Below are 72089 nucleotides of genomic sequence, written 5' to 3' on the forward strand. Positions count from 1 at the left end.
AATAACAATTGATAGTGAGAATTTCCAGGAAAAAAAAATAATGAAAACATGACATCAGGGTCTACAACATAATGTTAAATAGTATTCATAATAAAATTCATAGATTTAAATATTTGTATCAATAAAAATGAGCCAAATCAGTGAGTGAGATATCACATGCAAAAAGAAATATTTAAGTCTTGTTTTGTTTATCTTTTTTCCATTTTAGATTTAATTTTCTTTTTAATTAAACAACCTAGATTAGAAAACAACCTGAAAAAACTAAACCTAGCTGCATTAAACTGCATTTGGCAATTTTATAATTAGCTATAATATTGATACTGTTATTTTAAAACTATGTTATAAGAAAAAGTAAATAAGTAATTTTGTTAATATTAGTTACCATACATTTCAGTAGAAAAGTGATACAATATAAAATCAAATAAGTAAAAATATTCTATAATGTTTTATTAGAAATGGAATATCAGCACATATTTATGATTTATTTTTATCTTTCTTTGAAAAACTACATATTTCCTAGATCTTGCATGGTAAAGTCTGAAAAGTAATAACAAGCTGTTTAGCCATGAATATTTCTTAAGTGCATAGACTGTGGTCACCAAATATGATTTTCACTGAAAGTAATGAGGACTCCTTTGAGAAATGGCTGGTTTTGGTCTAAAGCAGTAAATGAGACTGTTCAAATATGAGACTGGGACTTTTACAGCGTCAGAAAGCAAGGAAGCTATCAAGACATTTGCGGTTGTCAAATGAAGACAGGAGCCAAAGATGGGCAATTTGAGCTTTAAAATGAATAATCACTGCAATTATATGAAAGTGAAAATAGAGTTTCCAATAGAATCAATGGAAAACTCCTAGAAGCAATAGGGAATTCAATATGGTAGCAAGATGTAAAATTACATATAAAAATCAATATCTTCATATATTTAAGCAATGAGCAGCTATAGTGAAAAATAGAAGAGCTGACCCCACATACATTAACAACAAAAAAGAAAAATACTGTAGGAATACAAGAAATGGGAAAAACCTCTGTGAGAAAAACTTCAAAACCTTCCTAAAAGACACAAAGCTGGGATGCAAATAAAAGAAAAAGTAAACCTCATTCTTCAATGGAATAATACAAAATCACAAACTGATAGCAATTTTTAAAAGTATTTTTATGGATCTACATTCAACAGTTCATATGGAAAAAATAAATATGTGACAACATTCAAAAAAAGAGGGGGAAAAAAACCAGTAATGAGACAGGCCTAGCCCTACCAGATACTGTTATATATTATACATTTCCTGTAACTAAAACGGTATATTAACACAAGTAGACAATTAGATAAATGGAAAAAAAAAACAGAAAATATAGACCCAAGTACAAAGTGGAAATTTATGTATGTGATAAAAGTGGGACCTCAAATCACTGGGAGAAAAGTATACTTTTTAAAATTGAATGTTGGGGCACCTGGTGGCTCAGTTAAGTAACTGACTTCAGCTCAGGTCATGGTCTCACATAGGTTCAAGCCCAACATCAGGCTCTCTGCTGTCAGCATGGAGCCTGCTTTGGATACTCTCTCTCTGTCCCCCTCTCTCTGCCCCTCCTCTGCTTGCTCTCTCTCAAAATAAAATAAAATAAAATAAAACAAAATAAAATGTTAAAAAAGCTAAATGGACCTTTGAAAACATAAAATTGGATATAATTGGATATAATATCACCTAGGTGGAATTGCAGAAAAAAAAGGTTTTTTTTAATTTTTTCAACGTGACTCTTACAATGAAGAGCCAATCTGAGTACCCAAATTGAAGGCTATTCTGGAAAACCACTGGCCTGAACTTTGCAAACATGTCAATGCCAAAAGAAATAAACAAAAAAGGCTGGGGAAGTGTTCTAAATTGAAGAGAACTGAAAAGACTTAATAACTAAATGTGATGTGTAATCCTTGTTAAATCCTGGATTTATATTTTACAAACACCAATAGAGTAAGCAAGGTTTGGGGGTTTGGGGACCATCGAGGAAATTCGAATCTGAAATATATATATATTCGATTATAATAATGTAACAACCTTTAGCGGATTCCGACTCTATGTCTTTAGAGCTCAAGATACGTTGTCTAAAGACATTGTATTGTAATCCTATGGGACAGTAGTCCTCAGTAGGGGTGATTTTGCCCGGCTCTCCCTACACACATTTGGCAGCATCTAGAAACGTTTTTAGTTGTCACAGCTGGGGGCAAGGGAGGGCTGCTATTGGCATCTATTGCATATTGGCCAAGGATGCTACTAAACACCCTACAATGAACAAGACAGCTCATCTCCCCACACCCCCAACAAAAAATCATCTTGCCTAAAATGTCAGTAGTGCCCTGGTTGAGAAACCTAGGTGCGAGAGAATCCCTTGGTCCTAGACGCTAGATAGATATTAGGCTGAAATAAATGAAACTGTCCTTTGAGCAGGTGAAACTACCGGTAACATTTAAGGGTGAAGCGTTATGATGTTCATAACTAATTCTCAAACTGTTGATTTGAAACCACGGTACGTGTCCTTCCGCCTCGGCTTCCCTCCTCCCTCCGGGACCGGGAAAGGACGCCCCCCCACACACACACTCCCCACCCCGACTGGCGGAGCCTGCGCGTTGAGAGGAGCCTGCCAGCGGCCACTGCGCAGGCGCTGGGCAGCTCGCCGGACTCCCGCAGCGCTTCTCCAAAAGTTCCAGTCCAGCGGGTGGACCACCGTGCAGCGCAGCTGCACACAACAGAGAAGGCAAAAGAAAACTCCCGGGGGGCTCCGTTGGCTTCTCTGGGAGTGACAAAGATGCTTTCCCTCTAGAAGCCCGGAAGCTTTCTCCTTTGCAATCCAATGAGGGTGAAGTGAACGCCGCTCTTCCTTGTGAAGCGCCCTGCCAGGAAGAGCCAGTTGTGTGTGGACCCGCTGTACCTGGCCGTCCTCTTCCAGGCTGGATTCCGCAGAGGTGAGTTTTTATACTCTCTTTAGCGCATTCCCCACTTCCTGTGTCTGACGAGCCTGGGCAGTACTACATCTCGTGATACCACTGACTGAAAGTGCCCCGGGCAGGCGCATTCCACACCCAGCTCCTCACCAGCAAGCGCTAATCTAGGTGACGTTTTAAATACCTTACAGTTCTTTAGCTTACAGTCCCTTAATCAAGGACTTGGCACACTTTTCTTGTAAACAGCCAGATAGCAAATATTTTAGGATTTGCAGGCCAGGAACGATCTCTCGCATATATGTCTCTGTTTCAACAACCTCTTAAAAATGTAAAAAAAAAAAAAAAAAAAAAAAAAATCTTAGCTGCCGGTCTTAAAAACATGCACATTATAATAATTAGATTGATCGTTCACTTTACCCAGCACGACGCTAGAGCTGCTTTCTGGCCTGCACCCTGTCCCAGGTCCTACCACAGTTGTGCAGTAAGGACTTGGGTTCCACGAGGGCTAGAACCCACCACGTTTACTGGACATCACCTATCCAGATTAGTTTTCAAAGTGTTGGGGTCCCTGCACTTGCAGCTCTGCTCCTTCTCCCTGCTAGATGGCCCCTGGTGAGTTCCTGGCAGTCGGCAAAGCCACCAAGAAACCCCCAGACCAACAGCCAAACCCTCCTTTATTCTAAAATGGCAATTGCTTCCTATCTGGAAGCAGAAGCCAAAGTTCCTACATTGTTAATAAATTAGAATAAAGGTAATACGGGAGTTTGTCAGGCAACTGTATTTTTATAGCATTTTTTCTAGTGATAAATGTAATATATGTTCACTATGATAATTGGGAAAATACTGAAAAATATATAGAAGAAAATAAAAATTCTCCATAACCCAATATACAAAAAAAAAGAGAGAGAGAAGAAGAAAAAGCCCTACTAAATATTTATGTATTCTTTTCGTCCTTTTTTTCAATATATACTAAAAGGACAACGTAATGAACAACTGGGATTTTGAAAATATTTCCTAAGAAACTTCTGTTAAAGTCCGAAATACAGAAAAGTGTACAAACTATAAATGTACAGTTCAGTAAATTTTCAAAGGCTAATGCAAATATACCCTTGCAACCACCATCCAAGTCAAGAAATAGACCATTCCTAGCACCTTCATCCCCCTGCCCAGTCAGGGGCAGCTTCTCCCCAGACAGAACTATTGCCTTATCCTCAAATACATAGATTAGTTTTGTCTGTTCCTGAATTTCAATGAAATGAATTAACCATTAAGTTTTCTATAATATTTGGTTCTTTCACTTTATATTATAATTAAGATTCCGCCATGTTGTTGTTGCTTGTAACAGATCTCTTTTTTATTATTTTATGCTGTTGGGAATTCCATTATACAAATACAACACATTTTATGCATTATACTATTATTTTTTAAGTGACAGATTTATTGAGATACAATTATTATATCACACGATTCATCCATTTAAAGTATACAGTAGGTTTTTTAGTACAGTCACAGATAGATACAATCATCATCACAATTTTGGAACATTTTGATCACCTCAAAACAACGCCATACTCTTTAGCTGTCACCCTTGTAACCATGTTCCTGTCCTCTCCAGCCCTACCTAACCACAACTCTACTTTATGTCTTTATAGGTTTGCCTTTTGTGGACATTTCCTAAAAATGGAATCATGTAACATGGAGCCTTTTGTGACTGGTCCCTTATACTGATACTGGATATTCATGTTACTTCCAGGTTTGGGGCTATTACAAATAATATTACTGGGAACATTATTATACGTATCTGTATGTTGTTTGTATCTATGGATAGATTTGTATCACATAGATACATATTTCTATGAGATATATACCAAAGAGTGGAATAGCCCAGAGATAGGTTATGCTTATGGTTAGTTACAGTTGATAGTACCAAACTGTTTTTTAAATTTATACCCCCACCAGCACTGTATAATGAGTTTTTATTGCTCCACACCCTCACCAACATTTGGTGGTTGTGTGATTTCAATTTATACTTCTCTGATGACTAATGAAAAAGAACATCTTTTCATGTGATTATTAGTCATTTGAATATCCTCTTTTAGTAAACCACCTATTGAGTCTTTTTTTCTGTTTTTTTTTTTTTTGTCTTTTTCTGCTTGACTTATTTATTCTAACGTGAGTCCATTTTCATTTATAAGCACTGCTAAAAAAAAAAAAAAAAAAAACACCTTTCCCTAGCCTGTGGCTTGCATTTTAATTATCTTACTGTTAAATTTTAATGAATGTAACTTTGTTATTTTTATTAAAGTCTGATTTGTCAAACTTCCTTTATGGTCCATGCCTTTGTTGTCCTGCTTAAGAAATCATTCCCTACAAGGACTTTTCCCTATGTTACATCCAAAAACTTACTGTTTTTCTTTGAACATACAGATCTAAACATGTAAAATGGATTTTGTAGCATGGTATGAAGTAAGGATTAATTTTATTTATTATTTTTTATATAGCTACCCTACTGACCACAGTCCGAAAAACCCTCCTTTTCCCACTTGCAGCACTGCCTTTGTCATAAATCAATAGAAAGACAAATCAACACAGATGTTGGAATTAGTATACAGGGACTTTAAAATCACCATGACAGATGTATCTAAGAATCTTATTAGAGAAGATAAAATAGATGAAGAGGTAGGAAATCTCAAGAGAGATACAGATAATAGTTTTAAAGTTTTTTTTAATGTTTATTTATTTTTGAGAGAGACAGAGTGCAAGCAAGGGAGGGGCAGAGACAGAGGGAGACACAGAATCTTAAGCAGGCTCCAGGCTCTAAGCTGTCAGCACAGAGGCCACCACAGGGCTGGAACCCACAAACCACAAGATCATGACCAAAGCTGAAGTCGGACACTTAACTGACTGAGCGACCCAGGCACCCTGAGATAATAGTTTTAAAAAATGGAAATTCTAGGATTGAAAAGTACAGTTATCTAAAATTATTTGATAGGTTTATCAGTGGGTTGGATACAACAATGAAAGGATCATTAAACTTCAAGACAGGTTACCAGAAATCATCCAAATTTAAGTAACCTGAGAAAAAAATGTTTTTAAATAAGCAAAGCATCAATGACTATGGAATAGTATCACGTGGTCTAACATACATGAAATTGAATTTCCAAAAAGCAAGGAAAGAGAGTATGGGGCAGAAAAATATTTGAAAAAATATTTCCAAATCTGTTCAAATATATTTTATCCACGATGTTTACTTGTTTTCAGTGGAGAGCTGATCACAATATCCTAGCTTGCTGAATGGAATTTAGAAGTTAACATAAATCTACATGAATGAGCCCCTGGCCTTTTGTTTTTCTTTTTGGGGGGCAGGGCAAGCACATGCACTAGCTGGGGAGGGGCAGAGGGAGAGAGAGAGAATCTTAAACAGGCTCCATGGTTAGTGAACCAGAAACCTTGGGGCCCCATGCGGGGCTTGATCCCACAACCATGAGATCGTGACCTGAGATGAAATAAGGAGCCAGCTGCTTAACCAACTGAGCCACCCAGGCGTCCCTAAGACATTTTAAAGTCACACAAAATGTGGAAAAATACTTTGTTGGTTGGAACCATCTTGAGGACTACTATACTTTTATAAATGTTCCTACTCACTAAAGGCCAGTAGCACCACCCCAATTATGGTAATATCAAAATGTGCTCAGTTTTTCAAAATATCCCTTTGTGCATCACATAGCCCTGCATACAATTGAGGATCCCTCTCTCAGGTGCCCTGCCACTGCCTCCTTTGTCCACACGCTTTTCAACCTTATCTTCTGATACTCACATCTGTCAAACCACACTGACCTCTTTCTATCTCTTGGCTTTTAGGATTATTTTTCCCTCTTCCCCAAATGCCCCTCCCTCAAGCAGTGATATGACTGATTCTTTTCTCCTCCTCAGGTCTTTATTCAAATATTATTTCCTCAGCACAACTTGTAGATCAAACAAGACAAAACAAAAACTGTTCACGTTCTCCCCCCCTCAACCCTAGTTTATTTTTATCTATAGCCTTTCTTTGCATTTTAATTACATAATTTCCTATTGTCTCACTTTCCCCACCACTAGAATATAACTTCTTGTGAGGAGGCAGAGAAATTTACCAATTTTGCTTCCTGCAGTGTCTTCAATATCAAAAATGAGTAAAACACTGTTAACATCTTTCTCAGGGCTGACATGTGGGCAAAGTTAATTTATTCCTAATAGCCCCCCCCCCCCCCCCCCAATATCTTTCAGGGTATTCCTTCAGTTTTCATGAGTAAGAAACCCTGACAGGGGCACATGGGTGGCTCAGTTGGTTAAGTGTCCAACTTCTGCTCAGGTCATGATCTCACAGTTCGTGGGTTTGAACCCCAGTGTCGGGCTCTGTGCTGACAGTTCAGAGAGCCTGGAGCCTGCTTCTGATTCTGTCTTCCTCGCTCTCTGCCCCTCCCCCACTCACACTCTGTCTCACCCTCTCAAAAATGAATAAACATTAAAAAAAAAAACTTAAAAAAAAACCCTGATAGTACTCCAGTAATTTACATTTTTAAGGTATGTTTGAGAGTCTTAGCAAAAAGAATTGTACCAGTCAAAGCTCCAGCTTTTTACCAAGTAGAGTAAGAAATAGACTTGACTGTTTCCAAAGCTACGAAAAGCTTTACCCAATTAAGTAGATTGAGGGTTCCTCCTTATAAGATTGAAGTATCCAGCCAAATTTCTAAGAGCCCCCTCACAAAGAAAAACTGCTTAGAGCTATCGTCACAAAAAAATTTGCCTATTCAATTATAAGCTAATTTGAATCAACTTTTCTTCTTTAGACATTCTGGCTTCAAGATGGATGATGAACTTTCAAAAAGGAAAGTGATGGAAAATCATCAAAATTACCATAAACTGTGCTGCCAACTAAATATATTTTCCTTTATAGCATGTGCAGAGTCCAGGAAAATTATATTCCTGCATTATATAATCCGCCAACAGCCTCTTTACCTACTGCCTTAATCCGGGTTATTCTTGAATGCAGAGCCTGAGACAAAGGTATACCCATTCTATTTGGGAATGTGATCCCAGGGAGCAAGAATAAAAGAGGAGTGAACAGGGGTAAAGAGGAAAGAAAATCCAAGCAAAACAGTAGGGTTATCCAGTAGTCCACCACTGTTAACGGGTACTTAGTGCATGCAGATCCTTCTCAGGATTCTTACCCAACCTTGTCTCAGAACCGTCCACCCAAAGGATGAAAGGGAGAAGCATTCATCTGTCAGCAGCCGCCTCCTCCTTGTTGAGAGCTGCTCCCATGGGGTGCTAACTTCTCCATCTCTATGGGTTGCGTGGATGGGAGAGCCTTACCAGCACCGGAATATCACACATTGCTGCATCAGAAAAGCCTTGGGACAGGAAGCTAGATTCTTGGTGCATACCTGAAGTGAGGCACTATCACCACAGAGCACCACTATCACCAGAGCGTGGCTGGAATCAGAGGTTAGAGAGATGTGGGACAGTGCACAAGAGCCATCTTCTAAGCCTACAGAAGGTGCTCTCAGCCTAGTCCAAATCTGTAGCCTCCTTTCTATCATCAAAATTTCAGAGTCCAGAACAAGGTTGTTCAAGGGGTGAAATTAGGAAGGTTAAATGTATTACAAGATATATGTTAATAATAGTTTTAACCTTGAGTGATGTTTAAGAAAAATTGAAATTGACATTAGAACTTGGAAGATTAGGGGCGCCTGGGTGGTTCAGTTGGTTGAGAGTCTGACTAGAATTTGGTTCAGGTCACGATCCCAGGGTTGTGGGATCGAGCACTTTGTTGGACTCTGCTCTGGGCATGGAGCCTGCTTATGATTTTCTCTCCCTCTCTCTCTCTCTCTCTCTGTCTCTGTCTCTCTCTCTCCCTCTCCCTCTTCCTTTCCCTCTCTCTTTCCCTCTCCCTCTTCTCTTCTCCCCCACTCACTCTCTCTTTCAAATAAAACAATTTTTCAAAAATGCTTTTTAAAAATGTTACTTATAACAATATAAAAAGAACTTTGGAGCACCTGGGTGGCTCAGTCTGTTAAGCATCTCACTTCACTCAGGTCAGGTCATGATCTCACAGTTTGTGAGTACAAGCACCATGTTGGGCTCTGTGCTAACAGCTCAGAACCTGGAGCCTGCTTTGGATTCTGTGTCTCCCTTTCCCTTTCTCTCTGCCCCTCCCCCACCCATGCTGTGTCTCTCAAAAATGAATAAACCTTTTCAAAAATTACTTAAAAAAAACTTGGAAGATTAAAAAATGATTATACTTGAAAAAAAAAAAACCATATTAGACATCTTCTAAACTTATGTAATCTCAAAGACAATCATGAATACTTTGGAGAAAATGGAGAAATAAAATTATTTCTTGTGTCTCTGAGCTTTGTAAGTTAACATCATTAACTTTTCCTAAAATATTGTTATCTACTGTCACATAGCATGAATAGTACAGAGCTTATAACCAATCAAGGGAAAATTGGTAGAAACACAGGAAGGAAAAATATTGGGATGATTACCAGCACATAAAAGGTTGGCATTAATATTGGTTGGAATGGGGGGGTGGGGGGGGGGGGGGAACTGCATGTTTTGACTTAGGGTTCCTCTATGAGGCTCCATCTTCCCAGAAATAGTTTTCTCTCTACCTATACCTTGTTGTGTTATCATCATCTTCTCTTATTTGGTCTGGAATTGCCACAAATAGAATAAAACTTTAGAGTTATTAAATATATGTGGAGTTCCTACTATTTCCTGTGTATTGGCACTGTATATATGAATAAGGCATAATAAAAAATATTGCATCCAAAAATTTCAGAATATAGATTCTTATAAGGTTAATCCAGAAAATTTACCAGAACTGACCATATGATTGATCACAAATCAAATCTCAACAGGTCTCTAAAGTTTGAAATCATATAGATATGAAACCAGAAATCAGTTATGTAAAAATAAAAATAAAAAATCCAAGTGCTTGTAATTCAAGGAACATACTCCTAAGGACCCACAAGTCAAACTATAAATCACAGTGGAATTTAGAAAAAAATTTTAAATGAATGCTGATGAAAATATATCAAAACTTGTAGGATGCTCTGAAAGCAAATGCTTATGGGAAATTTATAGCTCTGAATTCATATATTAGAAATTTTACAAAAAGATTGGCTGTCAGTGTTCCAAAAAGCTAGGGGAAAAAATGTGTGAAATAGCTTTTCAGACATTGGACAACTGGCAGTAAAGGACTGATCACTGTTGGGGAGAAGTAAGGTGACCCTACAATTGCCCTGCCTTTCTGAGTTTAAGCACTCTGGATCATGTTGCAGTCTTGCTGAGTCAAGGAGGCAAAGACTGGACTTGAGTGAAACTGAGATGGCTTGAATTTTCAGGGCAGAGTGTCAGCAAGGAGGAAGTTTTGCAAAGAAAGAAATTTCAGAAATATTCATACAGGTCTCTGTGTCTGTTGCTGAACACTAGGCTTAATAATTCCCACACCAGCACACGATTGGGAAACATTTAATTTCCATCCCGCCTAGTGGAGAGTCCTCAGTGAGAACTCCAGACATTCACTAGGATCCCAGGAAAGTTATACCTTATGTAAGTAGGGCTAAATTAACCTGATAGTAAAATCTATACCAGACTTCTCCCCTAAAATAGCTTAAAGCCAAGCCTTAGAATGGAGCTGATTCATAAATATTTACCTGCCAGAACAAAGTCCAAATGTATTAGTTCAGGTCCTCCAAGAAGCACATCCAAAGACAGGATTTGATTTACAAGTTACTTATTTGGGGAAATGGCTGTGACTATTAGACGAGAAAGGAAGCCAGAGGAGGCAGAGAGTCTTTCTAGCATGTCTGATCCCTTTCAAGGAAAGAAGGAAGGAAAGCAGGAAGAAAGGAAGGTTGAGTAGCAGGAGTCTCAGACTGCAACACAACTCCAAGAAAGTTGAAGGTCAAGATGATGAAGAACTGTCAAGTCAAAGATTATGTTATGTTATCATCATCTTCTCTTATCTGGTCTGAAATTGGAGGAGTCTGCTACCTCACAGGAATGGGCTTGCATTAGTATACCTGCTCTGCCCATTGTTTCAAAGGAAACAACCCATGGGAAATGTAATATTGGCATGAAAATATCAAGCTGCAGCTGGGGCTCTCAGTCAATTAATCTCCTCGAAGCAAGAGATCTGGGTGATGCACTTGCAGGACTGACTACTCTGGTCCATCCTTCATGCCGAGCTGCTCTCTTCAAGGAACGAGTCCTCCAAGACTTTTGTGGATGAGCCTATCTCTCTGAGGAGAAAATTTTGTTTTATTTATTTATTTATTTATTTATTTGGGAGAGAGCATGAGAGTGGAGGAGAGGGGCAGAGGCAGAGAAAGAAAATCTTAAGCAGTCTCCATGCTTAGCAGGAAGCCCGATGCAGGGCTCAATCCCCGAGGTCCTGGGGTCATGACCTGAGCCAAAATCAAGAGTTGGACGCTCAACTGACTGAGTCACCCAGGCACCACTCTGAGGAGAAACTTAGAAGAGGGAGGTTAGTAAGTTGATCTCAGGACTAAAAGTGGTTCCCATCCTTTCCTTCCTCTACTAGCCCATTTTGGATTCCCCTCACAATGATCAGTTGCTTTGATCAGCAGTTCTTGGTGGTTTACCTGATGATGTGATACCAACTTTTATTCCTTAGAAGCCTGAACTCTTGGTAATCATGCCCTTCTTAGGTTTGGCTCACAGCTACAGTAAGGCAAGGAAGCATCAGGGGGCACAAAGTGGATCACCTGGGATCCACACATATCCCTCAACGTCCCATTGTGTAGAAGCAGCCCGACCTGCTGCTCATTGTGCCCAATTACCCTGTGAATACAATGACTGCTTACCTGCACACCCTTGTGTATGACACAAAATTCCCTTAGTGGTAACCATTTCTTATAGCTCAGTGGGATCTGCACTGTAGCCCCTGTCAAGAGTATATTCCCTTTGGGAACCAGGAACCAAAGCTTATAGAGGACAGAGTTGCAGGGAAGGAAGCACAAATGCTCCTAATAATAAGTCATTGGGAGTGTTGTAAATAAGGCTACTTCTTTTGCCACCACATTTGACTCTCTTAATCTTCCCATTGGGGATATAGCACCATAAAGTTCTCCAGTTTAATGAATACACTGTATCCTGAAGAATAACAGCCCATCCTTTCAGAATGTTGTCTCAAAGTTCATAATTTAGCTGCTGTGTCATTTAAAAAAATTTTTTTTAAATGTTTACTTATTTTTGAGAGAGGTGGTGGGATGAGAAGCAGGTGGAGCAGGGAGGGGTAGAGAGAGAGGAGGACAGAGAATCCAAAGCAGACTCTGCACTGACAGCAAAGAGCCCAATGTGGGACTCAGACTCACTAACCATGAGATCATGACCTGAACTGAGGTCAGATGCTTAACTGACTGGGCCACGCAGGCACCCCTTACCTGTGTCTTTAGAAGACATCCCCATGGGGATGGCTGCATGGATGAAGATGCAGGGTAATGTAGTATGTTATAAAACCCAAGGTCCCAAGATCATGGGCCCATTCTTGCATCTTCATCACCATGAAGTGGTCAGATAGTGTGTAAGTCCTGTATAGTGGTGCAGCTGAGGCTCTGCAGGTAGGAAAGGCAAACCCATACCTGCACTAGGGTCTATCCCTGTGAGGACAAACTACTGGCCCTTCCAGGATAGAAGAGGCTCATTATAGACAATTTGCCACCAAGAGACCTTGAGGAATAGTGCCATATTGAGGGCTCAGTATTGGTCTCTGTAGCTGACAAGGTTAGACATTCAGAGGCTACAGTTCGTTAAGTGAAAGTTCATGTGTGGGGTCCACACATAACTTCCAGCTCTGTTACTATAGGTACTCCATTCATGTTCCCATTAGGTTAATTCAAGGTGTCTGATAACAAAGCGCGGCTAACCTCAACTGGCCAAGTCATTTTGTTTATTTGGTTGCTAGGTGCCCTTCCATGATGGATGCATTCTTGTGGGTATTAATGTATGAAACAAAAATCTTCACAGTCTGTGTCCACTCCCCTATGTCCGTCCTCATACCCCTGTATCACACTTCCTTGGCTCTAGTTTTTCAGTCCTTTTCCATCTAGGCCTCTAAATAGATTGACAAGCCATTTGCCACTGTCCAGGAAACAGTACATATTCTCATCCAGAACTAGCTTTCTACACAAAGTAGATGACTATGTATACCACTCATAACACTGCTTATTAGAATTATTTGCCCTGTCCACTGTCTTTCAAGGCGACTCTTGGATATAGTTACAATGTAGCCAACTATTTTTGATTTTCTTCCTTAATTGGGATTAAAAAGAATACATTCACCAGATCAAATAACCACATACTATGTATCTGAGCCCTTCTTAATCTCTAGTAAAGAATGATCCCACATCTGCACAGCAGCTGCAATCAGGGCTAATACTGAGTTACACCTGCAGTAGTCCATAGTCAATCTATCCAGCTTCTTCAAAACCTAGGCCAAGTAAATGGAGAAATCATGGGACCCACCAGTAAGCTCCACTCCCCCTAACTCCAGCCAAATGTCTTTGATTTCTTATCTTGGCTAGGATTAAGGAGGATTTTCAGAGGTTTTTATTTGGCTTTCCCTACTATGATAGTTCGTACCCTCCTAGCCAAAAAGTTTTATGTATATACTACAATTATTTCTAATTATACACTGAGGCACTATGAACATGACTATTTGTAGGTCCACAGACTCAATGTGTCCATTGTGAGCTATAGTTTAGCCAGTACCATAGGGCCTGGTCCCCATGAGCCCCCATTTTAATGGGGGGCCATGATACTGCTTTGGGTTTCCATGTGTCAATATCAAATCAGATCCTATGTCTAATAGTCTTTAAAATGTCTGAATATTCACCTTTCTCAATGTACAGTCATCCTTATAGTTTGCCATATGTCCATTTAGGGAAGATCTTGGTGATCTTCACAGTTATATGCATGTCACTGTATAGCAGGGTCTTTCCTCCAAGGGACTCAGCTATCTCTTCCATCTGTGGATTCCACATCTGAAAATTGTCTCAGGTCTGGGAACAAGCAAGGGATTATGACATTCCATGGGGGCCAATGCCTCAGCCTCTTTCTTTTTCATTTTTGCTTTTGTTTTTATGAATGTTAAGCAGCATTATTGTTACCTGCCCATCTATTTTGGCTGTAGGGGAGTTTTCTTCTATTAATCATTTCCAAAACACCCTAAGAGTCAAGCCCCCTCAATTGCCCCTCAAACCTTACCAGTTGTTACAGTAATTATGGTTTCTTGGCTTTTGGTAATGAAGCACCAGTCCTCTATTACTTTAGAGCCCCTCACCCCTGAGTGACATTAACAAGCCCAGCTCTGGGACCACCTCACCCAAAATCAGCACTGGTTTAAAGAACTGAACTCATGATGCTCATGCCCTCTCACAGGCACATTCTTGGTGGACTTGGTGAGTCATGTGTCTTCTGGGCCCTTCTTTGGAACAAAATCAGGTAGTGGGTTTTCTTTTATTATTTATTCATTTATTTATTTATTTATTTATTTATTTATTTATTTTTAAATGTTTATTTAACTTACATGACATGTAACTTACATGACATTTCCTGGGGGCCCATAAATTCATAGATTCTGGTTTTGTTTACATTAATCAATCCCAAATCAGGGGCATCCACCTCATAGATAAGGACCCACCTCCTAATAATGCTACTTTATTTATATAAGCTCTGGTATCAATATGTATACAAGGTTATTTGGGTTATCTTTCTTCTTTCTTTCAGGGAAATACCCTTCCCCCCAATGTTTCCGGGAGATAAATTAATTGGAGATTAGCTATTTAACTCTCTCCTACTCAGAAGCCAATAAATCTCACAAACATAGATGCTAAAATACTAAATAAAATATTGTCAAATAGAATCTGAAATATGTAAAGAGGCTAATACATCATGACATTGGTTTAGCATTTGAATATTAATTAATGTAATTCATCATGTAACAGAATAAATAAGAAAAACGACATGATAACTTCAATAGACGCAGAATAAGCAATTGAGAAATCAACACTCATTAGCACTATAAATTATCATCAAACTAGAAATAGAAGAGAAATTTTCCAACCTGATAAGGATATCTACTAAAAACTTACTGCTAACATAATAACTTAATGATAAAACATGAAGTCTTTCCCCTTAACACTGGAATTAAGGCCAGAGTGTTCACTTGCATCACCTCTGTTCAACATTGCACTCATGTCCTAGTCAAGACAGTGAAGAAGAAAGCAGAAGGGAAAGAACACAGGAATATATATTGAAAAATAAAATAAAATTGTTAACCATGTGACTGTCTAGGTAGAAATCTTAAATCATCTACGAATAAGCTATTAGAGTAACTATGTGAATTTAGCAAGGTCAGAATATCATATAATACTGGGTCACTATCAAAATCAATTGCATTCCACATCCAAGTGTGTAATTACACATCCAATTGGATCAATTGGAGAAATTAAAATATTTAAAATTTATACTAGCATCAAAACATCAAACATTACCTAGAAATAAACCAATTATAATATTAATAATTTTTCTACATGGAAAACTATAAAATAATGCTAAGAGAGGGGCACCCGGTTGGCTCAGTCAGTGAAGGATGTGACTCTTGATCTCAGGGTCACAAGTTCAGGCCCACACTAGGCATAGAGCTTACTTAAAAAAAAATACTGCTAAGAGGAGTACCTGGGTGGCTCAATAGGTTAAGTATTTGACTCTTGATTTCAGTTCAGGTCATGATCTCACCGTTAATGAGAAATTAAAGAAGATTTAAATAAATAATGTTAAAGGAAGAAAGACTCAATATTTTAAATATCAATATTTTTTATTTTCTCTAACTTTATCCATAAAGTAAATGTGATACCAACCAAAATCCTAGCAGGTTTTTTTTTTTTGAGGAAGTTAATGAACTGAATCTAAAATGTATATACAAATAGAAAGGACCAAGACACTACCAGATATCAATACCCATCATACAGCTATAGAAATTAAGACAGATAGTGTTTGCACAAAGATACACTAATAGACTAATGGAATAGTATAGAACATAAAACTATGGGTATTTTTCTCTAGACACAAATGCTCTGTTCCTACACCAGGTCCTTTACCCCCACCAGCTCCTTACACCAGTTCCTTACCCCCACTCAAGCTCATCCCCTCACTCAAACTAGAGAAGCTTACTAGAGAGTAAGCTTCATGCCTTGAAGAAGAGAGTCCATAGATAATTCATCAAAACAAACATGCAAAAGAAAGGTTAGTTACTGGCTTTTGAGTTTCCAAAAACCAAAATCATGTCACAAAATTTAGGGTTAGAGTGATGCTTGTCTAGCTAAACTCTTCCATGCCCTACCCTCTCCAAACTCACTCAAAGGAAGAAAAAAAATCTCCTCACTGAGTGAGAAGAAAATAAATCACAGTTGGAGAGAAAGCAAATAAGTTAATGGCTGGGGAAGGCTTCTAAAGAGAGCTTCAATATTGTAAATTAGAGCATAAAAGAACCACCAGAAAAAAATTTATGTGATCTAAGAATGGAGAGACCAGTGCTCTACCTCCTGTCTGGTTATCTTGAGAAAGTTCCATAGTGTTGTTTTGACACTGTGTTATTACAAATTGGAGTAGAAATATCTGCACTGAACAATTAGGCAGACAGATCCTAAACTACCTCACAGACATTATGGGGTCACAGGATGAAGCCAATGTTTTTCTTAATGTGATTGAAAACATGGGAGAAATGACAAGAGCTGACAGACCTGAGGGACCTTTTAGGTGAAGATGTAGTATGAACTCTTTGAAGAGGTTCTGGATGGAAATGCAGACATCTCAAAAGATGTCAGCATGGAGGGTGATATCAGTGAGGACCAGAAAAGATAGTGTTTATGTCACTTGATGCCATCTATGGACAGATGCCAATCCAAAATTGGATATGTCCCCCAAGGCATGACATAACCTAAGTCCTCTGGAGCTTAGCTGTAAGAGAAGACATTATAGTAAATTATTTTAAAATATAATGTCTACATAACTGGAAAATGACCAAAGTGAAGGATCTGGTATGTGTCTGTGTGTGTTTGCCATCAGGCAGAATGAGAGATTAAGACACAAATTAAGTTCAGGGGTGCCTGGGTGGCCCAGCTGATTAAGCCTCAGACTCTTCATTTCAGCTCAGGTCATGATCTCACAGTTCGTGGGTTCGATCCCTGCATCGGGCTCTGTGCTGACAGTGCAGTGCCTGCTTGGGATTCTCTCTCTCCCTCTCTCTATGCCCCTCCCCCCCGCCACTCTTGCTCTCTCTCTAAATTAAATAAATAAATTCTTAAAAAAAGAAAGAAAGAGATTAAGCTCAGAGTTCAGTTATGGAAAAATTAAGTCATTTTCCCACACACTGAGTATGTGACTTGCAAGGCCATAGCTAATATAACAACACCAAAGTTTTCAAGAAGGACTGCTGGGCAAGATTGCCTGGAGCAAACCATCTGTATTCAGTTCTTTGAATACAGCCTGCAAGGCACTGTAAGATCGGGGAGATATTTATCAAATTATGTTCTGTGAACACTAGCTCCATTAGATGTTAGCAGAGAAGCAAAGTTGGAAGGTTTCTTTGGAGCCAGATTCTCAAAGCCATTCATATGTGAATGTTTAGTACAACTCTCCAAAAGGCCTGATTTGACCTGGGCCATGTGGCAGCATTGTGATATATGGCCCAGATTCCCCTTCAAGGAAGGACTTGCTCCACACCTGCTGGGAGTACTGTCAACAGGCAGCCTACAGCTCACAGCCCTATTTGGGAATTGCCCCAGCTTCAGACAGCCAGTTCACCTGAAGTCCTTCCTCTTCATGGGGTTGCCCATATCCAATGACCTATCAGTGCAAGGGTACAAAGTTGCTCGCTTGCCCATCTCAGGACAACTCTGAAGATCTTTCCAACTCCAGAGCTCCCATGGTGGTGGCCAAGGCTGCTGTTGGATCTGTGTTAGGTTCAGCTTCTCCCTTTTGCCCTCTTTTCTACAATTGTTGGCCTGGCGGGCTCTTCTTAATAAACATCCTACAAATTAAACTACATCTCGGAGTCTGAATCCTGGAAAACCCAGTCTGAGATGCCCCACTTCCCAATTCTATTTGCCCACTGAAACCTTTCTTCTCCAAGTACCTAGTAAGCATAGGGTTGAAGAAGCACATTTTGGATGCAGGTAAGTACAGGCGTGAGATCTGGGTATTTGTGTGGAGGTTGGGGGAGGGGTGCCTGAGACTTGAACATCAGCCCATGATTTCCTTTGAAATTTGAAACCAGACAGAATTGAAATATAATTTTTAAAGTGCTACAGAATCCATTACCTAATGAGGTGGATGGAGAGGTCTAAATATTATATGACATATGCAAATAAATTTTCTTGTTTCTAATAAAAATGCTTAAATCTCTAAGGTGATCAGTGGTATTGAATAAAATGCATTCATTTCCATCTGACACATACAAATACTTTGCATTCACAGCTGTCTTCGGATATTTAGTGGGAGAAAAAACTGGAAAAGTACAATGAAAGCCTTTGAAAATCAGTTTCAAAAAATAAAAACTGGGCAGTAGGATTTCCACAAAACTGAAAAATCTTCAGAACTGGAAAATCTGTCCCCAAAAGTCCAGCGAATTATAATACACTTAACTTATTAAAATATTTGTGTTTGGCAAACCACTCCGTAATATCATTTCAAGATGTTAATTGTATTAGCAAAAAAAAAGGGGGGGGATGAATATGTCTTCTATAAATCTTTGAAATAATCACTTTTTAAAATTTTAACACTGCTTTGTAACAAGGAGCTGGCTTGAAAGACTAACGCCTAAATGATCAGAGACAGTGAACTATCAGACTGCATGATCAGCATAGAGCTATTCCCAAATAAGATGGAACGCATGTAGCCTCTACAAATGCGGCTTGGGAGGAGTTTGCTCCAGCTCACTTGAATAAGCTACTGTCTATGGCTCACAAGGGTCCCGTTCTTAATGAGGTGGTGCGTAGCAGCAGCACACTGTGAATCCAAATAGCAGATGGCAACACTGTTGGGTAGGCTGGCAGTCTGATGTCTAGCCACCAACTGGCAGCAATCATTATTAAACTGATTCATGTGCCCAGGGAAGATCTTCATAAGAGTCTTAGCAAATGTGAGCAGTGAGAAGCAAATGAGCTGCTATTCCTATCTTCTATGGATACTACCTATATATTTTTTTAAAAATATTGCCCCCTGAGGCAATCCACATGAAGAAATGGCATGTCCCAGTGTGACCTGCAGACCTTATTCATTTCTTATATATGCATGTACCTTTAAACATTATAGCTATGATTTCTCTATTGGGTAAATCGCTTTTACTTGAAGGAAAATAGCTTCATAGCATTTACCTTATGGACTTAAGGCAAATATTCAGTGATAGGCAAGCACTTACAGATTCTCTAAATAAAGCTTCTGTGAAAATGGTGCTATGAATTTAGTGATAACATTTTCTGTCTCACACAATGAAGCAATGGCCTAAATTGCTCATGGTCCATCTACTTAAAGCAGGTAACCCATCCCCGGGTGAAAAGATTGTTATTGTAATTCTTGGTTAGAAATGCAGAGTGAAAGAGGCACTAGATTTAGAAAACTGTTCTCATGTAAGGACCTTTCATAAGTAAACAATCTGGAAGTGATTCATTTTTAAAATTTCTTTCTTTACAAATCAAAATGCTAAGCAAATAGCATTTTTTTCTTTTCAAGTGTTGAAAGGATCTGTTGTTTGTCACCGATAAAGCCAATTTCAACATTGCTATATATTAATAAAGAAGACTTAAAAAAATAAGGCTTTTATTGAAAAACGAACCCCTGCTTCATTCACTTGTAATATGCTTGCACTTAAAACAAAACAAAACAAGCCTACCTGTTCTCTAAATCTTTATTACATTTGTGTTCTAAAATTAAGACACTAGGTGTCTCTTATGTCATGTGCTTATCATAACAAGGAGAGAATACTATAGTCAAATGTCAGGTATTTTACATGTCATAATTACAAATTTTATTGTATATTCTTTTTATGGTAATTTAATGGAAGCAAAACTTTAAACTTTTTAAAAAAGTGTTAAGATCTCTCTGAATGGATTCTCTTTGACTCTGTCAATCTGATAAACCAATTCAGGCTGAAATATCATTTATAACTTCTAGGGAGAGTTCCTATGTCCGGTATCCAACATGAGGGTGATTCTTTCCTAAGTTAGATACCAAAGCCCTGACAAGACAGCTCAAAAGTAAGCCCATATGCCAGCTCTCAGATATTACAACATGGAATAACAAACAAGAACAAGAAATCAAGAAGAAAAAGAAACAAGAAATCAAATACTAGAAGTCATCATATGCTTTAATATTTGAAGCTAAAAAATGCAAATCAATGAAAGGTTTACTTAAATTTGTCTCTTGTTACTTTATGAGAAATAATTTATATCAATGTTAGAAGATAAGATGTCCATATCTTGTCTGTGAAAATAAGTGCCATGAAAAAATATCACGTGTTTAAAAAAATGTCTAAAAATGGTGGCATAGGAGTTACTTAAAATGCCTAAATGTTCTTAAAACATTCAACAACTGATTAGACAACAAAAGTTATGTTTTTAATCAAACATTATAAAATGCTATATATTAGGAAAATAAGATAGGATGATGAATGCGTGTCCCTGGATATTAGACCCCACACAATGGTAAGTATAAAAGAAAGCCAGCAGTAAATAGGTTAGTTCAAAGGACATATGTCCAGGTATTCTGATACAATGATAGAAACTTGAAGGTGGACAGATGTATTAATAGCAATATTACATATCCTCAATCTGAGTAAATTTGCCACATTACCAAAAGATGAATATTCTCTTTTAGAAGAGAAGAATTCTAGCAGTCTTGAGCTAAGAATGCTAGAAATTCATTCCTGAGAATTTGTATGTACCAAGTGATTGTTTTTTTCTTCTTCCACCCTTTATTAAAATAACCTTTACCAAAGACAACTATGATATGCATGTTGCCAAAATCAAAGTTTCATTCTGTGGCTCTTGCTTACTTTGACTCTCAGGGGCATTTAATGCAACTGATCACTACCACCATCTTGAAACCCTTTCTTGGCTTGGTTTCTAGAAGAGCGGTACACTTGCCTGGCTTTCGTCCTCCCTTACTGCAATTAATTATCAGTTTCCTGTTTTGCTCCTCATCAAAATCCTGACCTTCGGACATCTGAATATTCTTAGATATTCTGCTGTGTACCTTCTCATATCTGAATGAACTTAGACTTGCTATGTACACTCGAATCAGGGCAAGGACTATGTATGTCTGGTTTACTGCACAATGTCCAGTAGATAGTGGATGCTCAAATATTATTGGAGGAATGAATGACTACTAGAACAACATACCTAGTTTTAATAGAAGAGTGTAATCATCATGATGATGCCCTGGAAATTAAATAGGTCCTAACATTATTTCATTGAGGTAGGTATAAAGATCATAATCCTTGTCTTTTTAGAACAGGAAATTGAAGTTTTGATAGGCCAAGTAATGCCCAATAACATGCAGTGTCTAAGTGTGGGAGCTAAGACTTGTACTCCTACTGTCCCAGTCCAAAGGCCATTGTCTTCATTCACTGTTGTACTTATTGACAAGTATAAGAGAAAATGAAGAATAGGAACCCTAGTTGAGCTTATGTATCTCCTGGTCCCTTGGTACAATGATATATAGTCTTGAAGTTGATGGCTCTGATGACGGAACTACAAATGCTATTTTTCTTACATTCAAAAGAAAAAGGACCCTATCTATAAAATGGAGATGAAAATCCTGTTAGTGTATCTTTCATAGAGTGTTATTTTTAGGCTAAAATAAGATAATAGGTATGCAAAATATAAATTGCTTTACAAAAAAACATGGATGATTTCCATTCATTAATTATTAATACTAAGAGGTATTAAAAGAAGAGCTGAAGTAGACAGGCAGAAAATCTCCCTACTGACAGGGACAGAGTGGAGGAGCAGGAAGAACACAGTCAAGAAAGAGCTAGAACATTGCTCACTTACCTAACCCTGTCAGTAAGGCAAATAGAAGAAAAGAGAACTAATGTTCTCTAGTTCCCATGTAAAAGATAATGAACACCTACTACACAATTATAGAATTAAAAGATCATTGAGTTAGCCATACTACATTCAAAGAAGAAGAAGAAGAAAGGAAGGAAAGAAGGAAGGAAGGAAGGAAGGAAGGGAGGAAGGAGGAAGAAAGGAAGGAGGAATGAAGAAAGAAAGAAAGAAAGAAAGAAAGAAAGAAAGAAAGAAAGAAAGAAAGAAAGAAGGAAAGAAAGAAAGAAAAGACAATCATAAGGACAAAAGTCTGCTGATGCTGTGAAAAAAAAACCTGGTAATTCTGCAGTTAATTTGTTTTGTACCAGTGTGATTTTACCTTCCATTGACTCCAGAGACATTACAATTAGCATATCCCAGGGATGACTGGAGATAGAGTAAGCAGGGGAAATTAGGTTAATGAGGCAGCATAGAGGAAGGCAATTCTGTGACCTCCTGGTCCTCAGAATATATAGCCCTTTAAACTGTAATCAGGTAACACAGTTACGAATACTCCCAAGATTTCCTTTCACCACTGGATTCCAGGTTGTAATATTCAATTATTATAGAAAATGGTGACCATGTTCAACTTAAATTCTGGGATTTCACTTAAAAGTTTACTACAGGTACTTTATTCCCTTCCTAGCAAAATAGTCATCACATCTCCATTAGGGAGACTAAGGCCTGTAACTATAGATACCTAGATTTCTTGGTCATGTTTGTGTTTCCACTGTGGACATCACACAAGACATTTCACTTAGTTAAGCAAAAGTATTTCTTAACCCAAAAAGTACAAAGGTATGGCCTAGTCGGCAGAGCTTTGGAGTCCGTTAGATCAATATCTGAATATCAGTTCATATACTTAGCAAATGTTAAGAGTCTACTTCAGCCTCACTATGCGCATTATTTAAATAGATACAGCCCTTCACAAGGGAGTTTTGAAGTATATGATAATATACTTAACGTTTATTTATTTTTGAGACAGAGAGAGACAGAGCATGAACGGGGGAGGGTCAGAGAGAGGGAGACACAGAATCTGAAACAAGCTCCAGGCTCTGAGCTGTCAGCACAGAGCCCGACGCGGGGCTCGAACTCACAGACCGCGAGATCATGACCTGAGCTGAAGTCGGCCGCCCAACCGACTGAGCCACCCAGGCGCCCCTATGATAATATACTTAAAGTGATCAGATATCCTGGCAGAGTCAGTTTTCAATAAAGCATGGCTGTGACTATTATCACTGATCATTGGAACAGTGATCCCAAAATTGGCTGTAACTTTCACTATGTTTGGGTTTTTTTTGTTGTTGTTTTTTGTTTGTATAAAAAGAGAAATCCTTAAGTATGTTTACATAGAAGCTATTCTAATGATCTGGGAATTTATGCAACAATCACCCCCTAGTTCTCTTGTAACTTATTTATTAACAGACACGTGGAACACTAAATGCCAACTACGTCTTAAGTACCATGAGTCTAGGGTCTAGAGAAGACACAAAAATGAATATAATATAGAATTCATTCTAGAAAATACGTAAAGAATAATTTCAAGAAGAAAATAAACATCACAAAAGAGGCATAAATAAAATACTGTGAGAATGCAGAGTACATGGTCCTTCTATGTGAGGGAAACTGGAAAAGAATCATGGGAGATGTGATATCTGATCAAAACCTTAAAGTAAGCACAGAATTTAGACACTCAGAGATTGAGGAGGAAGTAGACAAATGAATGGATGATTCATGAATGATTCATTCATTTCAAAGTCTTCCCATGGCTCTACTTTTCCTGGAAATCTGGTGATGACCAGCAAGGCCACAAGAAAGTGAAGTGACATAAGCAAGAAACATGGGAATGGTTTATTATCGCCAAAGGGAACACCGGCCGATAATAAATTTTCAAGCAGATCACGGAAGATATTAAATGCTGAGGTAAAATATTTGGACTGTATTCAAGCCTTTTGGAAAGAAATTTCAAAAACATCAACCTCATATTGAATTTAAAAAATAAAAGCTAGAGGTCTGGCTGAAAGGACAAACGGACTCAGAGAACATTGTTAAAAGATAAACTGAGGCATATTAAAAATTATAAGAGTTTATTTGATTCAAAAATCGATTTGAATCAGGCAGCCCCAAATCAGAAGTGGTCAGGAGCACTCTGCTAACAGGAGCCAGAGGAAAAACTTTACACAGAGAAAGTGCAGGAGCAAAGACAGGAAGTTACTGACTGGCTGAAGCTTGAAGCCTAGTTGATGCTGTGTGATTGGCTCCCCTTAGTGTTTTGGTTTTGTAACTTTGAAGCTTAGATTCTGGTTTGCTTACTAGGCCACCTCGGCATTAGAACTGCATCAGGCTACTTCCTTGTTTAATTAACTTAACAACACACATATTAAGATCGGGGGAATGGGAACAGTGTCTAAAGTTCTTTCTAAAAAAAAATAAAATAAAATAAAGTTCTTTCTAGCAGTGTTTGAAATGTATCAGAAGGAAGGAAGTCTGGAGATTGGAATACAATGGATTGGAGACTATTTCAGTAGGTCGTAAGTGAAGTCATGAGGACCTAAACTGAGGCAGAAAGAGGCAAATGAGACACCATGATGATGCTTCATGACTTCATCACTCTGTTCTCCCTCCTACCAACACAAGGAACTTGGTTAAACAAACAAACAAAAATCAAATCCATGTCGCTCTCAACATTTGTACTTACAGGGATGCAAACATTTCCATTTTAAAATTATACATGAAATAAATAGCAAGGTGATTGAAAACTCAGTTAGTCTGGCAGATCTCATGCAAGACAAAAATGTAGAAGACAATGGCTTCCCAAACCACCTGTTATTTTTCATTCTGACATTGTCCTGTCTGTCTGCCTTCTGTGTCTTCCTCAAAGATTTCCAGTTAACTCCTCCCTTCAAGTCTAAATCAGTTGACAAATACTGAACCCCTTTCGTGGCTGCGACCAGCAAGGCATATCCTGCTAACTTTCAATCTGGCCCATTTTTGTGTGATGACACTTTCTTGAAGCGACTAATATTATCTCTATGAGAAAAAGCCCTATGTGTGACTTTTCATTATAAAAATATCCACTGGGTACATAACATTATTCAAGAAAACATGAAAGCTTGCAGAACAAGTAAACAGCTGAAAAGAGCAGCAAGACAAGATACATGTTTCCTAATAAAAACATGGGAATACATTTTGTTATCTGAGAAAAGTAGAGAGATTATCCGAAGAGATATGTAAGGTTAAAAAATACCATGAAAAAATATGTTCACGCATAACTATAGATAAACATACTAATAGAGATATATAAAAATCAAGTCTGTCATATTCACATCCTCTTAGTGTCTACTTATTTTCACCTCACCCCACTCATTCCTCTCCACTCTATTATTCATCCAGCTATAAGATCAGAGACCTGGAAAGTTCACTTAACCTGTCCTTTTCCTAATCTCCCGTACTTAATTATTTTAAATGTTCAGGTCTAGGGAGGCCTGGGTGGCTCAGTTGGTTAAGCATCTGACTTTGACTCAGGTCATGATCTCAAGGTTCGTGAGTTCGAGCCCCACGTTGGACTCTGCACTGACCAGAGCCTGGAGCCTGCTTCAGATTCTGTGTCTCCCTTTCTCTCTGCCTTCCTTAGCTTGTGCTCTGATAATAAATAAACATTAAAAAAATTTTTTTAGTGTTCAGGCTCTAGTCTAATAACTAAATTCCTTGTACCCCTAACTAATTTCAACCAATGGGGGGTCCCCCGCAAATTCTGGTATAGGATAAAATTCAAACTCATTATAGCATAAAGAGCCATTAGGTTTAGCCACATTATAACCTTATCTCCTATTCTTCTTCCTTTGCACACTTGCACCTGCTGTTCTCCCTGTTTCCTTCCACTGTGGATGAACTCCAACCAGAAGGCTCAAAGATTACTTCCCTGGTGAAGCCGATGGTGCTCCCAACTGCCCAAGTGTGCTTTCTTAAAATACTTGTTACTTATACTCAACATTTTCTATAATTTACCTTTCTCTACCACTAGACTTAGTGAAATTCTTGAAATCACAGATGCTGTTTCACCAACCACAGTGAGAATCAAAACCATTTACCACTTGCACACACACACAAACACACACACACACACACACACACACACAGTTTATGGTCAACACTAAGAATTTTACTGCTCAACTCTGTTAGTTAGCATAACTTTATTATTCCAGGAGACTCTGCCCAGGAAGATAACATTGCAAATAATTATACTGTTCATCCCATGAATTTCTCTAAAATCCACCAAGTCAACAACATATGTCAAACAACATTCATATGTTAAGGTTCTTTAATAAATGTAGATGAAGTAAATATCTTTAAATATATTACTATTATGATAATAGCAACAGAAGAGTGAATGGAGCAGAATTATTACCAAATAAAATATACAAATTAATTACAGTCTATTCTATTAACTCTTTCTCTACAGTGTCTGGCAATTCCTCCCACTTTACTAGCATATTGAAAAGGAGAAAATATCCGTATTTTCTGAGAGTGGCACAAAAACTTTTCCAGATAAATCTTTGATCAGAACAAAGGCAGGGCCAACAAATATCCTCAACCAGTCAAGTCCTGCACTTGAGTCTATGCAACTATCAGTGACATGAGAATTGTGATGGGTTTTTCTAATATCTGAAAATTTTTAGGGCAAAAAATAAACATACTAAGTGCTTATTTGCATACTAAATATACTAAGTGGTTTAACATGCAATATATGTTCAATACATGCTAGTATTCACCAGGCTTTCATTCCCCACCTCCTTTTCTCCTTCCACTAATTAGTTCTGCCCACTGTCTCAATCTTTTTCTAACTCCAAGCATTGTTCTCTCTGCCCTCTAGATATCATGAGTTGTCATTGTTACTGAATGATCAATCACAGCTGCTACCTCAGGGCTGAGCCCTGGTGCTGCCACCAACTTCCTCCCAGGAAATCCAGAGGGGATTAGACAAATCAAGAGCATGCAGGTTGCCAACACTGTTGCCCAACAAACCCATTGCAAGAGAAGCCAATAATTCAAGGGATGAGGGTTTGGAAAAGAAAAGGGGAGAAATTTATTTTGCGTGCCAGCATCTGGAGCAAGTGGCAGTCTCAAACGTTAACAACTGACATCTCCCCCAGAAATATGGGCACTTAGAGTTTTACAGGAGAGTTTCATGGGGGTCTGGGCAAGAAAGAAGTTATCATAGGTGGCAGTCAGTATGTGTTCAGCCCCTGATCATGGGCAGGGAATGGGATGTGCAGGATGTAGTCTTCTAGGCATTCCATTGCTATCAGGGCTTTTCTGGTCTGGTGGTTGGAATGTTCCAGTCATTGCAAAACATTTTCATCAATGCCTCAAGAAAGTACGATAAGAAATAACTGTTGAGGTCTACAGTTGAGCAAGAGGGCTTGTTGACATCATCAGCTGAGTTACCTATATATTCAGCTTTCCCTCTGGTTAATTTCTTTACCTTCTTGCTTTAACTGAAAGTTGGCAGTGTGCTAGGAATACATCTCACCCTTGATCTTCCTCTCATACTCTATCTTGGGTTCTTTAGATAAATGGGTAATTCTAGGCCTAAGGGGAAAAATATACAAGATGATCCTGGCTTATCTTGACAAACTTATAGCAAGGAATGTATCAAAGACCACCAGGATCATGTCAAAAGGACACAGAGCTAACTTAAAGAGGCTTCCAATGATCAAAGAAGGGAAAATTTGGGCATCATTAAGAATAAAACCTATCACAGATTAAAGAATAATAAATATGTTTAAATACATGAGTTCATAATTATACTAAAAATAATAATATTGGTTAACACTAGAGGATACTAGACAATCATCTCATTATTTGAAAACAGATAAAGGAAAATGATCATGCATTTACATGAACTATAGCATTGATGTACCAAATGTTAGATGAGGAGAAATTTCTGTTCATAAAAATGTTCTAAGGGATTTCCAGGCTCAGCCATGCATGATAAAGTGGCTGGTATTAAACTAACTCTTCTGCCAAAAACAACTATAAAAGCTGGATGACATACATAAATCAACTGTTTGAAGGCTTTGGCAAGAAACCAGGACAGGGAGGACTCCCTCAGTCCCTGAGAAAAGGGAAGCACATATGGTGAGCTCTACATTCATGCTATGGCTTTTTTATGAGGACATTTTTCAAATTGTGATACAGGGAATATAGCTCAAACTGAAAGTGACAGTCTTATTGGACTGAGGGAGAAGAGGTCTAAATTCAGGACTGCCAACGTGGCTTGGAATTGAGCTTCAAAATCCCAGACAGGAAAGGAATTGAGAGAAGGACCCAAAAATCTGTATTCAAATTCCTCTCAACTCATATTGATGCCTCATGGCATTAACGTACATGGCACCACTCATACAAATGGTGGCTGGTGGGTAAATGACATTAAACTGTTGAAGAATTCTTACATTGGTCAGTAACTAGTAAAGCTCTTCATTTAAGTTAGACCACCATAAGATATGGATGTATATTGTAATTATGTGGAAAACACTAAAAGAATAATTTTTAAATGTATAAAAATCTTGGAGAGGGAAAATGGTATAATAAACACCACCTGATAAATGTAAAATAATTCAAGGAGGGAAAAATAAAAGATTAAAGGACATATATATAAAAGATATATAGATCAAAGGGATATATAGAAAACAAATAATATGTTGGTAGATGTAAACCCAATGGTTTTACTCAATTTTGGCTGCTATGTTTTGTTATAGCAAAGGACGGATGGTTTATAGACAACAGAAATTTACTTTTCACAGTTCTGGAAGCTGGAAATTCAAGATCAAGGTGCCAGCATGGTTAAGCTCTGCTGAGAGTCGACTTCCAGGATGCAGATTTCTGAGTGTGTCCTCATATGGCAGAGAGCAGAGGGGAAAGCAAGTTCCCCTTCCAAGACTACTAATCCCATTAAGGGATCCACCATTATGACCATCTATTCCTAATTATACATTCAATCCATTGCACCAACTATGTCAGTAGTTATATGGGATATAAATGGACCAAAAGACTTCAATTAAAAGACAAAAACTGACAGAGTAAGTAAAAAAAAGAAAGAAAGAAAAACAAGATCCAGCTAAACGCTGTTTACAAGACACATTAAATATAAGGCTCTGGAAAACTTAAAAAACAAAAAAGAATGGAAAATATATACCATGCAAAAATTAAGCAAAAGAAAGCTAGTATAGCTTTATTAATAAAAGTAAAGTGGATTTTAAGTATTACTGGAAATATAATTTATTTCTAAATTATAAAACAGTCCATTACATAGGTAGATAAAACATTCCTAAATTTGTATCATCTAATCTATAAAGGCAAAAAAAGATAAGTCCACAATCATTCTTGGAATTGTTACAATAATTGACAGAATAAACAGGGAAAAATCAGTAAGAATATAGAAGATTTGAACAACACAATAAACCACCTTAAATTAACTGACAGAGACAACACTACAGCCAATACCTGCAAAGTACATTTTTTTTTACAATACACTTAGACATTTGCCAAAATGGACCAAAGAGGAATTTGAATACAGATTTTTGGATTCTTCTCTCACAGCAATTGTTAACAAATGTCAAAGAACTGAAATAATAGAGTATGTTCTCTGACCAAAGTGGAATTAAACTAACAGTTACATAAAGGTAACTAGAAAAAAAATGTTTGGAAATTAAAAATACACTTCTAAATAACCTATGAGGAAGAGAAAAAATTGCAAGGGAAATAGAAATAATATAAGTTCTTACAAAGTCGCTTTTGTAAGTCGATTTGCTTTTGAATTATTCATTTCATAAACAGCTTTTGGACAACTTTAGAGGAAACTTATGGGCTTATTCTATTTCTCAATCTAAAATAAACTTTTTTCCAACTATAATTCTAGCAATTGCTGGACTTATATTTGTAAAGAGCTGTCAAGGGTCTGATATTTTTATTGCACTTGGTACCTAACAAGCTAAACTACCACAGGTTTTTTTTTAAGTTTACTTATTTATTTTGAGAGAGAAAGAGAGAGGGAGAGAAAGCATGTGCACACATGAGTGAGGGAGAAGCAGGGAGAGAAGGAGAGAGAGAGAATCCCAAGCAGGCTCTGCACTGTCAGTGCAAAACCTGACACGGGGCTCTAACTCACTACCATGAGATCATGACCTGAGCCCAAACCAAGAGTTGAACGGTTAACCAACTGAGCCACCTAGGTGCCCCCATAGCTCACCACAGATTTAAGGTTGCTAGCCTAAGACACAAGAGTCCTGGACCAGAGCCAAAGGACTTTATTACTCACAGCACAATAGCATCATGGTCTTCAAGCTTATAATGGTTCCCTGCTTCCCAAATCCCACGGGGGTGATATGGAGCATCTCAGGTGCACAGAACTCACAAGAGTGATCAACTCCCTGGTGTAACCAAAACTGAAGGGTTCCTGGTATAGGACTTTATGCAACAATCAGAAAAATCTAATGCAAACTAGGACAAGTTGGTCATCTGTGTTGCTCACACACAGGATTTTGTAGAACATTTGTGATACCTTGAGCTTAAGAAACACCAAACTTTAAAAGGCGATTGCTGACAAATTTGTCCAAACTTTGCTTTATTAAAGGCATTACCTTTATTATCCTAGACAGCAAACAAATCTGACTTTTGCCTCAGAGAGAGACACTATCTTTATCTTCCAAAGCTGTTTCCCATACAAACATACTTGAAAAGATATTCCAGAACCAGAATCTGTCAATGTATCTGCTCCAAAGATGTGCAGAAATGTAAGACATCTGTGGAAAATTGTCTCCCAATAAAATTCTTATAAAATTACACTACAATTATACTAGAATCATCTCTGTACTAATCTGTATCTTGGCTATGAAAATTAAAAGTCTCTCATACCGTAATCAAGTTTCCTTTGTTAAGAACCCAAAACAACCCACAACTATATGGTCAATTAATCTTCAACAAAGCAGGGAAGAATATCTAATGGGAGAAAGTCTCTCCAACAAATGGTGTAGAGAAAACTGGACAGCAACATGCAAAAGAATGAAACTGGACCATTTTCTCGCACAATACATAAAAATAAGTTCAAAGTGGATTAAAGACCTAAATGTGAGACAGGAAACCATTAAAATCTTAGAGGAGAACACAGGCAGTAACCTCTTTGACATCAGCCATAGCAACTTCTTTCTAGGTATATCATCTGAGGCAAAGGAGACAAAAGCAAAAACAAATTATTGGGACCTCATCAAAATAAAAAACTCCTACACAGAGAAGTACACAGTCAACAAAACCAAAAGGCAACATGCAGAATGGGAGAAGATATCTGCAAATGACATATCTGATAAAGGGTTAGTATCCAAAATCTATAAAGAACTTAGAAAACTCAATACCCCAAAAATGAATAATCCTATCAAAAATAGGCAGAAGACACGAATAGATATTTTTCCAAAGAAGACATACAGATAGCTAATAGATACATCAAAAGATGCTCACCATCACTCATCATCAAAGAAGTACAAATCAAAATCACAATGAGATATCTCACCTCACATATGTCAGAATGCTTAAAATAAGTAACACAGGAAACAACAGGTGTTGGCAAAGATGTGGAGAAAAGAGAACACTCTTGCATGGTTGGTGGGAATGCAAACTGGTGCAGCCACTGTGGAAAACAGTATGGAGATTCCTCAGCAAGTTAAAAATAGAACTACCCTACAATCCAGCAATTGCACTACTAGGTATTTACCCAAAGAATACAAAAATACTAATTCAAAGGGATACATGCACTCCTATGTTTATATGTTTATAGCAGCATTATTTATAATAGCCAAACTATGGAAACTGCCCAAGTGTCCATCAACTGATGAATGGATAAGGAAGATGTGATAGATAGACAGATAGGTAGGTAGATAAATAGATAGATAGATAGACAGATATTTAGAATGTTACTCAGCCACAACAAGAATGAAATTTTGCCATTTGCCACAATGTGGATGGCACTTATTATGCTAAGTGAAATAAGAGAGAGACAAATACTATATGATTTCACTTATATGTGGAATTTAATAAACAAAACAAACAAGCAAAGTGGATAAAAAAAAAAAAAGAGAGAGAGAGAAATAAGCCAGGAAGCAGATTCTTAGCCATAGACAACAAATAGATAGTTACCAGAGGGCAGCTGGGGGAAGTTTGGGGTTGTGGGGGAAGGGGTGTGAAAAAGGTAATGGGTATCAAGGAGTGTATTTTTGATGAGCACCAGGTGATGTATGGAATTGTTGAATCACTATACTGTACACCTGAAACTAATATTACACTGTATGTTAACTGAAATTAAAATTAAAAAATAAATAAAAAGGACCCAATACAAAATGCTTGCTCACTATTTTTTAATAGGAAGGTTGTAATAAAGGCATCTAAGCATCTTGAAAAAGATGACCTATCTCTCTATATTAAGTTGCTAGTTTATCTCAGTGGCAAAGAGTTAATAATAAAGAAAAATACATGTTTATTTCTACTGTTTTCATTATTCAAGAATATACTTACTAAACAGGTCTCTTGGCATCTACCAAAAGATATCAGAAGCCAGGAAAAAGCCAAAGGAATTTTAGGAAGGGGGAAATGTAAATCAGAAACAAAAAAATAAAAACAAAACAAAACAATAGCAAAAATGATGTCCCTTTTGTTGAATGAAGTATACACTAGCAGACTGAACTAACTTGGACTTTATGTAAAATGTGTGCAATCAATTTCCCAGACTTTATCAACCTGTAAGTTCTACTGGCTCACATTAATTATAACAATTAAAATTTCATTGGCTGTTTCTTCCACCCAGGAGAATTCCTGGGAGTCCCCAGGGGATGTGTTATAAGCCCTCACCAACTCTACTCTCACCATGCTTCACCATTCACCCACTGGCATCCACTGTCTACCACTGGCTGAGGCCTGGGTCCCACAAGATACCAAGTCTCATCATATTCTGTTAACGAATTAGTCTTCTGTTGCTAGTAATTTGATACCAAATTACTATAAACGTAGTGACTTAACACAAAGGAATTGTCTCACACTTCTCTAGGTCAGAAGTATCTAGAGATACTTCTGGGTACGGCTTAACTGGATTCTCTGCTTAGAATCTTACCAGCCTGAAATGAAGGTGTCTCTGGGATGGGTTTATAGCTAGAGGCTGTAGGAAAGAATCTGCTTCCAAACTCATTCAGGTTTTTGACCAAATATGGACTGAGGTCCATGTTTCTTTGCTAGCAGTCAAAAAGGGACCATTCTTAAACTCCTGAAGGCTCCCTGTATTTCTTGGCACAAGGCCCCCTTCATATTCAATCCAGGAACATGCATCAAATCCTTCCTTGGGCTTTGAATTTCTAACTTCCTTTTCTGCTCCTACCTACAGAAAATTCTCTGCTTCAAAAGGGCTCATCTGATAGGATCAGGCCCGCCTGGATAATCTCCATTCTTTAAGGTTAACTAACTTGGGACTTCAATCGGCAAAATCTCTGAAAGATGTACCTAGATTAGTGTCTGAATGAGTAACCATGGGATAAAAATCTCAGTGAGGGTGAAGGGAAAGCATCTTTAGAATTCAGTCTACCACAGTTAACCACGCGGGGAAGAGCTCTCACCTCTGCATCTGTTTTAGAGAGTGTCAAAAAAGCATTGTTTGTGCATCTACATGTGAAAGTTTTTAGAAAATCAGGTCTTTTAGGGTTTAAGTACAGACCTAATGCTCTCCACAAGACTTAAACCTGAATCCAGTATGGTCTTGGCTACAAGTCAAATGAAAGTGAGTATTTTGGTGCCGTATTCAAAACCACCCATCTTCCCAGACAACTAAGATTTTGTTACAGGGTCATACTCTCTTGAGACAAATACTCTCTCAGAAATCTTCTCAGTCCATCAGAAAAACAAATCTTTTGGAGAAATGGCCTTACTGTCTACCGGGCTTGCCCAGACATGTCTGAATTCTAGTTGAGGCTACAATCTGTTCTTCTGCTACATTTACATAATATTGATACCAGGTCTCTGGGCTTCCTGTCAGTCAGAACAGGTCAGAACACTGAGGGGCTGCTCTCTGTGGAACAGAGTGTATGTTTCTTGTTGAGTAGCTACATATATGATTTGCAGTTTGAGATAAACAGAGATTTATGCTTCCCTAGTTCATGTGCTTCCTCAAAGGACAAGCCTCAGGGTTTTTGTGCTTGGAAAGGGTTGGGGCAAAGTAACAATTAACCAAACATTTCTACAAAGGATAGGTAGAGAAACAATGTTGATTTTGCAAGAAGGTCTGCAGGCCCAGAAACAAGCAAATTAGGCTTTGTTTTCTGAGTATAGTCTAGAGAATAGCAAAATCAAAGCAAGATAAAGTTAATGTTATGAGAAGGAACGGTTGTGTCCTCTCTTTTCACGGTTTTCCATCCATTTTGCTCTAAACATACAGCCCAAATGTCGACTCTGAGGGAATTGTAAAAGAGGCAAACAGAAATGTAAAGGGGGGCATTAAAGGGCACCAAAAATCTTTATTTTTTTTTAATTTTTCTTGTTAACAGGCGTCAGGTATGAACATCCTTGGCAGAAACTAATTCTAAATGTGGAAAAGACTGCTACAACTCAAGCTATATGTGTCTTATCATATTTTTTTAAGTCTAAGATTCACATAATTACTTTTAGCATCTGTTTACAAAAAAAATGGTTATGTGTCTTGACTTCTGAAAATATGTGGAAAAATAGCAAAGTGGATTGTTCAACTTGTTATATGTTTAGGGAGTTGTTCTATTAAACCAACCAGTCAACAGGCAACTGATAAATGAACCAGCAAAAGCAATGGCAAAATTCATTGCAGCATTTTATTTTGCTTTTATGTGTGTCAAGATTATTTATGTAAGAAAGAATGATGTATATAAAGAAAGATACCTTCCAGATTTATATTATACTCACCCCCAAAACTAATGAAAGACTCCAAGCAAGAATTAGGTTTTGTGTTTATGCTCAATCCAGAAAAAATCATAAAATCTTCTATGAGATTTCGTTTCTAACTCCATAGTCTTAAGTCAGAAAAAAATAAAATTGATAAATAACATAGAGAAAAGGAAAGGCCACTTTCTGTCTGTGTAAATTAAGGAATTAAATGGACTTTCACAAGGAAGTTTAAGTCAAATCTAAATTATTGATAGACAAGTACATATAAATCATTTTGATATTTACATTTAGTCAAATATTTATAAATATTTATTTTTAGTTAAAAATGTAATCAAGTATTATAATTCAGATAAAATTAGAAACAATAATCTAAATCACTTAAATCTTAGCTCTCGTTAACTATAAAGATTCAAAAGGTGCTATAAAGTGTGATTTCTGGGAACAACAAAGAAAACTTTGGGATGTGATACTACATATTGAAACTCGAAGCGAGATAGACTCAAATTTGATGCCTAATTCTGCCCCTTTTTGACTGTGTGGCCATAAATAATTTTCTCAGTTCCTCTAAACCTCTGTTTCTTTATCTGTAAGGTGTAAATAACACCTTTCTTTTTTTTTTGTACTGCATATATCTTTCATGTCCTTCCTTCATTCATTTGTTCTAAGGTAGTGTGACAGATGTTTACGAGATGTTTCCCAAACCCATTTCTTGTTTCCGGGCCAACAGCGAAACTACATTTCCCAGAAGCCAGGCATCTTCATGGTTCACATGACCTGTCTCTTAAATGGAATACAAGTACAAGTGCTGTGTCTCATCCAGTCCAAGGCAGTTTCTTTTCCCCCACAATTCATGTGCTTTAATCAGTTTCTTTGCTTTCTAAGATCATATCACAGGTAGTTTTCTGAAGAATGAATTTTTTCAATGTAATTTTTTAAATTTAAAATTGCCTCTATTGTTCTTAAAGTTATATTTTATGACTAATAAAACCCAAATTGTTAAAATTTTCTTTGGAAAAAAAAATGAAAGAACAAATCCTAAGCCAAATGGGACACAGGGACAGCAGTATAAGCCAGGACTGTTCTGGGCAAACCAGAAAAATATGTACAACCTGACTAGAGAACCAGAGAGAGAAAGACATGGAGAGATAAATAGATATTTCCTACACACATGTCAACCCTCCTGAGAACTGAGAAATATCCTATTTCTGATGTTGAAACATTAGCAGCAAAAGGCAAGAGGCATCAATTATGAGAAAACAAATGATAATCTCACATCAAACCACTGTTGAGATTGGATCTATATTGTCTTCCAATCGCAGTGTTATCCCTATTTTACTTCTTACACAATGAGTAAATTTCCTATTTCCAGCACTTTTCAGCCAACTATCCCCTGAGAAAAGCAAAGCTGCTAAATAAGCTTCCAAATAGACAAGGGAAAAAACATATACCTGAAAAATACATTTACACCCACCCACAAAATAACAAGAGATGGGTTTCAGAGGAGATAGTGTCCTAACACCAAATTCACTCCTCTTAAATGGAAGCTTTCCCCAGAGCAATTAAAAGGCCACATTGGGGAACCATTGCAAGTTAAAGAAAGAAGAAATTTAATGACAATTACTGTTTTCCTACAGGGACAAAATTCCAAGTAGAAAGCAGATTTCTTTCAGTTTAGGTGGAGAGATTTCTTCCCTCAGTCACATCCTCATTTCCTCCCTAAGGTTAGTAATACAAAGTTCACAAACACTCTCAAGAAGATCCACACCAACACAGCCTAAATGGTTACTCAGCTTCATAGAACCAGCTCAGGGAGAAAAGAAGAAATTCTAACTATTCACTGAAGTTATCTCTGAAACCGGAATTTCTGTTTTCTCAATATGCTCTCATAGCAGGAATTATTTTTCTCAAGAACCACAAGAGGGAGTATTCTCACTTCTTTGTCACAGTCCATCTGACACCAAATAGATTTGTATTATTATCCTTCTGCTTGTCTAAAAATGATAAGACGTATTATTAAACACTAGGCAATCTTCCTTATTCATCTGAAATTCAAGTGATTATCTGCTTGTCTCTCATTGATTCATATTTATTATATCCAGGATATTTTCTTAGCCACTCATGATAAAAGAGAAAACAGACAGTATTTCATGCTGGTTCTTTCTTTCATGCTTATTATCTTGAAATTGTGAAGGAAGATTTCCTGCTCAAGTTGTGTTCAGCAAGTGCAAGACAGCAATGGCAATTCTCCCTAACCAGGAAGAAAGTTATCTAAAAATAATGATACCACTGTTTTGAGTTGATTTCTTGCCTGGTCCCTAAAAGGCTGAAAGCAAATCACAAACATGATTCTGTCAATTATCATCATACGCCTGCATATAAGATAAAGAGGTGGTAACTAATGCTTTCTGCAATAGCCAACAAGTAGTGAGAATCATAAAACTACTAAAAGTCCTTCTGCAAGACACTGCTTTATATTAGCCAGGGTAATTAACACCAACTGCTAAAATGAACAACCTATAATATCCCTGGATTCACACACACACACACACACACACACACACACACACACACACACAGTTTATCTCCCACTCAAGTCACTGTCTGATGGGAGTTGAGTGACTAGCCTGGGCTGTTGTCTTCCAAATGATGACTCAAGAATTTAGGTTCCTCCCATTGTGTGATTCCATCCCATTGTGTGATTCCATCATCTTCCCACTGAATTGTCTCCTGACTGACAAGCAAAGGGTGGAATAATTTTAGGGGAGAGAGCTGGAAGTGGTATAGTTCACTTGTGTCCCCTAGCCTTTCTCTAGAACTCAGAACCAACCTAATTGGACGAGAGGCTAGAGAGTAAGGCTTCCCATGAGCCTGGAAAGAGGATATATAATTACTGAGCTTCTAGATCAAACGTTTTTAACATGGGCTGTCAAAAGGTCTGTTGGCATCGATGCAAAATATATTTTGTCCTAACCTTTAGTTGAAATGTAGCATACCCTTCAATTATAAATGTAGGTGTAGTAGATGCTTGTGATATTCAAAGCCACATCCCAATTAGTCCATCTGATTTCAGTGTAGGTGACATAAACAATTCCATGCATATTGTCAGCATCTCTCCTCAAGTATGACATCTCTTTGTTTTTCTGCCTCAGGAATTTCTCTGAAGTCTTGGAAGGTCACTGAGTAGATGCAAGATGCTCAGTAGATACAAAATTGCAGAAATGTTTATAACCATGGGAACAACCCATGTAAACAGACTGGACTTCAGTTCTTTAGCAGGATAATTCTAACTCATATTCTATAAGGTTCCTCTTCAAAGTTCACAAGTGGGATTGAGTCCCAGCAATTCTCAGCAACAACTTGCTCAATAGTATCCCATTTGTTGGCTTTTCTCTCTCCTGTCTCATTCTCTCCCATCTCTCACTTCTGTTTCCTGGGATTATCTCCCAAATTGACTACCTGCACTGAGTCATTATCTCAAGCTCTGCATTCACGGGAACCCAATTTAAGAGTTGGAATGGAAAGTAGCTCCAGAAAACAGCCCCTCAGCATAGGATTTTGAAACTGAATTACCCAGTAGTCAGACAGCAACTATAGCAGGAGGCAAGTGTAAGAGGGAGGTTAACCCCTAATGTGCTGTGGCATTACAATGACCAAGGGTCTCATACATGGTATGTTGAAATGAGTTACAGTTAAAAGGTAAAACGTTAGCATATAAAGTATCACTAGTACTTGAATGGTGCAGGGGCCCAAGTAATTGAAAGAATGGAAAGCACTGGTGGATGGATTTTGTTAATTGCCTTACAGGCCTTGAAGAAAAGCTGTTTTCTGTTAGAAGTTTTTTCAAAGTATTCATCTTAACACCCTACTTGAGATTCCAAAGCAATTCCTACATGTTTTAGTTTTAGTTTAGTTTTGTTTTTGGTTTTTTTTTTTGTAATAGCAGCATCCCCAGCATCACTTCCAGGTACCAAATACTAAAATCTATTCCATTTAACTATTGCTAAATAACATACAACCCAAAATATACAGGCTAATAATAACAACATATATTTTGCTTAAATAGCAACAATTCAGGCAGCACTCAGGACAGTTTATCTATGCTCCACTCAGCTTTGGCTGGGATAGCTTGAAGGCTGGGAACTGGAATCATCTGAAGTCTTGCTCACTCAGATATCGGCTGGTTGATGCTGGAGATATCCTGGACGTTTGAATGTGGATGTCAGTTAAAACACCTACATATGCTCTCTACATGTGACCTCACAATATGGTGGCAGATTTCCAAAGGTGAGGGTTTTTTTTTTCATTTTTTTGTTAGTGTTTTCAAAAAAAGAGCCATGTGGAAGCTGTATTGCCTTTTCTACATGACCTTGGTAGTGATACATGATCATGTTTCATTCTGTTTGTTAGCTGCAAGTCACTAAAATAACACTGAACACTATTCACAGGGAAGGTAGTTAAAGCGAATCTGTTGATGGAAAGAGCGATAAAAAGTTTGTGGACATGTTTAAAAACCACAAATGCACACATACTTTACATGAAACTAATTTATAATGTATTGAGGAGGACACATTTTGGGATGAGCACTGGGTGTTGTATGGAAACCAATTTGACAATAAATTTCATATATTGAAAAAAAAGAAACTAATTTATAATGTCTCCTGTTTCTCACTGATTTAACTGGCTGGTAGCTTATATTAATACAACAATTAATAATAATACTTTCTTCAACACATAAAATATGAAGCAAATATAAGACTAGGAATTTTCAAAAAACCTTTTCAAACAGCATGATGTTTTTAGAACTTTACATGTCTAATTAAAAACTCCCTGGATAGGCTCAATAGCAGAATAGAGATGAAAGGAAAAAGGATGTGTGGGACAATGCCAAAAGGTCTAATATTTGTGTAATTGGAGTTCCAGAAGCAAAGAAAAATGGGTGATGCATAAAAAAATCTGAAGAATTCATAGCTGAAATGTCCTACTTTTGGTAAAAGCCAGAAATTTATAGATTTTAAAAGTTCAGGAAATCCCAAACAGGGAAGTTCATGCCAAGACATATTGTAATCAAACTTCTGAAAATTAAAGACAAATAAAAAATATTAAAAGTAGAAAGAAAGAACAATGCATTAACACTATGGAAACAATAATTCAAATGTTGATCCTTATCTGACATCATGGAGGCCAGAAGGAATTGGCTCAATATTTTCAAGTGCAAAACTTTCTTCAGGAATAAACATAAAATAAATGATTTCTCAAGTGAAGGAAATTTATTGCCAGATAACTTACTTTAAAACAATTGTTAAAGGAACTTTTTCAGATCAAAGGGAAATGATATCAAAATAAAACTGATAATATGAGGATGGAAGGAAAAGCTACAGAAATGGTAGAGACTTAGTTAAATACTACTTCTCTTTAGCTTTTTAAAATACATTGAATGATTAAAGCAAAAATTATTACATTGTTGGATCATTTTTCAGTGCACATTGATGTTACATGAGACAACTACAACATAAATGGGAGAGAATAAAATAAATTTTATTCTCACAAGCTTTCTACATTCTAACTGAAGAGGTAAAATATTGATTTTAAATAAACTGTGAAAAAGTTGAGTATGTGTAATATAACTCCTGAGCACCAATAAACTACAAAAAGAGAGAGAAAGAGAGAGAGAGAGAGAGTCAAATACAGTAGGTAAATGAAAATGAAATACTAAAAGAATTCATGCAATCCAAAGGAAGGCAATAAAGGGGAAACAGAAAAGCAAAAAACTGGAGAGGAAAAAACAGAAAATGAATATTAAAATGATAGACTTCAAACCAAATATAGTAATAATTACATTAAATATAAATAGTGTAGACACATATATTAAAAGACATTGATTATCAGAAAGCAATTAAAAAGAAAAGCTAAGTAAATTAAAGATAAAATGATGGGAAAAGATATATCAGGCTAACACTAATCAAAAGAAAACTAAAGTGATAAACAGGGATATTACATACTGGGATATTACATAAAAGAGTTAATCCACCAAGAAGACAAAACAATCTTAAATGAACAACAAAGCTTAAAATATAGAGAGCAAAATTGACAAAATTGAAAAGGAAATAGACCCATAATTATACTGGACAACCTCAAATTCTCTCAGTAGAATAGATAAATAAGCCAACCAAAATCAGAAAGGATATAGAAAAACTGAACAACACCAACAACTAAGTGTATTTAATTCACAATTATACAACACCCGATAATAGCAGAGGACTCATTCTTTTCAAGTGTACATAGAGTAATCACCAATACAGACTAGATTCTGGGTTACAAAACAAAAAACAATTTTTTAAAAATTTAATTCACACAAAATATGTTTTCCATAATACCACTGAACTAGAAATTGATAACAAATATAATAAAATTTCCAAACACGTGAAAATTAAATAATATACTAATAAATCATCCGCACATCAAAAAAAAAAAGGAAATCTCAAGGTGGTTAAAAAATATACTGTACTGAAAACAAAATTAAAACCCAAAATATTAAAATTGGGGGGATGCCTCTGAAGCCATCCATTGAAAGAAATTTGTAGCATTAAATACTTAGGTTAGAAAAAAGAAAGGTCTCACTAAACTTTTCCATTAAGAAACTAGAAAAAATAAAACCTAAATCCAAAAGCATAAGGAAATAAAATTGAGAGTAGAAATTGAAAAGAGGAAAACAATAGAGATGAATAAATTGGTTTTTATTAACCTTTATAAAGGTCAATAAAACTGATAAAGCTCTAGCAAAACTTGGGGTGCCTGGGTGGCTCAGGTGGTTGAGTGACCAACTTTGGCTTAGGTCATGATCTCATGGTTTGTGGGTTCGAGCCCCTCATCAGGCTCTGCTGACAGCTTGAAGCCTGAAGTCTGCTTCAGTTTTTGTGTCTGCCTCTCGCCTGCTCACACTCTGTCTCTGTCTCTGTCTCTGTCCGCCTCTCTAAAATAAATAAACATTTAAAAAAAGGTTTTTTTAGGGGCGCCTGGGTGGCTCAGTAGGTTAAGCGTCTGACTTCGGTCAGATCATGATCTCAAGGTTTGTGAGTTTGAGCCCTGCCTGGGGCTCTGTGCTGACAGCTCAGAGCCTGGAGCCCGCTGCAGATTCTGTGGCTCCTTCTCTCTCTGCTCTCCCCAACTTGTGCTCTGCCTCTCTCTGTCTCTCAAAAATAAATAAAATGTAAAACAATAAAAAGAGAAAACCAAAGTCCCAAATGGAGACATTTAAAATAAATAAATAAACAAATAAAATAAATTAAAAAAAATATTAAAGCTCTAGCAACACTTAAAAAGAACAAGAGAGAAAATACAAATTACTACAGAAGCAAAACAGTGGGTATCATTATAGACTCCACAGATATTAAAAGGAAAATAAGGGAATACTGTGAATAATTAATTGTATGTAAATCCAGTAACTTTTTTGAAATGGACCAATACCTCAAAAACCGTAAATTACCAATACTCACCCAAAATGAAATAGATATTCTGAGTAGTATTATAACTATTAAAGAAATTGAATTTTTTTAATTGAGAAAACTTTCCAAAAAAATCTGTTGAATCAGATGGTTTACTGGTATATTTAAAGAATAATATCAGTTCAAAAGTAAGAGAGCAGGGAAGACTTCGCAAATCTATTTGTGAAGCCAGCATGCCTGTGATATCAAAAACCAAACAAAAAGGACAAGAAAATAAAAGAAAATTTCAGACCAGTATCACTCTTGAACATTGACACAAAAATCCTCTAGAAAATATCAGCAAATAGTATGCACGAATACATATAAAGAATAATGACCACTGGACATTGTGACCAATCAATATATCTCAACCATCTAAAGAAGAGAAATTAATAGATAACCAAAAGATATTTTTTAAAAATTTAAAATTTCTTCATGATTTAAAAGGAAAAAAGTCAGCAAACTAGTAATATAAGGTAGCTCCCAGAACTTGTTAAGAAGGCCTCTACCAAAATAAATAAATATATAAAACCTCTCACTGAGATCATACTTGTTTATGAAAGGCTGAATGCTTCCCATCCTAAATGAGGAGTAAAACAAAAATATCCACTTTTACCACTCTTATTCAACATCGGAAATATTGGAAAAGAAAAAATAAAATTATCCCTATTTGCAAGAGACAAAATTGTCTATGTAGAAAATAAAAAGCATTCTACAACAACAGTAAAAACAAAACAAAAAAACTAATAAATGAGTTATGGAAGTTATCAGGATTTATAATCACAAAAATCTTATTTCTCTATGTTAACAATGAACTATTAAAAAACTAAAAATAATTTTAAAAAACATAATAGTTCTAAAATAATGAAATGCTTACACATAAATCACAGTATTTGCAAGACCTGTATGTTGAAAATCACACAGTACTGATGAAAGAAGTCAAAGCAGCCTGAAATAAACAGACAGACATATTGTGTTTAGGTGTTATAAATTTAACATAATAAAAGTGTTGATTCCCCCACTTAAAATTGACCTATAGATTTAATGTAATACCAATTAAAATCCAACAAAATTTTGTAAATATATACAATCTGATTCTAAAATTTATATGGAAAGGCAAAGGGCAACACTTTGAGACCATAGAATAAAATTGGAGGTAACTTAAGAATGACCATAAACTATAATAATCAAGGCAGTGTGTTATTGGTGAAAAGATATACAAAAATATCAGTGGAACAAAATAAGAATCCAGAGACAGACCAACACAAATATGGCCAATTAATTTTTTACCAAAAACAAACCCTCACATCTTATATAAAAATTAACTCAAAATGAATCCCAGATCTAAATGTAAAATATAAAGCTACAAAGTTTTCAAAGAAAACATAGGAGAAAATTTTCATGACATGAGGTTAGGAAGAGTTCTTAGACATGCTACCAAAGGTACATCTCATAAAATAAAAAAAGTTGATAAATGGACATATTTAAAACCTTTATTTTGTGAAATATTGTTAAGAGAATAAAAAGACCAGTCACAAACTAGGAGAAAATATTTATTCACAAGTCACATATCTAAAGAATAAACTGTATTCAAAACCGACAAAGAATATGGGGCACCTGGGTGTCTCAGTCGGTTAAGCCTAGACTCTTGATTTCGGCTCAGGTCATGATCTCACAGTTTCATGTGTTCTAGTGCTGTGTGGGCTTCTCTCTTGGGCTTCTCTCTCTCTCCCTCTCTCTCTGCCCCTCTTCCACTTACGCTGGCTCTCTCAAAATAAATAAGTAAACTTTAAATAAGAACTCTCAAAAAGTTCAAAGAACTTTCAAAGAACTCTCAAAAAGTTGCCAATAAGAAAGCAACACAATTTAAAAATGGACAAAATATATGTACAGACACTGCACCAAAGAAAAGACTTGGTTTTCAAATAAGTGTAAAAAATGTGCTCAGATTATTATTAAACTACAATGTGATACCACTTCATACCTATCAGAAAGGCTAATTAAAAAAATAATAATACTAAGTGTTGGTGAGGATGTTGGTGAGAGCAACTGAAACTCTCATCCATTCCTGGAAGGCAAAATGGTACAGCCACTCTGCGAAACACCCTGAGAGTATCTTACAAAGTTAAACCCATCTTTCCATATGACCTAAAAAACCACTCCCATTTACCATAGAGAAATGAAAGCATATATTCACATAACATATGTTTACACAGAAGCTCTATTCAAAATTGCCCCAAACTGGAACTCACCCAAATATCCTTTAATGAGTGAATGGAAAAACAAACTGTGACAGATCTGTACAGTGGAACACTATTCAGCAGTTAATAGCAACAAACTATTGCCACACACAAAAACCTGGATGAATCACAAGTGTATCGTGCTAGATGAAGGCCAGTCTTAAAAGGTTATGTTGTATGATTCCATTTATATGACTTTCTAGAAAAGGAATAGCTATAGCGATGGGAAATAGATCAGTGGCTTTTACAGGCTAGGGGATGGCAGAGAGCATGACTTCAAAGAAACAGCATGAGGGTGTTTTTTGGGGGGATGGAATTATTCTGCATCCCAACCCTGATGATGGTTATGAGAATGCATACATATGTTAATATTCATAGAACTACATGCCAAAACTAGATGCCAAATTTTATTGTATGTCAATTTTTAAAATTAAAAGTAATTTTTAAAAACTATTTTAATTATAATTTTAAATATTTAAAAAAAAATCTAAACTCTAGGTGGCTCAGTCGGTTAAGTGTCCAACTCTTGATTTTGGCTCAGGTCATGATCTCACAGGTTCATGGGTTCAGGCCCCCCTACCCTCATATCAGGGCAGAGCCTGCTTGGAATTCTCTCTCTCCCTCTCTCTCTCTCTCTCTGCCCCTCCCCTGCACGTGTGCACACATGCACTTGCTCTCCCTCTCTCTCTCTCTCTCTCAAAAATAAACACTTTTTTTTTTTTTTAGAATCTGAACTCTGAGGAGGAAAACAGTTACCATTTTCACCATTTTCAGCTCTCTATGTGCCAGAAACTTGCTAGCTAAAGGGTTTATATATACATTATATAATGTATTATATATACATTAACTTCTTAATCTTTACCATAACCCTGTTATTTAAGTATCCTTTTCTACCAATGAGGAAATTGAAACATAAAGAGATAACTTGCCCATCATCACACAAATAATAAGTGGCCAAGTCAGGATTTAAACTCATCTTTCTCCATCTAGGTCCATACACAATCATCACTTTGGACATTGAGACAGAAAACCAATTTTGGAAGAAGACTGATGGTGGGATATTTCTTTCCAATGGTTAAGATGGGTATAAACTAATATTTATTACTGGCATCAAAACTGAAAACTATTTTAGAAGCCTTCCAATTCTCAAGATACTCAAGAACTGTAAAACTAAAACCTTATCTACAATGCAAAAAGCTAAGAAACTCAAATAACTGAAGTTTTTATTTTTTTAACTGCAATTTACTTTTATGTGAAAAATATAAATGACAAGTAAACAAGCTGATATCAGGAATTTTGAAGCAATTTTCAAAATATAACACAGGGTCAGCATATTTTCAGCCCAATTTCTTAGACTGTCTTCTCTGAAGTGCAGAATGAAAATCAATAAGTATTTGACCACCAACTATTTATGTTCATTATGATAACTGTGTTACTTCAAGATCCTGAAGTGTCTTCTGAATCATTAAAGCAAGCTTAAAATTTGTCCAAATGGTTTTATGACTGTTCATTTAATCATTTCCCCACCCCAAAATTGAAAACCTATTGGTATATAGTAATTAACCAGATAATTAAATTAACTATAAAATCCCATTCCCTCAATCATTTCAACAACCGGGAGTTCACAGTGCTTATCTTAAAAGCAAAAGCCAAAAAAAAAAAAAATCTTCACCTTTGTTAAACATACTTCCTGGTTACTGATTTTGAGTTCCATGATCAAGGCACATCAGAAGCTTTAAATTCCTATTATTCCTTATAATCCTAGGGTTAGAGTTCATGTTAATTTTTTTTTAATAATTTAAACTGCTGTGAGGGAAAATGCATTCTCAGCTTCTTTTCTTTGCATCCATCATAAAATGTTTCTGCTTTGGGATGCTGGGAAATTCTGCCAATTTAATTTAATTCCTTAAAATTCTTAGTATTATGCCAACTATTGTATTAGATTTTGAGAATCAAAAAGTAAGTCAAGCAGGAGGCTTACTCTTGAGTTACTCAATATCAAATAGGAAAGACAAGCATTTAAACAAATGACAAAATTAGACTTATCTATAGAGTTTAGAGAGACACAAAGGAAGAAGCAGCTTTGGGTAAATGACTGAATGGATCTTAGCCCAGCTGTATCTACATTATTCTCTGCTCTTCCCCAGGATCTATTACACAAGCAACCATAAAGAAAACCCATGAGGTTTTTAAGAAAGTTTTAAGAAAGATATGTATTGATCTAGAGATCAGCAAACTTTTTTTTTTCCATGAAGGACCAAATAGCAATTATTTTATACTCTACACATGATCTCTGATTGAAAGCAGCTGTAGACAATATGTAAACAAATGAGCGTGGCTATGTTCCAACAAATATTTACAAAAATAGGTAAAGGCTATATTGGGTATGCAGGACATCATTTGCCAACTCCTGCATTAATCAAGTCAATACAACTTTATGTCTGAGCTTCAAATATAAATTCCTTGGTCCTTCATTGATGAAATGATGAAGGATTAATATCTATAAAAAATTTGACTTCTTACCAATAAAGTTGGTAAAGGCTCAAATTCTTCTGTTGGAGATACCTGAAATGCAAGACCCTTCTCCTTACAAATAAAACCTCCACTCTTAAGAACTTTCTTCCTGGCTTAACAAATTGTTCTTCGCTACTGAAACTTACGGCATATATTAGGAAGCACTGAAATTAAAGAGGAAGAGTTTCATTAATCATGTTCTTCCTCTTTCTCTCAGACTTCTGTTTTGAAGTATGTAAGGATTTAAACAGATGGAAATGTGTGTGACCTGTGTGTGGAAGTGCTTCTGTGTTCCATTGTGGCTCATCAGGTCTTTATTCCCTAGCAACTAACACTTTTATAGCATAGTCCTGCAGAGAGCTTTTCAGCAAGTTTTAATTGAGCCAAATCCAGTCCATGGGTAAATGCTTTGAGCTTGACCCTCGATTTGAGGGTGACAAGAGCTACCTGCTTACACATAATCCCATACTTCTTTCATCACAGTGTCTGAAGAACGGTAACAATCAGAACGGACACTGCCTAAATATGTGACATCACACAGGGAAATGTAAATGCCATGACCAGATTACCCTAATTTGTGGCTAACTCTGGGATGCTACTTTCAAAAAAACTCAATCTGGCATCATCTAGAGGCACTAAAATTCAGGTGAGTCAGCAGGTCAGTAATAAGTGGTACAGCTTTTTTTCAACTGCTGTTTTGTTTTTTTTTTAAACAGAGTAATTATCATTGAATACAAAATACATCCTGCTTTTAAAAAATATTCTGATGCTTAGCAGAGGTAATGCTTTTATTTTATTATAAGCTGCCCACATGCACTTCTTAGGCTGTGATTCATCTGAACAGTTTTTCATTTTAAAGAACATTTTATTCCAGAATGAAAAAAAAAATACTGAATGCCCCACACTGGTATGGGGTTAGCATAAACATGGGATGACAGGCAGTTAAATCTAAACCCAGAACAATAGTATAATCTTGCAGTATATTAAAGCTGCTGTATGATTTCTTATGTACAGTATTTTGGTTTTCACGACCATGATTTCAGGGGCCATATGATGAGTCATGGTCCTGTGTATGGCGCTCACATTTTGTTTTCCCTTGTAACTATGACGAGAGTCTGAAGAGATTTTCAGCTCATTCTAATTTTCCTCCCTGGAGCTGCTACTTACTGTCTGCGGCGGATGCTCTGTGCAGAAAGTATTGTGGATAGCTCTAGCTTTCAGAATCTGAAGGACATCTCCTAACCAGAGTGCAAGGACCTAAAAGCCCTTAATTAAGTTTCTAATCACAAGCAAGATGGTCTTGCATTAAGAGCCCTTTGAAAGTAGCAGCAACCATGTCATTGTGCCTTTGCCATCATATCCAACAGGATTGTTATTTTAGGACCAAAGGCAATTCTTTCCTCGTAAAAAATGAAGAGAAACTCTGAACCGTCAGTCTGAAGAACAGAACACAGTAGAACAAAACATATTTCCGTTTCTCTCCCACATGGCTCTGGAGCCCATTTTACCTAATTTAACAATTACATAGCAAATCCTATTTTACAAATGTTAGGTCATTTAAACCTCAGAGCCAACTTGTGACATAGTTACTATTGTTGTCTCCAATTTACAGAGGAGAAATGAAACACAGAGGGGAACACAGGGACCTGCTCAAAGCCAGCCGGAAGTGAAACCAGATTCAAATGCAGGTTACTCAGCCCCACTACTAATAGCAATGGGCTACTTACTCTTCCCTTCTTGGAAGAAGTCTCCAGCATCTCCAGCCTCCAACGGGGCTTGAGGGAAATGTCTGATGACTAATACACCAAGCAAACAGCATTCTAGAGTCACCACATTTTAGACATACTTAACACACCGCCATGAATTGTTATTTTGAATTCCTTTGGCCTGTGTAGAATTTATGCCTAAATAAAAGAGAAAGCAACTTCACATGTCTGAGATCATCATGGTTCGTTTGCCAAGGATGGTCTCCTCATACATCATGCTGTACTGCTGGCCTGTTCAGGTGTAGCATTTGCCCTAGGTGAACCTTGTCTGGTTAATAATAGTTGCATTAAAAATCTAAGATGGGTCTGGTGGACTTTTGCTTTTCCAGCTTCAGTTTATACTCAGCTAGGAGCAGTTGAGATTTTGTGCAGTAAACAGAGTTTCCGCTTTAGCCCATGGTTTCTGATAGATGCCTAAACTTTTCTAGGAGGAAAGCAACACCAGTCCCCCAGGAGATAACGCAGGACACTCAGTAATGAAAGGAAATGCATACAAACACCATCTTGGAGCTCCCTGCCCGGCTGGCTTAGTAAGGGTCCAGTCAGTGGGGTGTAGCTGATACGCAATTCTCAATTCTCACGGTCCTCCTCCCAGCCCACATGACACCTAAAGCTGTCAGTCTGCCGTTTCGTGTACACTTCAAGAAACAGAGGAATTATAGGGCTGATACATGTGAAATTGCAGGAGAAATAAAGTAAAAGATGTCCTAATCTGTGTGTTACTGATTGAAGTATTGAAATAAGTACCCAAAAAATAAGTTAAAAAAAAAGTATTCAAATAAGACCAAAAAATGCAGCTTATTATGCAATCTTTTTACATTTTGCTTTAATGTATAGGCATATCTTGTTTATTAAGAATTTTAATTTTAAGTCGTTTTTAATAGAATTTTTATTATATAAATTTGCCAATAAAACAGTGAAACCTATTTATCAATCCATAAATACTTATTTCAAGAGTTATGCAACCACAACTATTAGTACCTCATTTTACTCTCAAAATTTTATATGGTCAGTCGATCTGAGGAAGAAATTCATTACACAGTGAGGCTGTCCCTTCCATTCACAGATAAAAGCTACAATCACTAGAAAGTTCTTCCTCATATCTGATTCCTGATCAATGTTTGTTTAAGTTCTGCCTTTTGAACCTACACAAATTAAATTCCAGGACCTCTTCCCTAGGAGAAATATTTAAGAATATTTAATCCCACCCAGGCAGATTTTATAATCCTTACGATTCCAGTGTATCTACATTTTCTGCCTTCCTCTTGTAATAACTTTTAGAATATGCACTCAAGTCATTTAACAAATAAATGTTTTCTCCTAAACAAAACAGATAACAAGAGGTATTTCTTTTTAAAAAGTATCTTTTCCTTTGTGGTGGTGGCATTGTCCTCATTTCTTCTCTCTAGTAATTATTTCCTACAGAGACAGTGAAATCCCTAAGCTAAAAAAATCAAAAAGAAAAAGAGGAAATAGAAGTGTTCTTTCAGGAAGAAAAAAAATAACAGCAAAATACAAAGAAGCAGATTTCAATATGCCAGCTATAGAAAATTGGCATAGGGTCTTTCAAAGGGCGTGGGCTTTCAGTTTATTATCTACCTCCTAGGGCTTTGTGAGGGTTATATAAAATAATATAAGAAAAGCAGAACAGATTGGAAGTACTGTGCAGGCATCAGCGATTATTATAACACATCCTTTTAGATCTTGTTTTATATACCGCTTCCTGATCAAGAAATAAAAAGAAAAAATGAAAACATAACTGTCAGAAATATAAGGGGAAACATAAGAAACAAAATGTTAAGAGACCACATTGTATACTCTATGACAATAAATTTGAAAATCCTGTTTAAACATATCATATACTAGAAAAACAAAAATTACCAAACTGATTCAAGAGGAGGTAGGAAATCTGAATAGATCCTTGCAGCCACACAGGGAGAAGGTTGTGAGTCATGGCTGCACTGCTCACCATAGTAATTGCCCCCACTCAGGGCACCTCACCATGTTACTGGAGAGAGCATTCAGTACATACTTGTGGAGGCATGGAATGAATCAAACAAGTAAAAAAAAAAAAAAAAATGAAGATTTTCACCCAAAAAGGCAAGAGAACTAGGCGATTTTGGAGAAAGGTCCATCAAACATTTTTGAATCAAGGAATTTCTATTACTCTCATAACCAATTCCTCGCTGTGGTTAAGCTAGCCTAGTTAAGCTTGAAATAATATCTATTAATACAGATGCCAAAATCCTAAATAGGGTGTTATAAAATTATTCCAGAAGGTAATAAAGAAGTAAAAAATCAAGTGTGTTACACATCAGGGATAGAAGAGCAGTTCAATATTAAGACATCTGGGGCGCTTGGGTGGCTCAGTCGGTTGAGCGACCAACTTCAGCTCAGGTCATGATCGGTTTGTGAGTTCGGGCCCCGCGATGGACTCTGTGCTGACAGCTCAGAGGCCTGGAACCTGCTTTGGATTCTGTGCCTCCCTCTCTCTCTGTCTCTCCCCCACTCATGCTCTGTCTCTCTGTCTCATAAATAAAGAAACATTTTTAAAAAATTAAAAAAAAGACATTTATTAAGGCAGAAAATCATGATCATATCAATAGATACAGAAAAGACACTTGATAAAATTCAACCATATTCCTAAAAAGAAATATCATAGAAAATGGGAATTAAAAACCATTTCCACAATGTGATTTTTTAAAAGTATTTATCATAAACCAATTCTAAACATAATTTTAAACATAGGAACACACACTTCCCAAAGACAGGAACAATAAAAGATGTGCTCTTGTTATTTTAAAGGACAATTTTTTTGTTTCGAACAAAAACTTTTGAACGTTGAGACAAAATCTAATATATATCACCACAAGCTTATCACCACTTTAAAGTATTTCATAAATGGGATTTTTATGCCCCAGAATTTGCATTTAGTGAAAGCAAACCTCAAATTATTCAGGAGACTAATTAAGTGACATCAGTAAGTAAAAAGTGTCATCTCCACGTGAGTTTACGAGTGAGAAATTTTCAGCCACCCCAGCCCCAGATAAACTGAGAACAATGAATTCCATAATGTCTTTATCAGATGAAACCGTGAGTCTGTCATTTGAGGGGCACCTGGGTGGTTCAGTGGTTAAGAGACACACTCTTGATTTCTGCTCAGGTCATGATCTCATGGTTCATGAGATCGAGCCCCAAGTTGTCTGCAATGACAATGCTGAGCCTGCTTGGGATTCTCTTTCCCTCCCCCTCTACCCCTCCCCCTTTCATTCATGCACTCTCTCTTTCTGTCTCAAAATAAATAAATAACCGTTTTAAAAAATACCATTTGAGGGACGCCTGGGTGGCTCAGTGGGTTGAGCCTCCGACTTCGGCTCAAGTCAGGATCTCGCAGTTTGTGAGTTTGAACCCCGCATTGGGCTCTGTGCTGACAGCTCAGAGCCTGGAGCCTGTTTCAGATTCTGTATCTCCCTCTCTCTGCCCCTTCCCCCTTCATGCTCTGTCTCTCTCTGTCTCTCAAAAATGAATAAACGTTAAAAAAATTTTTTTAATAAAATAAAATAAAAAATAAAAAATACCATTTGATCATTGATCAGAAGATTTGAGCAGTCCTCCAGATACACTCACTGATTGGTTCTTCCCCATTGAAAATTCTTGCCCATGGTGGAAACCTGTCCTCTTGTTTCCTGTCTACACTCTTGTCATTTCTGTTTGAGTCTGTAGTACAAAAGTAAAGAGCACAGACATAGGCCTGAAGCACGTGGTTAAGTCATCTCTAAGGACTAACAAGTCAAGAAGTTCTTGCCAGATCAAATTCTTTGGGCGCTTTTTGACCTGTATCACCTTTTCAACATCTTGTTAGGATCTTCTTGTCTTGTTTTTGTATCCTTGAGAACTGCTTTATTTGGTTTTGTCTGCCCCAAGACAGAGGTTCACTGGACCCCAGCTGGTGACAGATAATCTTTGGTCAGCTTCTGGAGCTGGGAGGTTTGCACAAGCATCATTTCCGGTAATCACTGCGATTCTAGTAGGATTTTTTTCCCATTGTTTGCCCACCTAGCCAGATGCCTTCTTGCTTCTGGGTTTATTTCCTGTGCATTTCTCTGTAACTGACCTAATGCTACAGTGATACTTAGTGGCCACTTTGGGGAGATTTTGACAAGAATAAGGTTATTCATTTGAGAGGTGCATTCAAAGAAAAATGGAAGAAACTTTCATGAGACTCTGTTTTGTCATTCTAAAAGAGAGATCACTTTGTTAGCAAAGGAGAAATCCCCCTTTTTGCTTTTATACTTCAGGGATTAAAAAGTTTTAGCGTTTTAAATTGTACATTTTATGGTATTGTCAAGGGCCTGAGTTATGGTTTATACTGGTTAAATCTCGCTCAATCTCTCTCTCTGACTCTCTCTCTTCTTGCCTGTGTACATATACATGCACATGTGTGCAAGTACAAAAGTGCCTATGTATGAAGATGAGTTTTCCCCAATACAAGCCTACTCCATCCTTGCAGAGGGGAGATAATTAGCCTTTAACAATAATAATTTTATATTTATCTGAAGCCAGCTACTTTTTTTTTTTCCTTGTTCCTTTCTTTCCTTCTCCTTTTCCCGACTTGTGGGCAACTTTGGAGATTAACTGATCACACACAAAACATTATTTTGTACTAATTTACACATTCTAGAAATATCTACCTCAGACAGTCAGGAATTTCAAAAAGAAAGAGAAATGTTAGCTGTGCTTCTTTTGTATGTTTTCCCCAGCTAAAACAGTAACTCAGAAAAAGAGGTTTAACTGTGAATTTGGTTAATCACCTTTGAGTCCAGATAAGAAGAAAAGCTAGACACTCAGAGCTTTTGGAATTAATTCAAGAGTCTTAAAATATACCTGATAAATAGATGAGCCCTTGAAAAATTAGAGTAATTTAATTTTAGCTTCAAAACAACTCCATGTCTTCTCCCTGGTTTTCTTACCCTATAAAAATTAATGTTTGCATAATATTTTAATCATATAGGATTTGGGTTTAGCTTGTAATGATTTCTATTTTTTTTTAATTTCCTCTATTAGTTCCATGGGTCTTGGAAGGTATAATTTTTTTCCAGAAATTGTTTAAATTTTTTTAAAAGTACAAATATATTTCTGATAAGTGAAATCAAACTGACAGATTTTTTTTAAGAATTTAATTTTGTGAACTTTTCTAATGCTACAAATCATAGCATTGCTCTGATTTAAATTGTTCTTTCCAGACCTTTAACTACCATGGTTAAGTCACTAAGATTTTAGACTAATGTTAAATTGTGTTATTTAATAAATGATCTTTGGATACCTAAGTAATTTCAGGCCATTTCAGTGAGAAAAATACACTTTGGTCATTCTATGTAGCTTTTAACTTCCCATGTCTTTTTTTACTTTTAGATAGAGAATGACTACAGATTGAGGAGATGTGCAAATGTCTATAAATGATATTAAATACATATTTAGTTTATTATCTTAAAATGTATTTAATTAAAATAAAATATATGCTCATAAAAAATTAACTATTACTGATTTTGGTTTCCTTTCTTCTTTTCTGTTATTGCTAAAAAAAATTAAGGGGCACCTGGGTGGCTCAGTTGTTAAGCATCTGACTTCAGCTCAGGTCATGATCTTGTGGTCCGTTGAGTTTGGGCCAAATGGGGCTCTGTGCTGACAGCTCAGAGCCTAGAGCCCACTTCAGATTCTGTGTCTCCTGCTGTCTCTGCCCCTCCCCCACTCATGCTATAGCTCTCAAAAAATGAATAAATGTTAAAAAAAATTAAAAAAATAAATAAATAAAATAAAATAATTGAAATTGGTTAATTTTGTTGAAAGTGGTAATAAAACGGACTATGGAGAAATCATGTATGTATACAAGACAATATTTGTTTTGTTTAAAGTATTTATTTACATACTTACATACTTATCTATTTATAAAACTATATAAATAAATTGTATATATATAATATACAAATAAATATATTCTTAAATATTGCTAACAAATATATATAATTTCTACACTAGCCTTTTTTAGTTTACATAGAGTTAAAATCACTTTTCTGAGCACTGTTCTATGAGTTTTAACACGTATAAAGATACTTGTAAGCTCCACAAAAACAGGATATAGAATGATTTCAAAACTCTCTCAAAATTCCCTCTTACTGTCCAGGAGATGGTCACTCTTCCCTAACAAGTAAACCTGGTAACCGCTGCTCTCTGTCCCTATAGTTTTGCCTTTTCCAGAATGTCACATAAATTTAACCCTTTTAAGATTGACTTCTTTAGTTTGGTATAAAACATTTGGGATATAACCACAGTGTTATGTATATCAGTAGTTCGTTTCTTTCAATTGCTGAAAAGTATTCCATGATTTTATCTGTTCACTCAATGGAGAACATTTAGTTTGTTTCTTGCTTTAGGGAATTGTGAATAATGCTGGTATAAACATTCACATCCAGGCTGTTGTGTGAACATAAGTTTTAGTTCCTCTAGAGTAAGTACCTAGAAGCCAGCTGTGACAGTGTATGTTGAATTTTATAAGAAACTGCCAAACTTTTCCAGGATAGCTGTTCCATTTTGAATTACCACAAGCTAGGATGTTAGTTGTAGGTTGTTTGGTTTGGGGTGGGTTTTTTTTGTTTTTGTTTTTGTAGATGTCCATTAATGTATTCCAAAAGTTCTATCCTCCTTCTAGTTTGCAAGATTTGATCATAAGTGAACATTAAATTTCATCAAATGACTTCTCTACCTTTCTCTATTAATATGATCATGTGGTTTTTCTTAAGTCTGTTGGTATAGAGAAATACACTGATTGATTTTTGAATGGTAAACCAGCCTTGCATTCCCCAAATAAACTCCATTTGGTCATGAAGTATTTTTTTAAATATAATATGTTAGATTCAATTTGCTCTTTTTTGTTGAGGATTTCGCATGTGTGTTTATGAGAGATATTAGTCTATAGTTTTCCTTTCATGTACTGTCTTTGAATTGGGTATAAGGGTAATGCTAGTTACATAAAATGAATTGAGAAATGGTCCTTCTACTTTGTGGAAGAGATTATGAAAAATTTGTGTTATTGTTTCCAAAAATGTTTGGTATAATTCACCAATGAAATCATCTGGGCCTGGAGTTTTCTTTTTTGGACTATTTTTAATGATGAATTCCATGTCTTCAATAGATATAGGACTCCCAGGTTATTTCCCCTTGTTTGTGTATTTCAAGAATACAGTCCATTTCATCTAAACTGTCAGACCTGTGTGCACAGAGCTGTTCATAGTAATCTCTAATCTCTTAATGTCTATGAGATTCCAGTGATTTCTCTTCTCTCATTACTAATATTGGTACTTTGTGCCTTCTCTCTGTTGTTCTTCATCAGTCTTACTAGAGATATATTGATTTATTTATCTTTTCAAGAAAATATCCTGTGGTACTTACTTGTTTTCCTTTATTGTTTGTTTGTTTTCAATTTCATTGATCTCTGTTCCTATCTCTATTATTTCATTCCTTGTGCTTGCTTTAGATGTAGTTTGCACTGATTCTCTAGTTTATAAATGTGAAAATTTATCTTATTGGCTTGAGACCAATATCAGCATTGAGTGCTATAGATTTCCCCCTAAGGATTGTTTTAACTGCATCTCACAGATTTTAATATGTTCCATTTTCGTTTTCTTCAAAATATATTTTTATTTTCCTTGAGACTTCCTCTTTGGTCCATATACTCTATGGAACTATATTATTTAATTTATAAATATTTAGGGACTTTCTAGGTAACTTTCTGTTGTTGCTTTCTATTTCATTTTTTCTACAGAAGGTATAATTTTGTTTGTTTTAATTTAATAAGATTATTTGTGATTCAGAACATGGGTTATCTTGGTCAATATTCCATGTTCACTTGAAAAAATGTGTACTCTGTTGTTGAATAGAGCATACTATACATGACAAATAAGTTATTAATTATTTTTAATTATTGTATATTTTCAAAATATTAAAATTGATAATATTATTGATAGTATATAGTACTATTGATAGTATTATTCAAGTCCTCTATATCCTTGGTGATTTTCTACCTACCTTTTATACAGATATTTAGAGAGGAATGTTAGTGTCTGTAAGTGTAATTGTGGACTTGTCTATGTCTCCTTTAAGTTCTGTCAGGATTTGCATCATGTCAACCAGAGCTTTTTAAGTTCTCTTGTTAAATGCACACACATTTAAAATGATAATGTCTCACTGGCAAATCAAGCCTTTGTCATTGCAAAGTCCCTCTTTATTCCTGGTAATTTTCCATGTCCTGAAGTCTATTCTGTCTGATGTTAATATAGCCACTCCAGATTTTTTTTCCATTAGTGTTCACATGTTACATCATTTTTCAGGCTTTTGCTTTTAATATATCTATACCATTATATTTCAAGTGGGTTTCTTGCAGACAGCATATAGTCAGGTCTTATTTTTATAGCCAATCTGACAATCCCTGTTTTATTTTTTAATTAAAACAACTTTAACATTTAATGTAATGATTAATATGCTTGGAGAGAGTTCTACCATATTATTATTAGTTATTCATTAGTCACTTTGGCTTTTGTACTTCTTTCCCTTTTTTCTCTTCTTTTGTATTATTTATTTTGTAGTAAACCATTTTAATTATTGGCTTTTTAACTATACCTCCTCATATATATTTTTTTGCAGTGGCTGCTTTAGGGATTACAAAATACATGCCTAACTTTTCACAATTCATTAACTGAAAATATAAGTTTAGAGTTAATATTTTGCCACTTCAGACAAATATAGAAAACTTACAACTCATGCATCACTTTTTCCAACCTGACGTTGCACTTGTGATATATATATTATCTCTAATGCAAAGAAAGAAATGCATAGAAAACCCCATCTCACAATGCTATAGTGTTTAATTTCAAAAGCCATATATTTTATAGCATCAAGAGGTCAATTGGCCTTATTTAGAAAAAGAGTTCTTACAGATGTAATTAAATTAAGGATTTCAAGATGAGATCATCCTGGGTTACACAAGTGGGCCCTAAATCCAATGATAAGTGTCTATATAAGATACAGAGGGGAAAGTACAAACATGAAAGGTAATGTGACCATTACCATGAAGGTAATGTGACCAGAGAGGCAGATACTGAAGTGATGCAGTAAAGGAAGCCAAGAAATGCCTGCAGCCAACAGAAGCTGTGAGAGGCAAGTATTCTCCCCTAGAGTCTTTGGAGAGCATGTAGTCCTGCCAACACCATGACTTTGTACTTCTATGAGGGAATGTGTTTCTGTTATTCTAAGCTACCAGGTTTGTGCTAACTTGTTAACAAGAGTCCTAGGAAACTAATACACCCAGATATTGATCATTTCAGTTTCTTTAAATTGCTAAGTTCCAAATTTCACTCTGTTACCTAAAGAACTTTTGAGATTTTACATAAAGTTTATTTACTTATTTTGAGAGAGAGAGAGAGAGAGAGAGAGCGCATGGGGAGGGGCAAAGAGAGAAGGAGAGAGAGAATCCCAAGGAGGCTCCATGCTGTCAGATCAGACTCCCACGCAGGGACGCAGGGCTCAATCTCAGGAACTGTGAGATCATAAGCTGAGCTGAAACCAAGAGTTGGACATTACCAACTGAGCCACCCAGGTGCCCTTCGAGCATTTTTTTAAAGGCAGGGTCTTAAGGCAGTAAATTCTCTTCAATTTCCTTCACTTAAGAATGTGTTTATTTCCTTTCATTCAAAGGATCTTTCCACTGGCTGTAGAACTTTGGGTTGATAGTTCTTATTTTTTTCAGCACCTAAAAAATGTTCCACTGTCTTCTCACCTCCTGATTTATAATGAGAAATATTCAGTCATTTGGATTGTTGGCATTTTTCAAAGGCTGTTTTCAGGAATTTTCTTTTCTTTTTTTAAATTTGAATTCAAGTTAGTTAACATACAGTGTAATCTTGGCTTCAGGAGTGGAACCCAGTGATTCATCTCTTACATAGGACCCCGAGTGTTCATCCCAACAAGTGCCCTCCTCAATGCCCATCCCCCCCACCCACCTCCCCTCCAGCAACCCTCAGTTTGTTCTCTGTATTTAAGAGTTTCTTATGGTTTGCCCCCTTCTCTGTTTTTATCTTATTTTTCCTTCCCTTCCCCTATGTTATCTGTTGTGTTTCTCAAGGAATTTTCTTTTTTTTATATTTGATTTTCAGAAGTTTGATTACAATGTGTTTGGAAGGTTTTTCTTAAGTTTATCCTGTTTGGAATTTGCTGACATTCTTGGATGTAAATTTATTTTTCTTTACCAAGCTTGTGAATTTTTCAGCCATTCTTTGTTCAGTAACAAAGCTTCCTTTTTACCACTAAGATACTTTCCTGAATTTGGGGCATATTTCTCATTTGTTTTAACAAAATTTTCTTATTTTTGAGGAAATGTAAGTTACCAATACTAATTTTTACTTATTATTATGTATTTTTGAAATATCTCCTGAAACTAGATTAATTATACTAAATGTAACATAACAAAATAGTTTAATAACTGAGTGAATTTTTATATTAAAGGAAACATACTAATGTTCATGTACACAGACTGTATAATTGGAAAATATCTGACTTCTAGGCTACTCAATTTCAAAACCTATGTTAATCAGGGATAGTCATATTACACTTTATGGCACAAATCAAAATGCCCTGGAGGTTTGTCAGTGTCCTCACTGTTCATAATATATTTTTACTCCCAGAGTAAAGTTTTATTGTGTTTTCCACCTCAAAAGAGAATTTCACTTTTTTTCCATTCTGAGATTTAGTCTTTAGGAGAGACATCATAGTAAAACTGTCTTGATGGGGCTTGATGAAAAGATCCTTACTAGGTCTTATTAATAAATAATATAAAAGAAAAACTATAGGGTGCGTACCCATAGATGTACACCTGTCAACTAAAGAGATGTAATTCATCCATGAAACACTGAGAAACATCCCAACCACACTTTAAGCTGAGGATCCTTAGGAATCTTCTAGAAGCACATGATTTTGTGGGGTAGAGTTAGCTCCTAAAATGACCCTCAGAGTAAGAGGACAACTATGGATAACAGACAGCTTCCATTTAAGACCTACGAATAAGATCCAGATGAACAGAACTACTGATTTCCATGCCTTAATTTGCATTATTTTTTCTCTATTTCCCTACATATTTTCTTTCCTCTTTTCTTAAAAATTTTTTTGTTAATGTTTATTCATTTTTGAGAGATAGAGCATGAGTGGGGGAGGGGCAGACACACACACACACACACACACACACACACACACACACACAGAATCCAAAGCAGGCTCCAGGCTCTGAGGCTCTGAGCTAACAACACAGAGCCGGACGCAGGGCTCAAATTCATGGACAGAAAGATTATGACCTGAGCCGAAGTCGTAGGCTTAACCAACTGAGCCACCCAGGTGCCCCTCTTTTCTTTTTTCTGGTTTAAGATTCCTGGTTGTTGGCAGACACTTGTTATTTCTTAACCATGATAATTGCTAAGTTCCTATACATAAAAAATTTTGTTTACATACTTACATACTTCTTGGCATGATTCCAATACCTGCCTATAGTTTGATCATGATTTGGTTAATGCACGTAATCAAATTAGCAGCTGGGTTATACTTATTTTACTTTGGGTGCTACCCAGGTTTATTTGGTACCATTTCCTTGTTACAAATCAGACAAAACAAATTCTTTGTTGTAATGTTTGTTAATTGGTTTCATCCACCAAGTGACTTATTTAGGTGGAAGAAAACACAGTAGACGAGACAAAAACCTAAATAAAGTTCTACCATGTCAAACCTAGAAAGGGGTGTTGTGGTTTTTTTTCTATAGAAAAAAATACGTAGATGAGTTTGCCTTTGCAATCAAGCTTTCAGAGAAATAGACGATAGAAAAAGCTAGGGAACAGATAGGGTATATTGAGAGATTGCCTCACTTTTACAGACCTTGCAAGAAAGGTGCATTAGTTAAGCTAAACTCTCATCCCTGTCCAATTTACAGATTGCAGTCAATAGTTTTTTTGTGCTTCAAATCCAATACTAGTTGTTAGAAGCCATCCAATGATCTGCTTTCAGTGGAAATACTCATATATGGATGTCAAATAGAATAGGCCTGGCACAAATTCCATTGCCTGGTGCCAGGCCAATTCTATTTGATATCCACGTATGAGTATTTGAAGCACAAAAAGACTATTGACTGCAATCTGAAACCTATAAATTGGACAGGGATCTATAATATCAGTAAACTGATGACTGCCTTCAGGATAGTTCTTAATATCACCCTGAGTCCATTTTGACCCATCAATTTCTCTTCCAAGAAAAATAGACACTTAGATAATTTAGTTCAAAAAGGAAAAAAAAAATCCGAGCTTCAATTTACATTTAAAAAATAACCACTGAAAGAATATTTTAGATTGCTTTCTTCATTTCACACTTTACATGAGGCTTGAAAAGTAGGCAATAGTACAGAGAATGCAGGAGAATGACAATGTTACTGAGCCCATAGAACTCCTCATTTAAGAGGTTCATGAATTTGGACACAGAGTGGTACAAAATAGAGGCAAGTGCTGCCTGACAACTTAGGGAAATAAACGTTCATATATTACTACAGACCTCTCTTGGATATTGACTATTAACTAAGATTATCTGGGAGGCAAACATAAAAATCATAAAATTATATAATTTGGCTCATATCCCCATATCTAGTTGTGTGGCCTTTTCAGATTAGGAATGGTACCAATTCTCTTGATTTAATGTGTTCACTTTTGGCTCCCGCCTTAGAAGTGATTACAAGTTCACATCATAATCTTTCTTGTAGTAATTGCCCATGTTGCAATTCTCAAATGTGTGCTCTCCAGGATCTTAAATTCTTCTGTGCAGTTTCTGTTCCATCAAATGATCCAAACATAATCTTCCAACAACATGAACAAGAAAATCTGTTCCTAATGTAGGTTGTAATGACTACGCCCAGAAATTCTTCACATGACAACACATCAAACAATGAGGTAGATCTCTACTGATCATGTCGCTAGATGATAATGGTCTATCATGTGGCTTGGGCTGGAATCCTAAGAAGTGAAAGCAACACAATTTGCAGTCCTTATGTTAAACAATACTGAGACCAGGCACACTTTCCTGTCTCTGTGTTAAACAATACCAGGGCAGAGCAAAAACAACTACCTGCTTGCTCCAGGAATTACTTGCTCCCAAGAAGATAAGCCTGTGAGCCAATTTAACAGCATACTTATTAAAACTAGCAATCTGTTATAAAGCTTCTCTTCAAAACCCTCATCTTGCTGTGCCCATCAATCCAAAGTTATTATACCATATATTCTGTCCAATCTCAACAAGTTACCTATCTTTCAGGACTCAGCTTGCAATTTCCCAACCTCATTGGCTCTAAGACCGTGTGAACACTCTTCCATAATTTTCCCATTTTGAGAAGCTATCAATATTTTTTCACGTTGGTGTTCTCCCTCATTGCTGTAAGTTTGATAAATATAGCCTTGGTTCATCACAGGGCTCCTCTGCTACTCCCCAGTAGATCATCGATACTACTAAACTTTTCATCAAAGTTCCTTTTTCTTACCACAAGTTGCAAAATGGGCCTTTTGTCCTTGGAATATCTTATCTGACTGCTTTCCTATAAAGTCAATAATTATTCCTTCCTTAAGTTTCCTTAGAAGTTTATGCAAGACTTTCATCCCCACCTTCAGTAATCCTCACCCCTCTGGCTCATCCCTTAGCCATGAACACTACAGCAGAATGCAGGTAGATCTTGGGGATTGTAGAAGAATGAGAAATTTATTCATTGTCCTACTCTTCTGCCAAACCTACAAAGTCTTATTTTGTTGAACTATCTTGACATGCAAACATAACAGGGGTATTCCTGACTATATAACAAAGAGAAATCCACCAACCACTTTCATGCTTGCATATGCTGCAAGCTTTGCTTTCTGGAAGTCAGTTACTATATGTCCCTCAACCAATTACGTAGTCTCAGATCCCCAGGCCAAACACATGATGATGTGTTTCTCTCCCAGGATGCATCCACATCTTTGTGAAAGCAAGTGTCTCTTGGTCCTAAATTTTTCCCAGTTTTGGTTGCTTGTCTTCTCCATCAACTTCTGATGAGATAGTATGGAAAAGCATAAAGTGTTGGGCCTACTAGTGGTTCCTTTCTTTACATTTACAAACTCTCCCGAAGCCCAAACTGCCCACACTTATTCAATAGTCAAATTTATCTTTGTAAAGTTTATAGTAAGGGAGATTTGCACATGATAGTGCTCTTCTCCCCACCTTGTAGGATGGCTTCACAGCCTTACAGCCTGAGTCTGTGGAGCTGCTGAGTTAATTAGGGCCAATTAACTATATTACATGATTATCAACTACAACAAAACACTTTTGTGTCTCTTAAAAAGACTAACTCTCAACTGAACTCATTTTAATTTGTTTATTTTATCTAGAAGGGACCATTCAGTGCCCAGTCTCTTTCTTCTAGGGATGAAGGAGGGAAGGGAGAGGTAGGAGGTCTCTGCTCCTTCTGAGGGCTCCTGTTAAGGTCAGGTTGCTTTGCAAATCTAGGTCTATTACTATTGTTGATGATCTGCTACCTCCAAGCCCAGTCACATATTTAACTCTTAAGGAGGGGAAAGTGGCTTTCTTTTGTTGGAAGAAGCATCTGTGAGAATAATTTGACAGGTCCTTCCATTAGGGCAAGAGTTTTCACCGAGAAATGATGGGCATATAAGCAGTTCAAGGTACACTATTAAACTTATGTTCTTTCCTCATAATATTTAGCACAACTTAATTACATATTTATTGAGATTATTCAATGCATTCCCCCCACTAGAATGTTAGGAACCATACTTGTACATGAAGATGGCTCTTTGGCATATAATTGGTGCTTTTTTTTTTTTTTTTTATTAGGACACAGAAAGCCCTAAGTGAAGACTTCAAATGAATAAATGAAAGAAACTACACTGGTAGAATGGAAATCAGTCATCTGCAGGCAATGTTCCCTAAATTGTGCTTGTCTTCACTAATATGTTGTATAGTGAAAAAAAAAAAGCAGAATGGAATAAATTTTTCATATTGTTGTTTATATTACATTTGATTCCATCCACTCTTTTGGAGTGTAAAAGCTCTGCACTGTCTTCTATGAAACAGAGGTATGAAGAGATGATAGTTCCCTATGTTTATGGTCTTTAAATTGACACTACTTGTGAAGGAGGACTTCAGCTATCTCCATTTTGACCTCAAACTTTCAAATGGATTGAGTTCTTCTTTCCACTTTATTTCTTAACTCAGGCAAAAGACCCTGCAGGCAAAACATTCTGTGATGGGAACAAAAACTAGTGCCTCAGGCAATAAGGACAGCCCTGATGCCCACAAGACCCTGCATGATTCACCCCAAGACAATGATCAACCTTCCCTGTTTACTGCCCATCTGCATGTACCAACAGACTTTTGTCCCACAGTTTCCTTATATAAACATGTAAGTTCTTTCAGCACTTTAGAGACCGTCTTTAAGACATTAGCTCACTGTCTTCCCAATGTTGGCCTCACTGAAATAAACTCCTTTCATGTTTCACCACCGGCCATTTCTCTGCCTTTGGATTTAGTCAGTGGTGAGTGGCCAAACTTGGTCTGTTTGGGACCCCTGGAGCCAGGTGCTCTGGCACCCCTCTGCCTCAGCTACACTTGGAAAATTAAAATTGCCAACTCTCTCTCAGTCATCCAGCTTTGGTTTATTTCAACAGTTTTTCTTCTTTGTGAACTCTGAAAGTTTGGGAACTACTCATCTGAGATATGTCAAAGTATAATTTTCAAAAAATTAAAATCATGACTCATACTAATATATAGTGTACAGATGTCAAAGATTATTTGAACTCATTAATGAGAGAATCAGCATGATGGTAAACCTGTTTCAAAAGAGGATATGAGAGATTGAAAGAGTTATCAAAAGAAAGAAGGCTGAAATAAGATTGCTAATTTAGATACAGGGCAATGAAATTATAACCTTCGGGGGTTATCTTTTCTACAGAACAAAAATCATCTGAATCTCTACCAGAAAAAAACTAATTTGCAATTTATCAATCTTCTCAAAGTTAACACGCAGATTTGTAGAATCTGGGCCTTAATCAGTAGTAAATAGTGCAACAAAATTAACTTCCCTTAGAGTGGCAGACAACTCAGACCAGCTTGATAGTCTCTAACATGAGTATGAAAGGTGAACAGTAATCTTTCTGCCTTATTTCAAGTTTTGGATAGTTTTTAGTAACGACCCTGACTCTAATATTGGATGGAGGCTGTATGTATATATGTATGAATAAGTAAATCTGGATCTATTGATTTATAGATGTGAAACTGGAAGGTGATAAACCAATTAACAGTTATTATAACTTGGAAATAGCATTATGGGTGCATTTATTCGTGAAGGCTGCAGTAACAGAGTACTTACAAACTGAGGAATTAAACAGAAATGTATTGTCTTATGGTTCTGGAGGTTAAAACCCTGTCCTCAAGGTGTCATGTTTTCTTGAAGGTGCTAGGGAAGGATCAGTTCCAGGTTTCTCTCCTGGCTTCTGGTAGTTGCTTGTCTTTTGGCTACCTAACTCCATCTTTACATGGTATTCTCTCTGTGTCCAGGTCTGTGTCCAAACCTCCCCTTCTTTTTAAGGATACCTGTCATAGGGATTGGACTAGGCCCATCCTAGTCCAGTATGACCTCATCTTAACTAATTGCATCTGCAATGACCTTATTCCAAACAAGGTCATGTTCTGAGGTTTTGGGGATTAGGATTTAAAGATAAAAACTGGGGGCACAATTCAACCCATAACAATGGGTAAGTTTTTCTGAGACTTTACTTTCTACACTTTCAGAAAAACTAAATGCCAGCACCCATTCCCAAAAACATTCAGTAACAGTTCTGAATGTCTTTATTAGTTTCCTAGACTTGCCCTCACAAATTACCACAAATTGGGTGGCTTAAAACAGATTTTTTTTTTCTCTTACAGTTTGGGAGGCTGGAAGTCCAAAATCAAGGTGTTGCAAGGCCACACTCCCTCTAAGGACTGTAGGGAAGAACTTGTCCGTACCCCTTCTGTGATTGCTGGCAATCTTTGGCATTCCTTGGCATATAGCTTTATCACTCCAGTCTCTACCTCTGTCTTCACATGGCTACCTTGAATTATCTTCCTCACTTTTTTTTAAAGTTCTTCCTTACTAGTTTTTCTACGGCTTACCATATACAACTTATCAGAATCATCTTCAGATTTATACTAGTTGAATTGCAGCATGATATAGAAATGTTATTCTTATACAGATCTGTTCTCTCTTCCCATTCTTATATTACATATATATGTTTTGAATCCAACAATGCATTGTCATAATTATTACTTTATAAAATTGTATGTCTATTAAAGAAGCTGAGAAAAGAAAGAAAAGCAAGTATGCATTTATGGAATAAGTTATATTAACCTTCTTATTTACCATTTCTGTGTCTCTTCACTTGTCCCTGTGGATTCTAGTTACCATCTGGTGTCTTTTCTTTACTCCAATACAGCTGTACTCCTACTCACTTTCTTTGTGCTGTTATTGGCAGATATATTGCATCTCTATGTGTTATAGGTCCAACAATACAATTATGTACATATATTCTTTCACAGTTGCTTTGAAATCAGTTAGGAGCAGATAGGAAAATAATATGTATTTATACTATCTTGTAAAATTACATAATTACTTTTACTAGGGCTCTTTGTTTTCTCATGTGGATTAAAATTACTGTCTTGGATCACAGGCAGTTTTTGGTGCTTGCTTTTTCTTCCCTTGTATGGGTCATATTTCCCTGGTTTCTTGCATATCTCATAATTTTTTTTCTTTGGAACTGGACATTTTAAGTAACATTGTAGCAAACTGGATAGTGATTCCCTTCCCCCTTCTCTCTCTACAGCTTGCTTTTGTTGTTGTTATTGTTGTTTATTTGTTTAATGACTTGGATAGACAGTTTTAGTGAAATCTACTTCTCCTGCAGTGTGAAACCTCAGATTTGCTCCTCAGAGAGAACAGCTTTGGGCATGCCCATAGTCATTCTGGGACACAGCTTCAGCAGAGGGCTCTTTGACTGTCTCTTTCTCTGACTTCTCTGTTAAGCTGTCTGCGTCCTTTGGCATCACACCAAGCTCTTAGGCTCCATTAATTGCTGACTGATTGGTCTATTGTTTTTGACAATGCCTTGGGGCATAAGATATTCTGCAGTCTAATCTAATTGAATATGGGCCCCTTTTCAGGAATACTTTTGGAGGACAATTTTTGAGGTTTATTCTGGCCCCAGGAGGGCTCTTCTTAACTGTCTGTTTTGCTGGTTCTCTCTGGTAAACTAGCTAGCCTCTGCTTCAGGTTGTTGTTTTTCATAGATGTACCAACCTCCTCTTAATTGCTTACCGCCAAAATTTCCATTGTTTTTTTTTTTTTTTTTTTTTTTTTTTGAGTATTCTTGGGCTTAAAATTACACTCTGTTTTAAATAAAATCAGTTCCTTTAGGGAAAGCTTTGTAGATGTCTGTTCTTAGGATAGTGCCTCTCCCCTTAGGGGGAAAAAAGATGTCTCTGAGCCAATGCTCTGGGCACTGGGCAGGAATAGTAGCCTCTGATCTTCTTAGTGGGGCCTCTCCAACAAGGAACTTCCATCCCAATAGTGAGTTGGAGTGAAAGTAATCAGGGCTCCAGGATTCTCAACCTGTCATGCCTGGGTAAAGACTCCTCCCTGGGAGTGAAGACTAGGTGAAGAAAGGCACTTCTGACCTCTCAGCCACACTTACCAGGAATTTAGCCTCTGTGTCTCATAGTGGGAGAGTATGAGAAATACTAGCAGTCTGTGCCTCAGTGTGAAATACCGCATCCCTTGACTGAAAGCTTAGGAAAGAGGGAATCCTATCTTCTTGGCCATACTCATGTGGAGTGCTATTCCCATCATTCTGTGTGGGGGTGGGAGTGAGGGAATGAGCCATGGATCAAGTGCCACAGAGTCTTGCTATTCTTACCGAGTTTTAGTAGATTTCTTGAATTAACGTTTCTACATTTGCTGCATGCCCTTAGCACAAGTTCCAGAGACTTGATTTCCTTAAAAATAATTTCTACCAGTTATGCTTGCTTTGTTGGGGAGCAGGTCCACAAAACTCATGGCTGCCATTCCTGATATGTGCTCTTCATAATTAGTCAGTTTTTCAATTGTAAACTTGAACCCACACATGGGGTTGTTGAAGTGAAGAAAAATAAATGTTTACTAATGTTGAGTTTTTCTGGCATTTGGCATTGGAAATATTTGAAGAGTGGACAAGATGGCATTTCAGACTTTTTTTTCTCATTCCATATGGGAGAGTGACAATATTAAATAGAATATGGTTAGAAAAAATGTTTTTAGAAGATTCTATATGTTCAGAGTATTGTAAAAATGTTTGAAAAGCTATGTTTAAAATCAAAAGCAGACATCTGTTGGAAGGCAGTTGAAAATGAATATTAATGATATCTAGGTGCAAAACCAAATTTGCCTTCATGAGTCAATCTAACCGTAAGAGCTGATCCAATTATAATCTCTCTCTTAATATTCTTTAACACCAGTTATAACCAAGACAGTTCATTAAGAATCCACATCAGAGTATAAGGTCATGGCTAAAAATAAGTATATTGCCCGTGCCATTTGTCAATTTGTTTAATGCATTAGAAATTAGAAGTGGTTTCAATTTCAGAAAAGAAAAAAAAAAGTCACATTAAAGATTTGTACTCAAATGTGAGCGTAAAGAAGTGCTTTATGATGCTTTCTTATTTACATTTTCATTTACTTGTATTTCCTGCGATGTGTCAAGTGATTGTCAGTTTACAAAATGTGGCACCTATAAATATGCTTTAATTAGTCATTTAGTTCAATCATTTAGTCAACAAATACTTATTGAGTAAATACTAAGCCAGGCTGTTCTAAATTCTTGGAATATACAGACAAACAAGGTTCCTGTTCTCTTGGAGTTTATATTCTAACTACTGTCTTAAAATAAACAGATAACTGCAGAAGTGCATTCTGTGTTGTACTGGCAGCTGAAGTGCCCTCTTCAGATGCCCTTATCAGGACAAAGGCACTCATTTTTGAGCTACTGGAAGTATTAGTGGTTGATATCTCATAGCCACATCTCTCTCATGGAATTGCTCTCTATCAAAGGGACCCACTTTATCCAAAGTTACAATCACTGTCTCATGGCAACCTACATCCAATATCTGGTTAATACAAAGTAGGAAGACCTGTCCTCCTTGCATCAGTTTGTGGAGAACTCTGAAGAGCTGTCTCAGCTTCAGAGATCCATGAAGGATCATCTGAGACATTTGCTACAATTCACCACAGTGGAATTTTTGTCTCTATTCAGTTCTGCTTTCTGTACTTCCTTAAAGGTGTTGCTCCTGAAGGAACTCCCCAATACACATTCTACATACAAATCTTCATCTCAGGTCTGTTTTCAAGAAATGCAATCTAAAATGTTAGACACTAGAAACAGTTAAGAAGTCGGATGTAAGTGCAACCTTTGATCCGGATCACTTGCTAAAAGGTGCGATAAAGCTAAGGTCAGCCTAAGAACATAATTATAAGGGTAGTGAAACTTCAGAGAAGGTTGAACTCTAAGCCCAGCAGCTCTGCTATACTAAAGCAAAAGGTTCAATTAAGCTGAGGGACAGAAAAGGAAACCATTAACAAAATGGAAAGGCAACCTAATGAATGGGAAAAGATATTTGCAAATGATATATCTGATAATGAGCTAATATCCAAATATATAATGAACTTATACAACTCAACACCAAAAACAATCGAATTTAAAAATGGGCAGAGGACCTGAATAGACATGTTTCCAATGAAGACATACAGATGGCCATAGAAAACATGCTCAGTATCACCAATCATCAAGGAAATGCAAATCAAAACCACAATGAAATATCACCTTACACCTGTCAGAATGGCTAACATAAAAAAAATAAATAAATAAATAAATAAACAAGAAATAGGGGCGCCTAGGTGGCTCTGTTGGTTAAGTGTCCAATTTCAGCTGAGGTCATGATTTCACGGTCTGTGAGTTCGAGCCCTGCATTGGGCTCTGTGCTGACAGCTCAGGGCCTGGAGCCTACTTGGGATTCTGTGTCTTGCTCTCCCTCTCTGCCCCTTCCCGGCTCATGCTCTGTCTCTCTCTGCCTCCCAGAAATGAATAAATGTTAAAAACAAAAATAAAAACAAAACAAAACACAAGAAATAACAAGTGTCAGTGAGGATGTGGAGAAAAGGAACCCTTATATACTGTTGCTGGGAATGTAAATTGGTGCAGCCACTGTGGAAAACAGTATGGAGATTCCTCAAAAAATTAAAAGTAGAAAAACCATATGATCCAGTAAATTCCACTACTTAGTATTTACTGTGGTAGTAGTGCAATAAGGAGTTACAAAGACTTGGTGCTTTGTCTCAACTTGCCAACACTAATTTGAAAAGATATATGCACCCTTATGTTTATGGTAGCATTATTTATGATAGCCAAGACATGGAAGCAACCTAAGTGTCCATCAATAGACATATGGATAAGGAAGATGTGGTACATGCATACAATGTACTCAGCAATCAAAAAGTAAGATCTTGTCATTTGCAACAACATAAATGGACCTAGAGGGTATAATGCTAAGAGAAATAAGTCAGGCGGAGAAAGACAAATACCATATGATTTTACTTATATGTGGAATCTAAAAAACAAAACAAATGAATAAACAGACAAAAAGCAGAAACAGATTCATAAATATTGAAAACAAATTGACAGTTGCTGGCAGGGGCAGAGGGATGCAGAATGGATGAAGAGGAGTGGGAGGTACAGAATTCCAGTTATGGAGTCATGGGGATGAAAGTTACAGCATAAGGAATATAGTCAATTATATTCTAATAGCATTCTATGGTGACAGATGGTAGCTACACTTGTGTTGAACATAGCATAATGTATAAACTTGTCAAATCACTACATTGTACACCTAAAACTAATATAACATTGTGTGTCAACTATACAGAAATAACATTTTTTTAAAATTTTTCTAGAGGTGCCATAACAAAGTACCACAAGCTGGGTAGCTTAAAGCAATTTATTCTCGCACAGTTCGGGAGACTAGAAGTACAAAATCAAGGTGTATTCAGGTCCATTCTCCCCTCTGAAAGCTATAGAAAAGAATACTTCTTTGCCTTTTCTAGCTTCTGGTGGTTGCTGGCAATTCTTAGGGTTTTTTTTGGTTTTTGGTTTTTTTTTTCACCTGTAGCAGCGTAATTCCTATCTCAGTCTGTGTCTTCATATGGCCTTCTTCTTTATGTGTTTGTTTCCAATCTCTTTCTCCTCAAAAGAACACTTGTCAGTGGAACTGGGGCACAATCTTGTCCAGTACGAGCTCATCTTAATGATTATATCTGCAAAGACCCTATCTCTAAAGGAGGTCACATTCACAGGTACAGGGGTTAGGACTTCATTGTATCATTTAGGAGACACAATTCAACATACAACACCCTGAAAGACAGAAATGAGGGGAAATCCTCCCATTGGGCATACTTCAGACAGTGTACCTGGCCATTGTATTAGTCAGCGTTCTCCAGAGAAAAAGGATCAATAGATTATATATAAGAGGAGATTTATTATTTTAGAATTGACTCACATGATTATGGAAGCCAAGAAATCTCATGATCATCCATTTACAAGTTGGAGAACTAGAAAAGTCCATGGTATAATTCAGTCCAAGTTCAAAGGCCTGAAAATTGGGTGGAGGGGAAGGGGTTGAGGGGAGACCTGATGGTGATAGTACAGATCTGTGTCCAAAAGTTCAAGAACCAAGAGTACCAATGTCCAAGGACAAGAGAAGATGAGTGTCTTAGCTAAAATTGAAAGAGTGAATTGGCACTTTCTACACCTTTTTGTTCTGTTTAATCCCTCATAGAATTGTTGTTTTCCCACGTTGGTGAGGGTGTTCTTCA

Source organism: Panthera leo, chromosome C2 (assembly GCF_018350215.1).
Source record: "Panthera leo isolate Ple1 chromosome C2, P.leo_Ple1_pat1.1, whole genome shotgun sequence".
NCBI lineage: Eukaryota > Metazoa > Chordata > Mammalia > Carnivora > Felidae > Panthera > Panthera leo.